The sequence below is a fragment of the Girardinichthys multiradiatus genome, chromosome 14 (assembly GCF_021462225.1).
Source record: "Girardinichthys multiradiatus isolate DD_20200921_A chromosome 14, DD_fGirMul_XY1, whole genome shotgun sequence".
Classification (NCBI taxonomy): domain Eukaryota; kingdom Metazoa; phylum Chordata; class Actinopteri; order Cyprinodontiformes; family Goodeidae; genus Girardinichthys; species Girardinichthys multiradiatus.
Window position 1 is genome coordinate 36,525,226 of NC_061807.1, and position 54,360 is coordinate 36,579,585.

The following is a 54,360-nucleotide window of genomic DNA, read 5'->3' on the forward strand; positions in this document are numbered from 1 at the left end:
AGTATGAGCGCGCATGTGTATACAAGGTTTCTCCATAAAAATATGCACTACTGAGTGTGAGGAGTCACAGACTTGCCCCACTGGACCTGGGACAGATACGGAGGAGATCCGAGCCACAGACATTTAAAGGCCCCCCAGAGCACAGGAACCCCATGAGAACCATCGCCGGGACTACTTCAACCCCTCCAGAGAAGAGCAGGGGAGAGTCCCAGGGGAACCACCCAGCAGCCACTGTGCAGAAGCCCCAGGGAGCTATAGCGACTAGCCCAGAGGCCCTGCCGGCAGCCATCTACGCCCGAGCAGATCCAGCCATGGACCCAGAAACCCGCGACCCCGGGACATATCACTCCCCAAGCAGAGGCCCGAGAGAGCCCAGGGGTCCTGGCCCTGGCAAGCAGCCAACGGGAGTGAGCCAGCACACACCCAGCCCTGGATACCGAGAACCACAAGTACACCGGCGTGCAGAGACGCCGACCACCAGCAAGTAGTGTGGCGGGGAGGGAATAGGCCCCACATTTGACTGATCCAGGAGAGGGAGCAGCCCAATAACCAACATGACACAAAAAACAAGCACACACAGTCACAATCACACATTCCAACCCTCATGCGTACACATAAAAACACTCACACCCACGCACCCAACATAAAGGCAAACAACAATGGACGTCGTACACTCACTCACACTCTCTATACATACTCCATACTCCCATGTCCAGGTGCCAATACCCCATAGGGACAACCAGCCCCCGGACCCAGCAGGTGGTCCCCTTCCCTCCGGGGTTAAAGACAGGCAGACTGCCCCAGCACCTGAACCTGGTCCAGCCAGCCCGGACTCATGTCTGAACCTGAGTGACCCCTGCCCGGACCCTGACTCCCCCGCCCTGACCCCAGTCCCCAACGACCCCCAACCTCGTCTAGAGAGGGAACCATGTACAAAAGAGGGGTCAGAAACAGGGACCATGCCCCGAGAACCCCAAAAAAACACATCCCACAACAACACTGAGGCCACCAACAAAAAAACCCCGACCCAAAATGGCAGGCCCCCCCAAATGCAAGCTCCGGGCCAGCATAGGCACATGCATCCCCCATAGACAAACAAACCGAAACCCCCAAGGCCAGCCAGGCAGTCAAGCACACCCAGCGATGTACCATACCACCCACCACCGTGCCCAAGGAAAAGACGCCAGCCCAGCAAGCAGAAGGGTGACACAGAAAGTCAAGTCTAGTCAAGTTTATTTATATAGCGCTCCTCAGCAGCAAGGTACTCAACGCGCTATACATGAGGAAAGACATTACAACGATACAGAAAATCAAACACAGAAAAACAAATCAAATGTCCTTAATAATCCTTGGGAGTGTACTGGTAAGAGCTGGTTCTAATCCAATTTTTCTAACAGAGCTAATAAGATCATTAAGTCTTCTGTGGTAAGGAATTCATCCTGTGCTAGAAGAAAGGTCCAAACTTTCAAATACTACTAATGATTGGCTTTCACTGGTATGTAATAGTTGTAACACAATCCTTCTAAGAAATCAAAAAATCTATGGTTATTGGTGTAAAAACAGCTTTAGTCCGAATTTTGAAACACTAATAATATTTGGCTTTTGCTGGTTCCTTCTGAGAAATCTGAAAATCTATGAAAAGTAATGAAATCACACATTTAGGTAAAGTAAGATAGGAAGGAAAATAAAATCATATTTCAGACTATTGTGAGAACAATACAGTCTGAAGTAGCAAAAAAAAACCTCAGCAGGGGTAAGCAACACACACATAAGTAAAGCTTTAGCAAGTGTACGGTGGAATCTTGAGGGTGCGAATATATAAGTCTGAGTGTGTTTGCAAGAATTAGACTGTCAATGCTGATAGAAGCGCCATTGTCCTTGAGAAGAGAAATGGAAGTTTTATCAATCGGCCGCATAGTCCTATCAGTACATAGCTGGTAGGGGGGTGCTGGGGAAGAGCATAATGTTTGTATAACATCCAGGAGATATTTTGTCATTGGCCAGTTAGCAGAAGTTGCCAAGGCCACATTGGGGCGCCAAATTTAGAAAAACAATAAATGTTGTGGATCAGACAGTTGTGAATTTCCAGCTACCTTAAGAGTTTCACTGGTATGTCTCAATTGCGAATCCAAATAGCCAAATTTCTGGTACTTTCCACAGATCTCGAGTATACAACTTCTCCAAGATTATATCCTTTTGTCAGGATGTGTGCTTTGTGTGTCTGTTGTTGCTTTTATTGTGCTCAGTCCCTAGATGGCGTGGAATCTGGAGGAGAGGTGACAGGTGTTCGCTATTCCCCTGATTATTCTGCAGAGGACTATTTAAGGAGGAGGCTGCCAGCAACTCACTGCCAGAGTGTTGCCCTTAGTGGTACTACTCAGCCACGTTACCTTTGCATTTGACCTTGCCTTGTACACCAAGTAACTTTGTCTTTGTATCCTGCAGGTTTCCTGAACCTGATTTTGCCTTGCATTGAATCCTGCCTGGATAAACTGTCTTCTGGAAGGAAGCAATCCAGTTCCATGAACAAAGACTCAAGTCTCTCATGACTTTGTTGGATTACGCCGGCTGGCAGCCTCCTGATTCCTGCGTACCTTGGACCTACATCTGTGAACCCTGTCCACCCTCCTCCTTCCATCGCACCTCGTGGATTACAAACTCTCCTGGCTTACCATATCCACCAACTTCAGTCTCACCGGCAAACAACCACTTGGTTTCTCCACTCAACTTCTGGCGGATCCTCTACCATTCTTTGTAAGATAGATTTATTATTTTCATGAGTTCAGCCCCAGAGTTATCCCTGCTTACCTTCTAGTTTATTTCTACAGTTTGCATCCTGGTTCCAGTTTCCTGCATTATTCACCCAGCTGTAAATAAACACTTTCCCGAATAATACCATCTCCTGAATTGCTTTCTGCATGTGGGTCAACACCTTTAACCTCTTAGTCCAACCACTGCCAAGCTACGATTGTGTTCAAGAATCGTGTCCAGCTTGCGATTCTGTTCTTTTAACATTTCAGTCTAATTGTTGATCGCTCTACAGTCTCCATCCAACATCGCAGGCAGCTTTGGAATGCTGTGAACAGCCACCCACATTTTGTGAATCACTCGATAAGCCAGGTAACCACCAACTCCAAAAAGCAGAAATCCTGTTATCAAAAGTCCAAATATGTACATATCTTCCACGTCCTCGACATTGTAGTCAGGCACACAATCTTCCGCTGCTGCCAATAATCCATTGTGTTTCCAGAGAAGAACAACCGGTCTGGACAGGAGGTTTCTCCTTCACCCTGTCTTCCTGTTGAAAAAATTTTATCAATTAGGATGAGAGACCAGCTGACCAAATCCATAATTTACAAGTTTGGAGGATATGCAAAACACAGACAAAAAGCAGATCAGAGATCAGCAGGGAGGGAGGGAGAGAAAACGCGTGTGTCTTCCACCGAGAGCAAGAGAAAGGCCACAGCACGCACAGCAAAGAGGGTGCACTCCCCACTGAGACACAGAATCACCAACATCCATGCCAGCCAAGCAAAAAACGACAGAGCCGAGCCAAGCCAAGCCGTGGTTCCCCCCATGCCAATGCCACAGCAACACCACACATCCTTCCATACATTGGTAGGGGCACAGTGAAGACCACCAACCCAAAGCACACAACACCCGCCAGTAACCACCCAGCAGACAAGCAAACCCCATCTCAATATAAGGCCGAGAAACCCGATGCAACTGCCGAGCCCAGCTACGCCCGCCCTGCAGCACCCACACATGGAGGCCAGAGCCACCAGAGCACGCTATACAGCGGAGGACAGAATGCAACAATGAGTACCCAAAGCAAGAGCCGTGCACAAAGCCCACACCGTGCAAATACACCCCCACCAGCCCTCCAAAACCAAAGCCTGCGAAAGTGCCCCCTCTGTGAGAAGAAGACCCACAGCATCCAGGTCCAAGAATATTTTATTTATGTTATACACAACCTTCCAACTTTATTACAATTGGGGTTGTATTAACAGTGTGTCATTACACAAAAGACCGTTGTTATGCCAAACACTATCCATGTTCCAAAGTCAAGAATGGAGTAAACGTTTGGACTCAGTTGTGTAACAGCTTAGAAGATTGTATGTTCCTGGAATTTCCAGGTCTTGTGCTTGCTTGAGAATCATTATGGTGGACTCACAGTCAGCTGATTTGCTGAATCAGCCAATTAGATGGATTTATACAGCATATGTCTGCTTAACTTTTTTGCTTCTACCATTCCGAGTATAATAATGTATATTACTTTCACCACAGCAGTGGTTTATAAACTCTCTACAGAGTAAAAAAGAAGAAGGAAACCATGTTGTATCCATGTTGTCCCTGAGAGGTAAATTATCAACACTGCTGAAACAGAACATCTGTTTGTTTTTCTTTTCCCTCTCATGATCTGACTGTTGTGTTTTTTATGTTCTGTTTGGCACCACCCCCTGACTGATGTTATTATTCGTCCTGCCAGCTGTCACAGGCAAGGCAGACCTCTCCAAAAATCTGGGCTGCACAGCAATATCTGCAGAGATCCTTAGCAGACCCTATTGCACAGTTGAATGATTTCACACAGCCATTGCAGTCTAGCAAACACTAGAGCAGAATAGAATGTATGAAAAAACTTAACAAATCTGTGCAGAAACAAATGTCTGCAAAACTTAAATGAGGCAAAGAGGTAAAGCAGAGTGGGCCTCAATTCATTAACAAAGATGTAAGAGACTAATGAAGTCTAACAGAAAATTACATTCTCAAGATGATTCTATTGACATTTATGGAAACGTTCTTTTCCCAATGAAAGTATTCACATTTTTACAGCAGAACTTCACCTTTTAAAATACATGACAACAACATATTTTCTTTGGAATATAAAGGGTTTATATTTCATTTTGGATCAGCAAAGACGTACCTGATTTTATTCTTCCAGCAGCGTGGGTGCAATGAATGGCTTCAGCTAGAGCACAAACTCTTTGTGTAAGTAAGTTATTCGAGGCTTTAGAGCAGTTTTAATTATAGCAGGGCTATGGAGAACACACTGCAAAAAATCTCAGTGTTGAGTTATTGTATTGTTTTTATTTGTTTTAGCTAATTTGGCATTTTTAACAAAACTTCTTTGGTAGAGGACTTCTGCTGTGCCACAAATTTGAACATTGGCTGTAATATAAAGCTTAGCAACTGTAGCAGTATGATTTAGCTTCATTGTGTTTCCTGTAGCACCTGTTTGTGCAAATTGTTTAAATGTTAACAAACATTAGCTACTTTTGAATAGATGTCAATCAGTGCTGCTTGTCATCTTTGGAAAGGCACTTGAGTGAAGATTCTGAAGTAAATTCTTACTTGGACTACAATGGAATAGCTAAGAGTAGGGGCTATTTTTACTATGGTCAGTGACAAAGCAGAGGAGGATCTTCCTGTTTCTTATTGTTGTAGAAAACACTAGAATCCCATGTATTGTCAACATTTCTAAAACAAAGTTGAGTTACAGTTTCACTCTTTACATGTACTCCTTTATATGTTAGTTTCATAAAATCTGAATTTTCAAAAATAAAAGAAAAAAACAATATCTATTGGTGAAATAGGAAACAAAATCTAATTTCACTGTATAACTCTGTCCTTGCAGCATTTATAAGCTGTAATGCAGCTCACATTAATTAAAAATTTTAGATCACAACAAATTTGTGGAAAAACTATTAAGCATTCTATTGATTTCACAGTTCATATTAATATGAGCAAATCATATTAATCTTCCAAAACTGCCACGGCTACTCAATACCCGCGTATTGTTTTGTTTACTCCAGCAACTTTGCTGTTACCAAACCAGTGGCACATGCTTCCATTGTTGTGTGTCTAAGACTCACATTTCCAGACACCATCTTCCAGAAAATTAGAAAGCATTTGTATATATAGGCGTTATAGATTTGTGTCTGTGTGTCTGCGCACTTGTGTGCATGTGTGTGTGTGTTTTGGGGGGTTATAGAGATAGAATGTTAGTGTTTGCGTGTGTGTGTGTGTGTGTGTGCGTGTGTGCATGCATGCATGCATGCGTGTGTGTGTGTGTCTCTGAGGGCGAGGAAAGTACATGAAGTAAATGGGAGGGGATGTAACCTGCCTCACAGAAGGTATAAATTACAAGGGTTGTGCGTTGCATTAATAAAAGGCACATATTTCATCTCTGGACAGCACCACCTTCATCAGTTAAGAAAGCACTTGTGAGTATATTATTTATTTTTTCTTCCAACTTTATATTTTTTCTTAGACTGACTAAATGTTTTCCAAAGTCAACAGTGGGAACATAGATTCACACAATCTTTACTGCTCATTTGGGAGATATTTTAACTCACCGGTTACATATTATCTTTAACTCGTAGAAATGTGTCATGGACAATTGTATTTGCATGTAAGAATATATTATATTATGATTACCAGTTATAATGCAATACTGTTCAATAACGTCATGTTGTTAGACGGGTTCACATCAATAAAATATTTCATTAAGCACATAAAACCGGAATTTATTGTTTGCTGTTTATTTTGTTGGATTATAAAATGTTCATGGTTCAACATAATGAACAAAATTTACACTGTTCCTTTAAGGATAGTGTTAACAGTAGTACTAAATGATTGTGTCAACAGTAAATTGAGACTTTCACATTCATAAGATTTAATGTTTTTTCACTCTTATGTCATTCATCAATTATGGTTTTGGCCCTAAAGCATAACATGCAGGAAAAAAGTGCCTATATTAATTTAGTATATACTAGTGAAATAATTATTATTGTCTCTCTGTGTAACTCCACAGGACCCAAAGGGCGTCCTGATGGGACAGTTTGCATCTAAAAGTAATGCCCGAGGTGTGCACTTTTCCACCAATGAGGAGGGACCTCCCAGGTACTCTTCACATCATTTTCAAGGCAACACTGTACATCGAAGTAATGGCCTTCAAATTCCTCCAACCATCGTCGTCTCCGATGAGGAATCCAGGTTGGTACTTTCATTTAGATAAATGTTTCACCTTTCAAATAGACAATTTTTGGTGAAGTCACAGCAGCTATTGACAAGAAGTGCATGGAAAGGATGTTTAGTCAGCTTTCTCTCCGTGTTGTTGTGTTTGACTAAACATCTTTTCCTAATCCAATCCTAAACCAAAAGATCTTTTCCTAATCCAATCTTAAAGCAAAAGTACACCATGCACTTTTGCTTTAAGATTGGATTAGGAAAAAAGTTTAGTCAGCTTTCTCTCCGTGTTGTTGTGTTTGACTTCCAACAAACCTTTCAGGAATGAATAAACAATAAAACTCATTTTCACAGGTGCTTGTAGGCATATAAATCATGCCTCTGTCATTACGTTTAAATTAAGAAGGTCTACATCTAAATCTAACATGAGGCCAAAAACCTTTATTCTAACTTTAATACAACTTATTGCAGCTGCAAAGAAATATTGGGACACACTGTATAAAAATAAGTTATAATTTCAGATTGGACTTTTCCTGTTAAGGTCAGGTAGGATTACCAAAATTATTTGTTTTGGCTAAATGCCGTAGTAATGTGTGAGAGATTTTTTAGAGAGTGTTTTCATTACTTTGCTCAAAGTCAGAGGTTTATATTGCCTACCAATCCCACAGCAAAAACAAAAAGTCGTGAGAAAATGCTAGCAGAGGCTGGTAAGACATGAGTAACATGGGATGAAAGGCCACTAGAGAAACAATCCAGACTAGCCTGTTTGCAAATCCAATAAAGAATGGAGACAAATCTTATATTTAACTAAAACTGAAATGGCCAAAATTACCAGGTACATTTATATGACAGAGGAAGAAGCTTGCAAGTCTGAGATCACTACCCAAGCTGTGAAGTACTAGGGAGTCACCATTATGTGTGCGGGTGTTCTGGTACAGGAGGGACTTGTGCACTTCACAAAATAGAGAACATCATAAGGAAAATATATGAAATTAACAAGGAAGTTAAAACTTTGGCTCAAATGGGCCTTCCAAATGGACAGTGACTCATCCTGGCAAGTAAGTTACAGTGTGGTTTGGTGACAAAAAAGTCAGTGTTTTGGAATGCCTATCACAATGCCCCGATCTCAATCCAATAGAAAATTTGTGGGCAGAGCTTTGAAAGTGGTTTTAAGTAAGGTACCCTACAAAGCTGACCCAGTTATACCTGCTGTGTCAGGAGGAATGGACGAAAAGTCAATCAGAAGCCCTGGAAGGATACCCAAAATTTTTGACCAAATTATAGAGTTTAAAAGGCAAGCCTTTAAGGAAAAGCCATTTGAACTTTTACATTCTAAAGTCAAAGAAATGTAAATTTTTTTCTCATTATTTTGGCATTTAGCAAATAGAAAAGAAATGTTAACCCTAACTGATCCTTAACAGGAATTTAGTATGTAAAACTCAGGTTTCAAATGTACACTACAGGCAGGATGTTTCCTGTTGGAGACATCCTTTATTGAGTCTTATCTAAATCAAGATCCCATGCTTTCAGTGACAAAACACTAACCAGAAAACCAAGTACTCAGATAATCATTAATACTTATTGGCAATTTACATTTTCTAATTCACCTAGGTTGTTAAAGTGACAAAGTTGTGCAGTCTGTGCTATTTATAGTTCTTTACTTTTCCATCCAGTTTATTTTTTGATATGACATTGTTACATCATACTAATATTTTACAGTACATCAGAGCATCGTGGTTCGAGGGCAGAGCTGCGCCGGTCCTCCGTCTATAGCACCATGGACCAGATACCCCACCTGGAGCATTATGCCAATTCTTTGCCACGTCAGATAATGAAGACCAGGCCTTCTTTTGAAACCCTCCGCAAGACATTTGAGGCAAGTTTCTGTTCTTTTTTTATTTAATGTATTTTTCCACTAAACTGATTTAAATAAAAATGTGTTTATAAAATGAATGATTTTTTTCATAAAAATCAGATATGACTACAAACACTGTAGAAGCATGTTGTGGTCAACCGTATGTATGCTGATAGATGTTTGATAACTGATCATTTATTTTTCAGAATCAGGGTATAGTTTGAAAAAAAAAAAAAAGCTTTTCTAGGCACACTTTGCCACTATCTAGATTAGATTTATTAGATTATGGGTTGATGGTGGCTCAGGTGGTAGGGGTTCGTCTTGTAACGAGTGGCTTGCCGGTTCTGCCTGCTGATGGTGGTCAGAAGGCCCCGAGGCACAGATGTATGGCAGCCCCTCTACCCTCAGTCTGACCCAGAGCAGCCGTAGCTACAATGTAGCCTACCACTGTCACAGTGTGTGAATGTATGTATGAAATAAATGGTAATGGCCTGTAGTTGTATAGCACTGGATCAAGTCCCCAGAGACCCCAAAGCACTTCACACTACATTCAGTCATTCATCCATTCATACACATTTTCACACACTGACAGTGGTGAGCTACATTGTAGCCACAGCTGCCCTAGATGAATTAGATGACTGAATGCAGTGTAAAGTCGTCCTCAGGATTTATACTTATAAGCTATACAAGTGCAGGCCATTTTAACATTTACCAGATGTATTATTATTGTTACACTATCACTGTTCATCTGATACTGTATCATACACAATCAGGTCATTAGGTCAGGCAGGTTGGCACATATTTTTTGTCATGTCGAAGAAGTTCCGTTGTATTAGCATTCCAATGTAAAGATGCCGTGTCTCTATGAAACATGTACACCACTGCTGACATTAAGCTACCCACACATCACACCAAAAATCCACTCATTACGTTATCTCAATCTACACCATGCCTACACTCAGAGAGACATATTTTTAGCTAATAAACTTTAATTCAACTAAAAAACAATTTGATCACTTGGGACACTCTTAGCCTGTGAATAAATAGTAACATTTTCAGCCCAAATGATCGGTGAACATCGAGTATGGAAAACAGAGAAAAACAAGACAATAATATCACATCAAAAGTAGCTCCATCTCTCATGCTGCAATATCGGTGCTACTATGCTTTGTCCCAATACACACACACACTACATGTATGGAGTTGTGGGTGGGCTAGTAGGTGACATCATAAATGAGACATATTTCATATATGTGACAAACTTGATATTTCACCAAATGCACTTCATTCCCTTATGTGCAAAAGTTTTAGGCAGGTGTGAAAAAATGCTGTAAACAAAGAATGCTTTCAGAAATACAAATGATTGTTTATTTTTATCAGTTTACAAAATGCTAAGTGAGCGAACCCAAACATACAGCCAAAGTCATTAAGAACTACTGTATGTTTAGCATAAAGAAACACAAGACTTACTGGAAGTGATGGTATGGGCCCCACAGAGCCCTGATCTCAACATCATGGAGTGTGTCTGGGGTTACATGAAGAGACAGAAGGATGTGACAAAGCCTACATCCACAGAAGATCTGTGGTTAGTTCTCCAAGATGTTTGAAAAAACCTACCAGCCGAGTTCTTTCAAAAACTGTGTGCAAGTGTACCTAGAAGAATTGATGTTGTTTTGAAGGCAAAGGGTGGTCACCCAAATATTGATTTGATTTTGATTTATTTTTTGTTCATTCACTGCATTTTGTTGACTGATGAAAATAAATGATTAACCCTTCCATTCTTTGTTTACAGCAATTTATTTACACCTTCCAGAACTTAGTACTGTATGTGAAAAGATAAGAAACGGCGTGACATTTGTATTAGAACTCACATGAATATTATCTTTTTTCTTTGCCTCTTCTTAATGGTAAAATGCATCCATTGTGCTCAGTGATTGAAGAGGGCTACTGATGAAATCTAGCCTTTATAGATATGTTTATAATTATTAAATGTTTAGCAATCCACACTGTCCTATTTAAACAAATACATGGCATTTAAACATACTGTTCATTAAACAATATTTTGTTTCATCACTGAATTTCAACACTCTGAAGCTATCAAATGTTTTAATTTCACCGGTACCAACTGTTGCATTCAAGGTTGAGAAGAATGAAATGGATAGTGCATCCACCTCTGACTCAGGGAGCCTGCCAGCACCAGAAATGGGAAATGAAGAGTCTCAAGGTCTTCCGGAGAAACCTCCAGTTAGATTTGGCTGGATAATCGGGGTCATGGTAAGATTTTGTATCTTTACTGTATGTGGGTAAAAAATCAAACATCATGCAACAGTCATACAGATATAATTTAGTTGGTAACCAAATTAGAAGCACTCTCACCTTGTCAGTATCAAACATCACACAGCTGCTTCCATTGATCTTTGGTTTCAGGTTCGTTGCATGCTGAATATTTGGGGGGTCATCTTGTTCCTCCGTCTGTCATGGATCACCTCTCAGGCAGGCATTGGTGAGTCTGCCCTTTCTGCATTTTTTTAATACAGTCCGGTCCCTGGAGCTCAGTTTTCTTGACATTCTAGCACGTCCTGCACTGCATATCTTCCCTCTTATCTCAGGAATATGTTGATCTTAAATCTGGAAATCTTTATAAAATCATTAATTTTTCCATTTTAAAAGGGTGAGAACAAAATCCAGGACAGAAAGTCCCCTATACACCTTGATAAAATGGTAATGTGCACAAACGCATCTTTCAATTAAACAATTGTTAAATTTAACAAAATAAAAAAATGTTGAGTCAGGGCATTTTTGAAAACTGTGAAACAGTCCTTTATGGAATATTTTGGATAGCCGATTTGAAACTTGGAATGGAAAGGAAAACAAAGGATAAAAAAATAACAACAAAGCAATTATTGATTTGCTAAGCTAATATATTTTTTGACTTGTTCATGACTAATATCTTTATTTCTCTCATGAAAGTGTTGACTTGTATAATAATCATCATGTCTGTGTCGGTGACCACGGTGACTGCGCTGTCAATCTCTGCTATTGCCACCAATGGGAGGGTGGTCTCAGGTGAGTACATGTGTAAAGTCAGAAATGTAAATCTTAATTTGTACTATTGCAAATTAAACATGATGCCTGCTATGATAATTATGTAGCTCAGAGGGACATCAGTAAAAATGGGTACATCACCAGGGCATTAGAACATTTTAACAATTTTAACAATTTAAACATTGTCCTTACTTTAAGGGTGTCATGATGGCAGACAAAAAAGCTTGGGGATTGTCTTGGAATTATCCTTATTCAGGATTGGTATTTATTGTTAATTAGCCTGTTGGTGTTAAATCATGCAAAGTCATGACCTGCAATAAGTTGTTGAGATGTGATGAACTTGATATATAAAACCCTACAACACACATTTATTTCATCTCATAATTGTTTACCTTTTTGAAGATGACATGATAAATGGATAGGCATTCATGCTAAGAAGTGTTTGTGACAGGAAAGTATAGTTTGGGACTAAGAAATCAATTCTGCAAGAGTAGTTCCAGTCATCAAATCATAGGATGTATTGTCTCTATGGATTTCTGTGACTAAATATTTAACACCACACTAAACCCAGTCACAACTCCATCCACCTCGAAGTCACCACTTCGGTGGCATTTCTTAGGGTGCAATTGTTAGTGAAAGGAGTTAAAACATCTTCCCTTGCTTATTTCTTATTTGTAATAAATTTTCCATTGATGCACATAGTTCTTTTAACCTTTCCTACTCAGTCAAGTCCATTATTGTCTGTTGTTCACCTAAAACAAGTCAAGAAGAGGACTGTTTTCCACATTAGCATCAGTTAATCTGTGATCAACCTAATTGATTTATAATGAGAGCTATGGGCATGTTGTTAGCAGGATTACTTAAACTTGAGTTTACTTAGCTGCTCCTCTCTAACCTGATTTGACCTTCATGAAACCAGTTAAGCCCAGCTCTACTTTCGAGGCCTGGCCATGATCAGTGATAGGTATTATTTAATCAACTCAGAGGTAAGGAAAGACACAGAGTCGGTTTTACTTGCAAGGGTAGCTGTGCACTACAGACTACGAAGTATTAGCCCCCTCTCTCTTTATTTATACATGCTTGGTCACACACAGTTCAAACATCATTCAGAGTGGGGGTGTGTGTGTGTGTGGGGTCAGAAAGGTTAGGGTTCATGTGTCTTGATTTTAGAGAAAGGAGTGAGGATTGGTGCCAGTCCCTAGATGTTGCTGGTAATAGCATAACTCACCCTTCTCTCTTATCTCTTTGTCTATGACATGTGGGGGAAGAAAGCACTTAGAGCAGACACAAGTGATAAACAATATAAAAAGTCGTAAAACCCTAACAATCAGCCATCTGCATTTTATTCTGGATTGATCTGTTTTGCCTTAGTAAAATGATTCCTATGTAAATGTTTAAACCATATATTGTAAAACAGGTAAATATAAAGATCTTGGGATCCAGACAACAGCATTACAGAAAAGCAGAAATAGAGAGAGGATTAGAGCATCTCAGGTCTGTTTGTAATTCTCATTTGGATAAACTTGTGGACTGCTGGGTTTCAGCTCTGACACTAACCATCCTAGGATCACCTACCACCCTCCTTGAAAATAAAGTCCGCTTTTGGTCCAGACTAAAGGACTTTCCTGTTGTGAATACACGCTTAGAGGACACAGCAAACATCTGGAAGATTGAACTTTTTGGCTGTAAAAGGCTATGTCTGCAGACAAACACTGACTATCACCTTAAACACATCATCTCTACAGTGAAACCATGAGAATCCATGATGCTGTGGGGATTATTTTCTTTTGAAGAGACAGGGAAGCTGGTCAGAGTTAATGGGGAGATGGATAGAACTAATTACAGTCAATGCTGGAAAAGAGTCCTTGTTATGTTTAAAGAACCAAAGAATCAAACAAGCTGACTGAAAAACAGGTTAATTTGAGGGATTTTTGTTAATAAAATAACAGATGATTAGAAGAGGATGTTGGAGCGTGGATATACAGGGATGAAGATGGATGGATGACATGTGGAGATATCTAGCTGGTGTACCTTGTTCAGCTGAAAGTCAGTGAGTCTTTAAGCCAAAGAGGTATCTTCAGTCCCCTTTTCACAAGGGGCTTTTGCCTGTCAGAGTAACTGATCTGAACGAACCCCAGAATGCAGACTGACAGGCTGATTTACCATCAGTAAAATGGCTTTATTTTAAGTAAAACAAATATCCCTCACAGGGGAGGATGGAATTAACAAAAAGCAGGCGTAACTGGCACAGACAACAAAGAGAAGTGATATTTCTGCAATGTGTAAACAGAATTATGGTGTATATATGGAGCATGGAACAGGTGAAACAAAATAGACTGATTGCATAATGCAGGTGGACCGAATGAAGTTGATCGCTAAGTTGACAGATGCAGGGAGAACAAAACGTGACCAGGGAAAAACAGAAATCCAATGATACAAACTAATCGGGAGAAACATAACGTACAGAACATAAACTACAAAACAATAATAAGAAACTAAAGCACAACCAGGAAAATAATAAACAAAACCAGGATCCAAAACACAAACTGGAAATAAGAATAAAATGAAACCCAAACAAAAACCCCAAACATCCTCAAATCATGACATTTGCCATGGAAATACGAGTCCTTCTCAAAATATTAGCATATTGTGACAAAGTTAATTATAACATTTTCATAGTTTTGATCTAAATCTAAATTAGAATCTGTGGTGAGACTTGAAAAATACTGCCCATGGACCCTGGCCATTAGACTACTTATTTTACATTTCTCTGAAACACCTGCAGCTGTTATTGCAGCAAAACATTATTCTCAAGAGCTGCTAAATACAAATGCACACAAGACTTTTTAGATTTTATCATTAGAAAAAAAAATAATTTTCTATCCACTTCACAGTTTTGCACAACTGTGTTTTTCAATCACAGAAAATCCAAATGAAACACATTGAAGATTGTTGTAACTTGAAAAAATGGGAAAAAAGGGTTCACAGGGTATGAAGGATTTTATAAAGAACCACTTATCTTATATTCTAATCTGCACTTTATTATTTTGGTATTATTGTTTGCTATTCATGAAAAACAGCTTTGTTTCTGTGGAAAACCTTTTGCAGGAGGCGTATATTTCATGATCTCCCGTTCCTTGGGTCCTGAAATTGGAGGACCAATTGGGATGGTTTTCTCCTTTGCAAATGCTCTGGCCTGTGCACTCAACACTGTCGGTTTCGCAGAGGTGGTCCGTGATATGATGCATGTATGTACATCTATTTTAACTTGTCTCAGTTTTTGAATTTTATGGAAAAAAAAAAACATATTTATAAGATTAGCAACTGGTGGGTATGTTTTAAGTTCAAGCAAATGAAGCAATTAATATAAATAACTCTTATTTAGATTATTTAGAGACCTTACTCATAGAGCCTCAAGCAATTTGTTATATTTCAATAAAGATTTCTAGGCATACATATTACACATCTTTAGACTGTCTTACTAAGTGGGAAACTGACATAAAAGATAAAAAAAAACTGCACACATAAACCCGTAAATACCATAAAAGTTTACATACTGGCATTTGGGAAGATGAATTGAACACATATACAGGTTAAATCTTTGAATAGGCCAGGTATTTTAGGTATTTCTATAAATGTTTCTATCTTATTACCCACCTTAAATAAAAACACGAGTCGCATGTATTTTGAGAATTGTGTCACCTTATTCAGGAACTGGGTACCGTTATAGTGGATAAAGTCAATGATGTTCGTATTGTGGGTGCGGTCACAGTCACAATTCTTCTCTTTATTACACTGGCTGGAATGGCGTGGGAGTCCAAGGTGAGAATATCCACTGGAAATTTTGTGCCATATTACAAGAACAGAAAATAGCAGTATAATGTTTAATTCATATAATGTTTAATTATTTAATCCTTTTTCTTACCTATTGATTTGTGTTGGTTTCAGGCTCAGATTTTGTTCTTCGTGGTTCTTATGATAGCCTTTGCAAACTACTTTGTGGGCACAGTAATCCCTCCAGGCATTGATAAACAGGCTATTGGCTTCTTTGGATACCGAGGTAAAGTAGGTCTTTTCCATGAAACGTTGCAATTGAATTATTTACAAATTGAATAGAAAATCTGAATGCTCTACAGTGTACACTTCATTTCAAATGAGACAATGTGCAAATAATCTTTATACACTTTAAGAAAATGATATAATAAATCTCTAATATGCTACCATATGCAGAAGAGTTGGAGATATACAGGTCCTTCTCAAAATATTAGCATATTGTGATAAAGTTCATTATTTTCCATAATGTCATGATGAAAATTTAACATTCATATATTTTAGATTCATTGCACACTAACTGAAATATTTCAGGTCTTTTATTGTCTTAATACGGATGATTTTGGCATACAGCTCATGAAAACCCCAAATTCCTATCTCACAAAATTAGCATATTTCATCCGACCAATAAAAGAAAAGTGTTTTTAATACAAACAACGTCAACCTTCAAATAATCATGTACAGTTATGCACTCAATACTTGGTCGGGAATCCTTTTGCAGAAATGACTGCTTCAATGCGGCGTGGCATGGAGGCAATCAGCCTGTGGCACTGCTGAGGTCTTATGGAGGCCCAGGATGCTTCGATAGCGGCCTTTAGCTCATCCAGAGTGTTGGGTCTTGAGTCTCTCAACGTTCTCTTCACAATATCCCACAGATTCTCTATGGGGTTCAGGTCAGGAGAGTTGGCAGGCCAATTGAGCACAGTGATACCATGGTCAGTAAACCATTTACCAGTGGTTTTGGCACTGTGAGCAGGTGCCAGGTGGTGCTGAAAAATGAAATCTTCATCTCCATAAAGCTTTTTAGCAGATGGAAGCATGAAGTGCTCCAAAATCTCCTGATAGCTAGCTGCATTGACCCTGCCCTTGATAAAACACAGTGGACCAACACCAGCAGCTGACACGGCACCCCAGACCATCACTGACTGTGGGTACTTGACACTGGACTTCTGGCATTTTGGCATTTCCTTCTCCCCAGTCTTCCTCCAGACTCTGGCACCTTGATTTCCGAATGACATGCAGATTTTGCTTTCATCCGAAAAACGTACTTTGGACCACTGAGCAACAGTCCAGTGCTGCTTCTCTGTAGCCCAGGTCAGGCGCTTCTGCCGCTGTTTCTGGTTCAAAAGTGGCTTGACCTGGGGAATGCGGCACCTGTAGCCCATTTCCTGCACACGCCTGTGCACGGTGGCTCTGGATGTTTCTACTCCAGACTCAGTCCACTGCTTCCGCAGGTCCACCAAGGTCTGGAATCGGCCCTTCTCCACAATCTTCCTCAGGGTCCGGTCACCTCTTCTCGTTGTGCAGCGTTTTCTGCCACACTTTTTCCTTCCCACAGACTTCCCACTGAGGTGCCTTGATACAGCACTCTGGGAACAGCCTATTTGTTCAGAAATGTCTTTCTGTGTCTTACCCTCTTGCTTGAGGGTGTCAATAGTGGCCTGCTGGACAGCAGTCAGGTCGGCAGTCTTACCCATGATTGGGGTTTTGAGTGATGAACCAGGCTGGGAGTTTTAAAGGCCTCAGGAATCTTTTGCAGGTGTTTAGAGTTAACTCGTTGATTCAGATGATTAGGTTCATAGCTCATTTAGAGACCCTTTTAATGATATGCTAATTTTGTGAGATATGAATTTTGGGTTTTCATGAGCTGTATGCCAAAATCATCCGTATTAAGACAATAAAAGACCTGAAATATTTCAGTTAGTGTGCAATGAATCTAAAATATATGAATGTTAAATTTTCATCATGACATTATGGAAAATAATTAACTTTATCACAATATGCTAATATTTTGAGAAGGACCTGTATTCTCAGTAAGATATTCTCACCAGTGTGAGAGCAGCTTTTAAATTAGGAAAACTTTGGTGGATGATTAAACATGATTTATAACAATTCCGCTTTGAAATGAGGACACAAAATCTCTTGAAATTGAGAGACGGATTTGATGCATTTTCCAGTGTACTTCAGATTTAGAACAATATACACAACTGAGTGCTTAACAAACCCATTGCATCAGTCCTTCATGATACATGATCTCCATTTTAACCCTCCCAGGCGATATTTTTGTTGAAAACCTCACACCAAGCTTCCGAGGTCCTCAAGGCAGTTTTTTCCAGATATTTGCCATTTTCTTTCCTGCTGCCACTGGAATTATGTCTGGAGCCAACATCTCTGGAGATCTAAAGGTGTGGTACTTAACGAGAAAGACAGAAAGAAAAACCAAAGTGAATAGGGGCAAGGTGAGAACTGAGTTTTCTTTTTACAGGACCCTGCAACAGCTATCCCAAAGGGTACCCTGTTGGCAATTTTCTGGACAACACTCAGTTACCTGGCGATAGCAGTAACTATTGGTAGGTTACTTTTATTACATATCTACCTTTGTCTTATCTAAGCATTAATTTGGCGTGTTAAATATTTGAGCTAATCAGCATTAATAGTTGCCAGTGGTAGCTGTCAGTCATGAATAAAGTGAGATAAATTATTTAAGAAGATAAATATGCAACACATAATATGGGATTTACTTGCCATTGATGGTATGTAGTAGGTAAGCTGTAAATATCAATCTTTAGAAAATTGCAAGAAGAAATAAAAGAAGGCCAAACCTAGAAATTTAAATTTTCTCCAGGTGGATGTGCAGTGAGGGATGCCTCTGGGAATCAAAGTCACCTCATGACCGGAAACAGCACGGATGGCTGTGTGGGACTGGCGTGTAATATGGGTTGGAACTTCACAGACTGTATCCAGTCCCAGTCCTGTCAATTTGGGATCGCCAACAGTGTAAAGGTATTGGTCAAACTTCTATTATCTATTATCTGTGTAGGATAATATGGACAGTTTGACTTAAATGTAATTGAAAGTCTTTAATCATAACTGCTCAAATTTATCACCTGTTTATTTGTCTCGAATGTTACAAACATTCCAACCAGATACTTGGGCAAGTCTCCGGTTTCTACTACTTCATGATTGCTGGTGTTTTCGCAGCCACTTTGTCTTCTGCCCTGGGTTTTCTTGTCTCTGCACCAAAAATCTTTCAGGTGAGACAACATCATACTAAAGATATTCAGTTTTTTAACACTATTTTGCCAAAAGAAATATTTTCGATGCAAAACTTTATCAAAACAGTTGCAATTTCTTAGTTATACATGGGTAATTATCTGAAAAAAGTTTTCTTTCTTGTTTCAGCGTCTGTGCAAGGACAAAATATACCCGTACATCGAATTCTTTGAGAAAGGTTATGGGAAAAACAATGAGCCACTTCGGGCTTATTTACTCTGCTACATTATTGCAATGGCCTTCATTCTTATTGGTGTGTGTGTGACACTGTATCTTTGCAAATTATTATTCATATTGCTGTTAGTTTACTGCACTTTCATACAGGTTAACAATACAAGTTGACTCTTACTTTCTGTCTTTTCATCTCCTATGTACCACTACAGCTGAGCTGAATACCATTGCAGGTCTCATCTCCAATTTCTTCCTATGTTCCTATTGCCTTATAAACCTCAGTTGTTTTCATGCAACCATCACCAATTCCCCTGGTGAGTTATTTACCATTGTTATCTTTCTTACAATGGGTATAGTTTTTTACTTTTAATTAATCTGTTGACATATAAAAATATAAACTCATATTTGTTTATTAAATAATTGTAATCATTATTGCTGTTAACAGTATTTGAAATTAGCCCTACCATGTCATAATTTGAACAATGAATACCCCAAATTATATTTAAGGAGCTTTTTTAGGGAAAATAAATTGCTACAGTGATATTAAGAAAATGTTTTCAGTTGTCATTTTGAAGCTAATGAAAAATGACTCATATCAACAAGACTGTACAGGTACATTAAAAAAAATTGTATATTGCGTAAACGTTCAATATGCTTTGCCAGTCATTTCAGAAAGTGATACTCATATTATATAGAATCATTACACCTAGAGTAAAATATTTCAAGCTTTTATTCCTTGTTATAATGATGATTATGGCTTACAGGTAATGAAACACAAGACAAAGACAAATTGCTTTACAAAAAACAGAAAGTAAATTGTCGTGCCATGATAAAGGAAAGTAAAAAAAAGGAAAGAACAGGAAAGTTGGACTACAGACAAAAGTTAATGAATGCACTCGAAGCTTTTAGGCCCATATTTTCTTAAAAGATTCTAACGTTTCTCCCTGGGGAGGAGGAAACTCCTTCAAAAGCTTATTTAAACAAATGGGTTTTTAACCTTGATTTAAAAGAACCAAGGGTTTCAGAATTATTGCACTTTTCTGGAAGTTTGTTTCAGGTCAGAGGAACATAATAACTGTATGCTGCTTCTCTATGTTTGGTTCTGGTTCTGGGTATGCAGAGTAGACTTGAACCCGAAGACCTGAGTGGTCTGGTAGGTTGATACAATGACAACAAATCTTTTATATATTTTGGTGCTAAGCCATTCAGTGACTTATAAACAGCAGAAGTATTATACAATTTATTCTCGGAGACACGGGGAGCCAGTGTAAGGACTGGGGTGATGTGCTCTACTTTCTTTGTTTTAGTGAGATCACTAAAACGAAGGCGTTCTGGATCAACTGCAGCTGTCTGATTGACTTTGTAGGCAGACCTGTGAAGACACTGTTGCAGTAATTAATTCGAATAAAGATACACACATGGATCAGTTTTTCGAGATTCTTCTGGGACATTATTCCTTTAATCCTGGAAATGTTCTTCAGGTAATAGAAGGCCGACTTATTGGTTGTCTTTATGTACCTCTGGAGATTCAGGTCTCAGTCCATCACTACACCCAGATTTCGGGCCTGATCGGTGGTTTCTTGCTGTAGTAACTGAAACTGTGTGCTGACTCTTGATCAGAATCAGAATCAGAATCAGAATCAGAATCAGAATCAGAAAAGCTTTATTGCCAAGTACGTTTTTGGACATACAAGGAATTTGTTTTGGCGTAGTCAGTGCAATACAATACAAATTAAACAGTATAAACATATCTACAATATCTACAATCTACAAATCTACAATCACTCCTCCTTTGTTCCAAAAATAATTAATTTAACTTTGGTTTTATTCAACTGAAGAAGATTATGGCACTTTCACACAATAATCTGTTCTATGCATTTAACTAATGCTTGGGCAGGTTAATAGTTTCCTGGTGACATTGTAATGTAGAGCTGTGTATCATCTGCCTAGTATCTCAGCAGACTGCAGTTGTCCTTCTATCAGTTGTTTCGTACTCTCTTGTCTCCAGTTTGTGGCCGAGGCAGCTGGTGTCTGATTCACAGATTAGTAAATGTTGGAAGTGAAGAGTTGTACTCCAGATTTATTAAAACAAAATCTTTCTTGAAAAGATGCCTTCTTTCTGTGACAATATTGACATTGTCGATAAAGTTCACAGATTTTGCAGCACATGCTTTCTTGAGCCATTTGTTGAGTATCAGCATTCTACTGAATTCCTCATCTTCACCTAAAACTGTCGAGGTCCACTGAAACACCTTGATATTGAGGACATGAACTTTGTTCAGCAACTGAATAAAATCCTCTTTTAAGATTTTTGCACCACAACATCAAGTTCTCCTGTAGGTATGCTGACATTTTTCACTGTTGGATGGGTTTCACGGGGGCCTATGGATTTGTTCTACTACAGCTAACTGAAGTGAGCGCATTATATTTATAGACAGTAAATTACAATGCCCAAGAGTTGGAAACCAACAACACAAAATCTGAAACACCTTTACAAACCTTGAGACATTTCAGAAAAAAGATTAACAACATGCAAAACACTTTTACAAATTACAAAATCAACGGGAACGTACCAACTCTGAGGCTGACAGGTAAGTGATAACAGGAGAGTTAATGGTGACCCAAGATGGATGAATTTCATAATTAAAGCCTGTCAATGTTAGATTCGAGGTGGTTGATGTCAATATCTCATGAACTACTTGGCAGACATTTGTGGAACTCTCTTAAAGTAACCACTAGTCGTATATAAACATGTCACAAACTTCTGTATTCACCACAATTAGGATGGGCATCAGAGTTAACTGACCATAAAATCGAAACTACCCCTTCAGAATTTCAGATACTGGACTGCAATAGGTATGGCAGTTGCAGATAGTCATGCTTAAAACATATTTAAAGTGCTAAGAGATCACAAATGATCACACATGATATAAGCAAATTCGTAAAAGATATATGGAAAATATATAGCTCTGGCAGGCATCCTCATGTCACCCTCATGGCACCGTCATGTCACCCTCTGGTACCCTGTGGCATCCTCTGTAATTCATTAAAAGTTATTCATTTTTTATTTTCTGGGAGTAACAATTAACCATTCATGAGCTATACTAAACCGACTGTGGCATGGTTCCTCATCATCCTTCTAGCACGTTATACATACACATAATGCTATTTAGGACAGTTTCCACCTCAGGTAAACAGTCACCATATATTATGGGTCTAACAGTGATTTTTTTTTTTTTTTCAGCACTAGTAGCCTTTGTTTTTATTTTTTTCTACAGTAGGCAGACAGGACAGAGGGGTAGAGAGAGGGGGAGACATTTGGCAAATGTTGCTGGGTCCAGGATTCGAACCCGGGATGGCTGCTTTGAGGACTGTAACCTTTGTACATGGTTGCACGCTTAACCCCTACACCATCAGCGCCACGCACCTAACAGTGTTTTTTATTAATAACCAATAATGACATCATCATTTGAAAGTAATTATTGAAAGTAATTATTAACCGCATTAATCTACTAATATGTGTGCCACAAAACAGGCAAAAAGTCACTCGACTGCTGTGTATCTTGGGTCACAATGAGCACTGCCGTTATCACCAGTGTTGCCAGATCTTTCAACAGAAACAAGTAACCAGCTCTATGAAAACAAGCCCAAAAAAAAGTGCAATGGGCAACACACCAAACTGTGTAAAACAGAGGTCACTTGTAAACAGTATAAATGTATATATTTATTATGGCATCATACATAAGCATCAACAAAATTATCTAAACACTTTTACCATAGAAATGTGGAATTACTTTGAATAACTTACTTTACATATAAAATCTGATCAAAAGATAAGGGCATTCTGCATACGTAATTGCAAAATGACAAAAAACTTTCTTTAAACTCTGTTTAAAAGAAAAGGCATGGTGAGCATGTCTCTCATGCTTGCAAATTTGGAAGGGAGATGTCTCCTATCTGAAGTCGGATCCAGTCTTTCAGTGTACTCGCTTTCTCCCACTCTTTATCATACTTTTTCCTATATTTTCCCCACTTACTATATCTCATTCTCACGCTGTCTCGTCACTAGTTTCCATGTCACTCTGGGCTCTGGTGCGAGTGTGTTTGGGGTGTGCCGAGTCAACTTGGGCGGGCGTGATAACCAGGATATGGGGGCGTGGAAAGGACAAACAGTCTACCACTCGTGTTTTGCTTTATTGTGGGGAGGTGGGAGATAATCAAGAGGAAAGAAAGTCAAGCCCAAATAAGCAACTTCAGGTTCCATAACAAGCCCAAAAAACCACAAACCGTGACTCACGAGATATGCAAGCGACTTAAAGAAAAACAAGCCCAGAGTCCCTTATGGCACTTTGGCAACACTGGTTATCTTAACTTTCGATTCAGCCTTGGAGTTGGTAAATTCCGTTTCTGGTTGATTTCGTCATTTGTAAATGTGTTTTCTCAAATGTAAATTTGTCTCAAGTTTTGTAAAAGTGCAAAAACAAAAACAAAAATCACACATTTAAGACATGTTTAGGCATACAAAATATAAATATAAACCAAGCTGTGAGTTTATTAGCTATTTAATGTGACTCTTGGTACCTAGGGATTTGCCTACCTTTGCCTAATCATACAATTTGCTTCTTGTCATGGTTTTTGTCTAACAACAAAATGTAAGTTTGGGTTTTAATTTGGGACTTTTGGGACATAAAATTCTGACACATTATGATCTCTGTGATTTATGCTCTGTCAGCTGGTTTAATGTAGATACAGTATCTCAGTCCACTTAAGCAAGAGGCCTCTTGTGGGAGAGATTTGAGAGAGCCCCTCCGGTAATTTTAGACAGGCCTTAAGCACATAAGGATTGATAATATCTGAAAATAAACATACCTTTAATTTGTTGATTCTTTTAGGCTGGAGGCCATCATTTAAGTACTACAACAAATGGACCGCTCTGTTTGGAACTGTAATGTCAATAGCTCTGATGTTTCTAATGACCTGGTGGGCTGCACTTGTGACCTTCTGCATCATCATCTTCCTTTTTGGATATGTCAGCTACAAGAAACCGAGTGAGTGTATAAACTCAGTCCAATTCAATTGAATGAAGTTGCTTCAAATCGTGACAAATGAAACAGGTAAGAAATATTTGTTGCATTTGTTCCTTCTAAACAATGCTTCCCTTCCACAGAGATAAACTGGGGTTCATCAGTCCAGGCAAGCACGTACAACATGGCCTTGTCATACTCTGTCTCTCTGACTGGTGTGGAGGATCATGTGAAGAATTTCAGGTGAGTCATCCTAAAGAATCTTAAATGGCTGCAGGGAAAGAATATACAGGTCCTTCTCAAAATATTAGCATATTGTGATAAAGTTCATTATTTTCCATAATATCATGATGAAAATTTAACATTCATATATTTTAGATTCATTGCACACTAACTGAAATATTTCAGGTATTTTATTGTCTTAATACGGATGATTTTGGCAAACAGCTCATGAAAACCCAAAATTCCTATCTCACAAAATTAGCATATCATTAAAAGGGTCTCTAAACGAGCTATGAACCTAATCATCTGAATCAACGAGTTAACTCTAAACACCTGCAAAAGATTCCTGAGGCCTTTAAAACTCCCAGCCTGGTTCATCACTCAAAACCCCAATCATGGGTAAGACTGCCGACCTGACTGCTGTCCAGAAGGCCACTATTGACACCCTCAAGCAAGAGGGTAAGACACAGAAAGAAATTTCTGAACGAATAGGTTGTTCCCAGAGTGCTGTATCAAGGCACCTCAGTGGGAAGTCTGTGGGAAGAAAAAAGTGTGGCAGAAAACGCTGCACAACGAGAAGAGGTGACCGGACCATGAGGAAGATTGTGGAGAAGGGCCGATTCCAGACCTTGGGGGACCTGCGGAAGCAGTGGACTGAGTCTGGAGTAGAAACATCCAGAGCCACCGTGCACAGGCGTGTGCAGGAAATGGGCTACAGGTGCCGCATTCCCCAGGTCAAGTCACTTTTGAACCAGAAACAGCGGCAGAAGCGCCTGACCTGGGCTGTTGCTCAGTGGTCCAAAGTACTTTTTTCGGATGAAAGCAAATTCTGCATGTCATTCGGAAATCAAGGTGTCAGAGTCTGGAGGAAGACTGGGGAGAAGGAAATGCCAAAATGCCAGAAGTCCAGTGTCAAGTACCCACAGTCAGTGATGGTCTCGGGTGCCGTGTCAGCTGCTGGTGTTGGTCCACTGTGTTTTATCAAGGGCAGGGTCAATGCAGCTAGCTATCAGGAGATTTTGGAGCACTTCATGCTTCCATCTGCTGAAAAGCTTTATGGAGATGAAGATTTCATTTTTCAGCACGACCTGGCACCTGCTCACAGTGCCAAAACCACTGGTAAATGGTTTACTGACCATGGTATCACTGTGCTCAATTGGCCTGCCAGCTCTCCTGACCTGAACCCCATAGAGAATCTGTGGGATATTGTGAAGAGAACGTTGAGAGACTCAAGACCCAACACTCTGGATGAGCTAAAGGCCGCTATCGAAGCATCCTGGGCCTCCATAAGACCTCAGCAGTGCCACAGGCTGATTGCCTCAATGCCACGCCGCATTGAAGCAGTCATTTCTGCAAAAGGATTCCCGACCAAGTATTGAGTGCGTAACTGTACATGATTATTTGAAGGTTGACGATTTTTGTATTAAAAACACTTTTCTTTTATTTGTCGGATGAAATATGCTAATTTTGTGAGATAGGAATTTTGGGTTTTCATGAGCTGTATGCTAAAATCATCCGTATTAAGACAATAAAAGACCTGAAATATTTCAGTTAGTGTGCAATGAATCTAAAATATATGAATGTTAAATTTTCATCATGACATTATGGAAAATAATGAACTTTATCACAATATGCTAATATTTTGAGAAGGACCTGTATATTTTCATTAATCAATGATAGTGATGTTACTGTGACTCTGCAATCCTTTGTTTGTTTATACATTAATTTTAACTAATATTTTTTGAAGGTTTTATAAGGCATTTTATAGTTTCTAATTTTCATATTTATCCAGTACCTGGTTTATTAGCACTGAACCAATTTTAAAAATGGATCTGTTTTACATTACGTGGCAATTTCTTCTTAAAAGTTATCATAAGGTCAAATGCTCTAAAGGGTGGAGCATTTTATTTTCTGAACACACATTGCAAAACATACTGTCCAGGTAAGATGGCAAAATTGGGCTCACAATAAGTCAAAAAGCTGGCTCCAGAAACCCTGGAGATCAATAAATCAAGACCCCTTTATAACAATCAGATTTTCTAGCTCTGTGGTGTTCTAACTTTTCTCACAATGGCCCAGGTGGTCAAGTTATCAGTACTTGTTGGCCACAATGCCATTTATATATACAATTTGAAATAAAGGATAAAAAATGCAAAACAAATTTTATTGGCATTTTGTCATGTCTAAATACTAGCTAAACACGCATTGTGTTAATGAAGCAAAGTATTCTGATTTTTACAGAAAAGGGTTTCAAACATTTGTCCATTAAAAGGAATTCATACATTTAATATTTCAGGTTGTGTTGTATTTTTTTGATGCAAAAAAAAAAAGTGTTTTATCCTATTGTCAGTGACAAGACTGAGATATGGGTCATTTTTTTCTTGGGAAAATCTCGATGTTTAGAGTTTGAGGAATGGGTGCAACACGTTTGCTTTTCAATTGAAGCACCTGAATGTTTCTGGTCCAATGTTTCTATTTAATATGATATTAAAATGAAAACTAAAAGTGTACTTATAAAAAATACAAAATGATCTGCTTCAATCACGTGCTGGCAGTATAAATTTGTATCCTTCTTGATCTGTGGATGGGAACTCTGAAACTAAAACTTTCACACTCCTTAGATTTATAATGTAAAGAAACTGGGTTGATTTAAAATGTTTGCTCAGTATTCTGTACAGAGCAATTACTGATTCCAATTTTTTGCTTTCCCCCTTCTCCTTCTAGACCACAGTGCCTAGTGCTGACAGGGCCCCCGAACCAACGACCTGCACTGGTGGACTTTGTTGGCTCCTTCACTAAGCGAATAAGCCTTATGATCTGTGGAGATATTATACTGGTAGGAGGAGCTTTGGTCATAAGTTATATACAAAGAATAGCAAAACCTATATAAAATATTTATCAACACTGTGGCACATTTACTTTGCTTGTGGTTAGTGTTCAATTTCATTGTCCGTCACTGAATCTTCCTATCTCTGATAAATGTTGAGTTTCTGTCTTTTCTGGGAGCAGGACGGGAAGGCACAGCCTCAGGAGACTACAGACAGTTTGGATGAATGGCTGAACAAGAGGAAGGTGCGGTCATTCTACGCTGCTCTCTCTGCTGACAACTTCAGGACTGGAGCTAAACAGCTGCTACAGGTACGAAACTGCTTTATTTCATTAATTTCCAAAGATGTTTGCTGTTGTTTTCCTATTGCTTCCCAGTCTTTGGATTGAGCAAAGCAGTGTTCTAGAAATAGGTTCTTTGCATAGGCCAAATAAAATACTGTAAGAAAGGTTCCTGCAACAGAACCTCCATGACAAAGTCCTTTAACGCTACCTAATTACAATTTTGTCAAATAACTTGTTTTGAAAATTGCAATACTGTATATCCATCCATCCATTGTCTTCGGGGGCAGCAGCCTAAGCAGAGAGACCCAAACTTCCCTCTCCCCAACCACTTGGGCCAGCTCGTCCGGGGGAATCCCAAGGCGTTCCCAGGCCAGGCAAGAAACATAGTCCCCCCAGCATGTCCTGGGTTTTCCTCTGGGCCTCCTCCCGGTGGGACGTGCCCGGAACACCTCACCAGGGTGACGTCCAGGAGGCATCCTAACCAGATGCCTGAGCCACCCCAACTGGCTCCTCTCGACAAGGAGAAGCAGCAGCCTACTCTGAGTCCCTCCCGGATGACTGAGCTTCTCACCCTATCTCTAAGGGAGAGCCCAGACACCCTGCGGAGGAAACTAATTTCAGCCGCTTGTATCCTTGATCTCATTCTTTCGCTCATGACCCAAAGCTCATGACCATGGATGAGGGTAGGAACATAGATCGACCGGTAAATCGAGAGCTCCGCTTTTTGACTCAGCTCTCTTTTTACCACGACAGACCAGTACAGCGCCTGCATCACTGCTGACGCAGCACCAATCCATCTATCGATCTCCTGCTCCATTTTTCCCTCATTCGTGAACAAGACCTCAAGATACTTGAACTCCTCCACTTGAGGCAGGACCTCCCCCCTGACGTGGAGAAGGCACTCTACCCTTTTCCGGCTCAAGACCATGGCCTCGGACTTGGAGGCATGCTTCACACTCGGCTACAAACTGCTCCAGTGAGAGCTGTAGATCATGAGGTGATGAAGCCAATAGGACCACATCATCCGCAAAAAGCAGAGACGCAATCCTACGGCCACCAAAACGGATCCCCTCAACACCTTGGCTGTGCCTAGAAATCCATAAAACCTATGAATAGAATCGCTGACAAAGGGGAACCTTGGCGGAGTTCAATCCGCACGGAAAACAAGTCCGGCTTGGTGCCGACAATGCGGACCAAGCTCTGACACCGGTCATACAAGGACTCCCGGAGTACCCCACACAGGATTCCCAGAGGGACACAGTCGAAGACCTTTTCCAAGTACACAAAGCACATGTAGACTAGTTGGGCAAACTCCCATGCACCCTCCAGGACCCTGCTGAGGGTGTAGAGCTGGTCCAGTGTTTTTCGGCCAGGACGAAAACCACACTGCTTTTCCTGAATCTTACCTTACCAGGGAGGCTTAAGAGTGTGACTCCCCTATAGTTGGAACACACTTTCCGGTCCCCCTTTTTGAATAGGGGGACCACCACCCCTGTCTGCCAATCCAGTGGAACTGGAATTTTTGAAGCCATTAATTAGTTTGATTTTTGCTCTTCTAATTTCCCCTCATCATTTACAGGCATCTGGTCTCGGTAAACTGAAACCCAATACTCTGGTCCTGGGCTTCAAGACAAAGTGGAGGGACAGTGCTCCTGAAAGCATTGAAGACTATATCAGCACCATTTAGTAAGCTTTGCTTAATTTGTCATTTTTCACTGGTTTAAAAACTTATATAATGCAATAGCAGCTGTTATAGGACAGGAAAAGTATGTTGCAGGACTTGATTTAAAAGGGAATTTATGTCTCGAAAATTATTATCACTTTTATATCCCTTCTGAACTGCTGTCCCTTTCTTCTTTGTTTTTGTTGTTTCAGTGACACATTTGACTATAACTACTGTTTGTGCATCTTGAGGATGATGGATGGACTGGATATCTCTGATGATTTAGAATTTGAAGGTTTTTACTCAATAATGTTTTCTCTATTAGACTTTGCATCTACATAATTACAATGCAGTATTACTATAAAACAGACCTGAATCAGACAATGTAATTTTAACCCCACAGTCAACCAGGGCTTTGAGCCAGATGAAGACGTGGAAAATCAGGACCACCAAACCAATGAGGAGGATACAGGTGATGTGATACATTATCAAGATATAAAATTCTGCTAACTTTCATGGTGAAATTAATGTGGGAAAAAATGAAGTGAATTCTAAATAAAGCAGACATAACTGCTGATATCCTGAGATCTAGACAGCATGCCATATGATTACAGTCATCCAGTAGATTGTTTTAGTGGAACGTTTTCTACCTGGGATGTGTTTACTGTAAAGTTATCATGGCTGTTGCTCCTAGATCCATGGCATGTTTCCATATTGTGGGTGCATTTAAACTTATATTTACTCTACTTGTAAATTACTGGCCGATGCAGCAACAAAAACTATTTAGGCATCCTTTGTAAAATCACATACTAAAGCTGAGCACCATAAATGTTGACCGTTGAGTGCCATACACTGTGTCCATTTAAATGTTTCTTTTGTGTTTTCATGTAAACAGTTTGAACTCATCTCTTCATGATCCTTAACTTCTCAACACAAAGTTGCAACTCACACTAAAAATTAGGTTCATTGGCAAAATTCAAGTGTTTCAAGTTTTTCAGGTGTTTGCAATAAACAAATTACACAAGAACTGATTATTCAGTTAAATTCTCCTAGTTTATAAATAAATGTTAACCAGTGGGTATTCCATCGAACAGCAAAACCAGGCCATCCCACCCATGAGTATAAATCACTATGATATGTTGACATTTTGCAGTTTTTAATGAACCTCAGAGAAGAGTGATAAACAGAGTCAAGCATTTTAAGACATTGTGAAGAAGCAAGCATATATAAAAGATCTCCATAGTCCAACACAGGCATATGGTTGTACCGACAAGCCACATTCTAGCAGTATATGAAAAAAAACCTTGTTTCGAAAATAAAAACCCAGCTTTAATTTGAACCTTTTTACAAGATTTTCCACATGGGGTCTAAATGTGAAGGAGTTATCAATACAAATGCCCAGGTATTTATATGCATGAACCAGCCCTATTTAATTTCCTTCTGAAGAGAACACAGAGGGGATCTTAAGAGGTGCCCTGGGTCTGGAAAAATACAGGTCCTTCTCAAAAAATTAGCATATTGTGATAAAGTTCATTATTTTCCATAATGTAATGATGAAAATTTAACATTCATATATTTTAGATTCATTGCACACTAACTGAAATATTTCAGGTCTTTTATTGTCTTATAACCGATGATTTTGGCATACAGCTCATGAAAACCCAAAATTCCTATCTCACAAAATTAGCATATTGCATCCGACCAATAAAAGAAAAGTGTTTTTAATACAAAAAACGTCAACCTTCAAATAATCATGTACAGTTATGCACTCAATACTTGGTCGGAAATCCTTTTGCAGAAATGACTGCTTCAATGTGGCGTGGCATGGAGGCAATCAGCCTGTGGCACTGCTGAGGTCTTATGGAGGCCCAGGATGCTTCGATAGTGGCCTTTAGCTCATCCAGAGTGTTGGGTCTTGAGTCTCTCAATGTTCTGTTCACAATATCCCGCAGATTCTCAATGGGGTTCAGGTCAGGAGAGTTGGCAGGCCAATTGAGCACAGTGATACCATGGTCAGTAAACCATTTACCAGTGGTTTTGGCACTGTGAGCAGGTGCCAGGTCGTGCTGAAAAATGAAATCTTCATCTCCATAAAGCTTTTCAGCAGATGGAAGCATGAAGTGCTCCAAAATCTCCTGATAGCTAGCTGCATTGACCCTGCCCTTGATAAAACACAGTGGACCAACACCAGTAGCTGACACGGCACCCCAGACCATCACTGACTGTGGGTACTTGACACTGGACTTCTGGCATTTTGGCATTTCCTTCTCCCCTGTCTTCCTCCAGACTCTGGCACCTTGATTTCTGAATGACATGCAGAATTTGCTTTCATCCGAAAAAAGTACTTTGGACCACTGAGCAACAGTCCAGTGCTGCTTCTCTGTAGCCCAGGTCTGGGGAATGCGGCACCTGTAGCCCATTTCCTGAACACGCCTGTGCACGGTGGCTCTGGATGTTTCTACTCCAGACTCAGTCCACTGCTTCCGCAGGTCCCCCAAGGTCTGGAATCGGCCCTTCTCCACAATCTTCCTCAGGGTCCTGTCACCTCTTCTCGTTGTGCAGCGTTTTCTGCCACACTTTTTCCTTCCCACAGACTTCCCACTGAGGTGCCTTGATACAGCACTCTAGGAACAGCCTATTCGTTCAGAAATTTATTTCTGTGTCTTACCCTCTTGCTTGAGGGTGTCAATAGTGGCCTTCTGGACAGCAGTCAGGTCGGCAGTCTTACCCATGATTGGGGTTTTGAGTGATGAACCAGGCTGGGAGTTTTAAAGGCCTCAGGAATCTTTTGCAGGTGTTTAGAGTTAACTCGTTGATTCAGATGATTAGGTTCATAGCTCGTTTAGAGACCCTTTTAATGATATGCTAATTTTGTGAGATAGGAATTTTGGGTTTTCATGAGCTGTATGCCAAAATCATCCATATTAAGACAATAAAAGACCTGAAATATTTCAGTTAGTGTGCAATGAATCTAAAATATATGAATGTTAAATTTTCATCATGACATTATGGAAAATAATGAACTTTATCACAATATGCTAATTTTTTGAGAAGGACCTGTACATCAAATTGGTTTTATCAGTATTAAGAACAAGTTTCAAATTTAATAAAGAACACTAGATTGCAACAAAGGCTTTTTGCAACAGTCCAATCGCCTCAGTAGAAGTTACTCCTGTGCAATAAATAACTGTGTCATCTGCATAAAAATGCAAGTTTGCAGACATCAGACATGTTCTTTCCCAATTCATTTATATAAATTATGAATAGATAAGGACCTAATATTGATCCCTGTGGCCCTCCCCTCTGGACAGCTACAGCTTCAGAACAAATACAAAATATTTAATACATTTGTCCAATTTTTGATATAACTTTTAAACCAACCAACAGCTTGCTCCGAAAAACCGGAGTCTCAAAGTCTGACAATCAATGTTTCATGATCCACAGTGTCAAATGCTTTTAACAAATCTATGAAAAGAGCCGTTAACCACCTTAATTGCAGCTGTTATGGTACTATGCCTCTTTCTTCAACCTGATTTGAAAGATGAGATGATATACTCGCAAAATATAAATGGCTTTACTTGATCACTCACAAGAGATTCTAACATTTGTCAGCACCGATAGATTGGATATTGGCTACAAATTCAGCAGCCGTCTTTATAAATAAAGGTCTATTAGATCAGGCCCCTGAGATTCTCTATGGTCTAAAGCTTTGTGAGCTTTATATACATCTGCGACTGAGAAAGGCACAAAACTAAACTGTTCACCAGAGAACACAGGCTGATTTACACAAGGTGCATCAGAATCAGTTTCCTTGGATTCAAATAAAAAAGCCATATGATATAAAATGCTTATTAACGCAACTTAAAACCTTCATTCTGTCATAAACAAGAACAAAGTCTTTTAAAACATAGGTTGGTAGAGCCTCAGAGCTTTTATTGATGGTCAGGCTTTTAATTGTTTTCTAGAATTTCTGAGGGTTATTAAGATTCTTTGTTATCACAGACAAATAGTAATCAGATTTAGCTTTCTTAATAGCAGAGGAGAATGTATTTCTTAATTGTCTAAATATAGCCCATTCAATTGTAATGCTTGATTTCCTTGCCTTGGCCCAAGCCAGAATTCACTCACAAATTAGATCTGCTAACTCTGGGGAGAATAAGGGATTGTCTCTCCATTTCACTTGTATTTTTTAAGGGGGCATGTTTATTCAGAACTTCTATAAAACAATCTCTGAAAAAAGACCAAGCTATCTTTATATCAAGGATCAATCCAATTTTCTTCCAAACAATAGCTGACAAGTCATGACAAAAGGCTTGTTCACCAAAGTGTTTAAGATTTCTCTTTATTACAATGCGAGGTTTACATTTCGGTATCTTTTTGGTATGTTTCTAATGGCAGCAACAACACAATGATCACTTACATCATTACCAAAGACTTCCAAAGCAGACACCATCTGAGGAGCATTTGTCAGTATCCAATCAATCAAAGTGGACTTCTCAGGACTTTTAAGATTTTTTTTGGTTGGTGAGTGGTGAGTGGACCACCTGGGTTGGATTGACTGAATCACAATAGGTTTTATATCCTTCATAAACTCCATTGAGCTAATTCCCAATTCTAATCCCCAACTAGAACTAATCCAGTGAAATTAATTCTGGACATAAGTTGTTTTAACAAAGGTAATGTCTCTTTAGAAGCAGAAGGGGGCCTGTAGCACCCAACAACAGTTTTGCGAAAAACTTTGGAAGTTTCACATTTAATGCTAAGAATTCTAGTTGTTTGGAGATGGAAATTGTAGATTTTCCTGCCTTGGTTTTGCAGCTGATGATATGTCTGATGAAGGCAGCAGTGATCAGATCAACACCGTGTTTCAAAATAACCAAGGAAAGAAGACCATTGATGTCTACTGGATAGCAGATGATGGAGGTGAGTAATATGGGTTAACAAGGTAAAGGGGGTTATTTAAAACTAATTATTTATAAGAGTGCACAATGTCACAAATAGAGGACACATGAAACAGTTGTAAACATTTTCAGGCTAATAAAAATGCCGTTAATAGGAGAGTTCCGAAACAGCGCCTTACAATAAAATAACAGGAAGGTCCATCTCAAATTTTATCAAAGAAACATCTTGAAGGTCTATGAGACTTTTAGAAAAATAATCTGTGCACTGACAATGAACAAAACCACAATATTTAAATAAAACAAACAAATTACTATGATTTTTGCTGAAAATTATTATGTAAATCATTGTAGATGTAGATTTTTACATGTTTGCCCTATTAAAAGAAATTTAACTCCTTACCTTTTGACAGTTTATTGCTTTGTATTTTCCTGGCTTAGAAATAAAAGTAAAAACAAAAAAAAGAAATCAAAAAGATTTGTGTGTTGTAAACATTTTACTTTTCATGAAGATTTTAGTTTGTTCTGGCAACATCTTGCCTTAAAAAAGTTTAAAAAGTGTCCATTCTCATCAACTGCCTGTGTTGCCGGGCCAAATCTATACCATTCTTACACTGTTGTGGCCACAAAAAATCATTCCAAGGGCCGCATTTGGACCAAGCAGCACAACAGTGTTCTGAAGTACTCCGGCTTGTTAACCTCTGAAAGGATTAAAAAAACAAAAGAAGGTTCTGGAGGGGCCCAGTCTGTTCAGACATAAATATGATTGAGATCCTGTAGCACGACCTTAAACTCATTTGCTAGTCAACTAATTATTGACAACCAAATTTAGCTGAATCAAGGCAATTCTTCCAAAATAGAGTGTGGCAAATGGAGGTTTGATGAAAATTCGAAAATCTGGAAGACATCTCTAATCCTAATCCTAAATCATTCATTCAAGCTCATGTCATTCATAGCATTCATTTCTTCCTCCGGGGTCCGAGAGCCAAATAAATAAACATCTGCTATTTAACTTCTCTAATCGGCATCTTTGTGTTCTTATTGTGAGTCTTTACAGGATTTAAATTCCTCCACAGATATTGGTAATGCCTGATGGCAGTAGTTGTTGTGAACGGTGACACATATTCGGTTTAGGAAGCCATAGATTTTTTCACAGAGGACCCGGTTGGTTTGGAAAGGTATTTTCCCCTCATAAAATAAATCATTTTGTATTTACTTAGGTTATTTTTGTTTGGTATTAAAATGTGTTTAAAGATCAGAGGTGACCACAGAACATTTGGAAAGAAAAATGGTGTGTATGAACTTCTCTGTTTACAACAAATGCATGTAGCTTCTGACAAGTCTTAAGATAGGGCTTAAAAAACATTAGGCTTTTCTTGTAGAGGCCCGTTAGCCTCTATTTTATGAATCTATTTATTTGTTACTCTGCCAATCTCATGACTATAAGTTAAAACCATGTTTACTGTGTTTGTCTGTGTTCCCATTACTGCTACTTAGTGGCAAAAACTAGCAGCATTTGTAACCACCTGTTCCCTTTTAAGGTCTGACTTTACTGGTGCCCTACCTGATAACCAGGAGGAGACGCTGGCGCAGATGCAAGGTCAGGGTTTTCATCGTGGGAGATGAACAAAGCATGGAGGAGAGTCGCAATGAGTAGGTTTTTCTTTTAGAGCCTAAAAAATGTAACAAATTATGCAAGATTGATTTTGACTCAGAAGATAATTTTTTTCCGCTATTTAGATTTTTGTTCAAATCAAGTTATTGACAAATTCATTTAAGCATTTCTTTATGCAGTTTATTTGGATTATTGTTGAGCCCCTGTGGTTTATGTTTAAATGCACGTATAATACATCATATTTTATATATTTTAGGATGTTGTTTCTGCTGAGGAGGTTTCGTTTGCATGTTAGTGACGTCATAGTCATGACAGACATTGAGAAACACCCTCATCCAAAGAGGTATGTGAAGAAAAGTTGAATAATGCACATCTAGCACAAAGGAAATCCCCCAAAAACATCAAATTAAAGGTTTGGCTTTAGCCTTTCAAGAAATCACAAATTTACATTCACCACATGGTCTTCTTTGCAGCGCTGTAAAGGTTCAGTGTGTAAGACATCTAGTGGTCAAGATGATTGTAGTAACCACTTAAAGGTTTTACACACATTTTTTACATATCTATCACATATATACATTTCACCTAATGAACCACAAAAATGAATTTAAAATATGAGAACTTCCAGCTGCCACGAGATTCCCAGGAAAACTGTGCTGGAGTCACAGTAAATTACCTTACTACAAATGTTTCTGTCCTTCTTTCATTCATTCATCAATAAAATACCTGCTCCTGTTGACCTGAAGGTTCTGGAAGCTTCAAACTTTGAAGGCAAATCTGATAAATGATGAGATGATTTACATTATATCTCTAAAACATTATTTGAACCAAGGTCTCCGTCTTGGTTAGGGAGAGTAACTTTCACAGTCTGGCAACGCTAAGAAAGCAAATTAAGTATTTGTTACATTTCTAATGTGTGATCAAAAATGTGAATCTGAGTCTAAAATAACACAGAGCTTCTTTATGTCGTTAAATTAGAGTAGTGCCAAGGGGTTTGATTTTTTTTATAATGTTAACCATTTTATGTCTTAGGACCAATACCTCTGCACTGCTGTTGTTTAAGTTTATAAATGGTTTCATATTAAAACAGTTAGAGGGGACATCTAGTCACACTTTTTCATCAGGGGACATAGTCATATGAAGCTCTGTGTCTTCTGCATTGCTATAAATTCCTGCGATGTCTCCAGATAGTATCCAAACAAATTTACCCCAGTTGTGAATTTGCTGCTAACTACCACACAGCCAAGATGGCGTATTCAATGATCATATTAGAAGCAATTCTCTACCATCTAGTGGTCTAATTATGCCTAATTTAGCTAATGTGAAATATTCATATTGATAATCTCTACTCAATTTAGGGTATCTTTTACAGCATAACCAAAAATATTTAATTTGTTTTCTTCTATAATTGCAAAATAATTAAGGCAGTTCTTTAAATGACTAGAACCTTTTTGAATATTACAAAACATTTATTCATAGCCAATAGATTTAAATAAAGGGTCTCTATCAGCAATATAACATCTGGACCAATTAAAAATGCCACCACAGAGTCAAGTCAAGTCAAGTCAACTTTATTTATATAGCGCTTTCAGCAACAAGACACTCAAAGCGCAGAGGTCATTTTATGGTAACAAAGGCAGCACACAGGTTGAGAAGCGCATGTTTTTTGTTTTTTTTCTCCAGGTTATTCAAAGTAATATACAACTAATTAGTGGGATTCCCGTACTGAACACAGGGCAATGTACAGAAAAAGTATTCAATGAAAAATTTAGGTGATTAAAATAAAACGTTCCTAAAATCTTGCTAATAATGGTAGGTTGGACAAAGGTCTGTAACTTTTTTAAATTTAAAGATTAATTAAAAGCATGAAAAACACAACTCACAAAAATTTTAGATAGCAAGTAAAACAGTTTTTGATGAACCACAAAAAATGTGAAATGTACTTTTGAATGAACTTTAGCATTGCTACTTTAACTGTTGGCTTTAAATGCTCAGAAAAAAATCTGTCTCAAATACCAACATAACCACATAAATGTCAAGGTAAGAATTACATAACGGTATTCAGAAAAAACCCTTTAGCTGTCAGATACCTTTTTAGGAGCAGCATTTGGTTTTCACAGGAAAATTGACCTTTGTCTCCTTGTTTCAGCCTGAGCCGGTTTGTGGACAGTGTCGCCCCCTTCAGGCTGCACGATGAGCAGCAGGAAGGCGTCTCAGTGCAAGAATTGAGACAAAGTGCTCCATGGAAGATATCTGACAAAGAATTTGAGGCCTTCAAACTGAAGGTGTGTGTTTGCCAAATATTTGACAGAAAAATATCCTTTGATAAAGCAGTCCTTTAATATGTTGTCTAATACGCATATGGTCTACATGTCTCCTTGAAGTAACTTTAAGAGCTCTCCATTTCTTTTGTCCTTTTCCAGTCTGAGACAAAAGTGAGGCTGAACGAAATAATTCGGAAGAATTCACAACAGACTGCTCTTGTTCTAGTGTGAGTACAGAATTTACATAGCTTAAAAGTATTCAGTATGTCAAAGGCTGAAGAAAGCATTTATAGCTATCAAAACCAATCTGCTGACAAAATACTATATTTGTACCATGGATTTGGTATTTATTTATTTCCATAATACATATATTTAATTCCTTTCCAGGAGCCTTCCAGTTCCTCAAAGTGACTGCCCCAGTGCTCTGTATATGGCCTGGCTGGATACACTGACAAGTGGCCTTCACTGCCCTGCTGTGCTAATACGAGGAAACCAAGAGAACGTCCTGACGATATACTGCCAGTAAAACTTCATGTTTCGAGAGGGAAATCCAACAGCTCTTTCTGATGGCTGTATGTGGAGCTCTCCAGGATGAACAGAGCAATTTCTGTGTAATGTACCTTATCCATTATAGTGTTTTGAAGTGATCTTAATTGCTAAAGTATTCATACTCATTTATCAAAACAATCACCACTTATAAATGCTATAACTAGAAGATATCTGTTCTACATAAAGCAATCATTCTGTAAAAGTGAACTCTGAGGACAATATTGTGCTGCTGTCTCCTTTTCTGCTAAGACTCCCAGATCATTGCAAATGTCACTTTAATTGTTGCTATTATGAAAACTAGTTGAACATTCTATGACTTGCTAAATTAAAAACTACTTATACCTGCTGACTGGCTATTTGCATGTTTCTGCTAATGTTTTCATGATTTATATTTGGTGATTAGTCTGTGAAATTGGAAGGCCATCTTGTCATCACCCTAATCTTTAGATCCACACAGATTCTCTTTCAGATTCAATTCAGGACTCTGACTGGGCCACTCAAAACATTAATATTACTTCCAGTCAAAAAGAACATGTTGGTAAAACGAAAGCATACTAAATTCGCTGGGAGTTGTGTATAACATCCTGTTGTACAGTAGCTGAAAACAGTTGTTCCCTGGTATGATTATTTGCTCCCCACTATAAATATTTTCCAGTCATTATGTCGTTATCTCGGAAAAATGTCCTTCTTATTTTGTCATAACAAAAGTTTTTTTTTTTTTATGATAATAAGATACTTGCCTTGGGGAATATGTTTTGTTTTTGTGCTTTCAAAGTAACAATGGATTATAAATCAATGGGTTTGTATTCTGTTCAGCTGAATCCTTCATTGTCTCAATGGTTTATGCTAGTTGATCATTGTGCTCATAAAGAGCTGTCTCTGGGTGTACAGGTGGATGACAATAAATATAATATATATTATATATAATCTGTGCAAGAATGGCTATAATGACTCATCTCACATTCTTACCTCAGAATAGAATAGAATAGAATAGAATAGAATAGAATAGAATTAGCGCTGTATTATCCCAAATGGTTGCATTGTGCATGACTGCATGACAGTTTATTGACAAAACAGAATCTCCATCTAAATATGTTGGAAGCACAAGCATTTCTCTTTTTTGACAGATGAAATAGCATAATTAATATCAACAATATCCGCTGCTGTTTGTGGTTCCTCAAGATAACAAGATACTGTAGCTATTGTCTTATTTTGAGATAACTAAAAATATTAAAAGTAGGAATGTTCTCTGTTGGCTTTCATACTGTGCATATTGACTTATGGATTCAGTCTTTTTTGCAGCATCACTATTTATTTTATTTTCAATTACTCGTCAAGATTTTCTCTTCTAATTGTCACTGATTGAACAAATAATTTATGTTGCTGTAAAAATATATAAATGTTCACATTTTAAATATGGCCAGGTGCTGTGGTCTTGGCCTCACATTTGATTCAGTGTTTATTGAAATAAATAAACATAATGATTCTTTAACCAAAAAAATAATAATAATGTGATACAGTAAATTCAACTGTTAATGGTTTTATGTGTTTTTCTGTTCCCTTCTAACTTTATAATAATGCACCAATACTATTACTTTTTTACGGAAGCACACTGCTGTCACGGAAGAAAATAAATTTTCGAACACTATCACGTTATAACGTGATACTTATATTGTACAAACGTGATACTTATATTGTACAAACGTGATATGTATATTGTACAAACGTGATAATTTCATCCAGAAGGTGGCGGTAGTTTGCGTTTAGTACATGCAATGAAGGATAGCACAATGGCTGATTTACAGGAGTTGGTCAAGCAGGTGGTGAAACTTACATCCATGAAGCCTCCCATAACTCTCCAGCTGGTCAATGAGGAAGGCCGTGACATCTAAAGGATCAGACTGATGTTTCCTTCTGTGCAGTCCCATTCTGTCTAGGATCCTTCTCAGAGTGCGCATACTGATTATAAAATCATCCACAGTGTGCAGCAGCATCAATATTTCTCCATATCTTACACCGAGCATGAAGTAAAATGTGACCAACTCCTGTAAATTAGCCCTTATGCTATCCTTCATTGCACGATATAATTATCACATTTGTACAATATAAGTATCACATTTGTACAATATACTTATGTTTGTACAATCTGTTACACGTTTGTACAATATAGGTATCACGATATAATGTGATAGTGTTCGAAAATTTATTTTCCTCCGTGACAGCAATATGCTTCTGTACATTTTGGTTTTGTCTGTGGACAATATGCTCAAATATCAAATAATACAGAGAGTTTTTGTTCTGTACACTTTTTAATACGGATCAGTGAATAACTACACAAATATTGGTGTATGTGTTCTCTGTAAAAATATATATAATATACTTTTACTCTGTAAAAGTATATTATATATACTTTTATATATAATAAATACTTTATATAGAATAAATACTCAATTGTGAAAGTCCAATCAGCAGAAAAGAGTAAGGCCTCTGATGACACAGAGAAAAACTGTGGCTGTTTATGGTGGTTTTATGGCAGAAAGAGGCTGTGGCAAACTCTGATATGGAAGCCAAACTAACTGCTCTAGTGATGAGTTAGGTTTGTAGAGTGAGAAAGAAAAAAGTACAAACATGTTTCAATCAAGGCAAATTATAAATTTTCAGTAGTGGACCCCATGATCAAATAAACTCTATGATCCTAATGTTGGGCTAGTGTTAGTTACACTTCAAACCAAGCTATTTTCACATTGCTATATTACAAAAGAGCTTTCCTCTGGTCATTTAAGGTTAATAGTTTCAGTGATTCAAGTCAAAAAGTCCGAATCATACACAGTGATATATTTCAGGCATTTGTGTCAGTCACTGTGATCATTATTGCTTACAGTCAAAGAGAACACAAAATTAGTTTTTTTTTTCAGAAAATTAGAATGTTACATAAGACCAATAGAAAAGATTTGTAACTCAGGAGTATTTAGTTATGGGCTACACAATCATGTGGAAGACTGCGAACCTGACAGTGGTCCATCAGACACTCAATGACAACCTCCACAAGTTGGTGGCTGTTTCCAGAGTGCTGTATCCAAGCAGGTTGTTGAAAGGTTCAGTGGACAGAAAAAGAGTGGTAAAAAAGTTCACAAGCAAAAAGGAAACGCACACATAAATACTAAAAATTAAACATATTGATGGGTGCTGGTCATTTTGCCCCTTCAAGATTTAGCACCTTTGCAGTTTTGGTCATTTTATAGCTACTTTTTTTGGATCCAATGTGGGGACCGTCTACTGTGGAAACTTTGCACATGCAGCCCACTATTTACAATTAAAAAGTTTAATGTTCAGTTATGCTTCTAGTATCACCTAGAGTTTAAAGTCTTATCTTTCTTTTTCATTTATCTATAAGATTTATACTGTACCATTGACTGGATTCTCAGGACTTCTGATTGACTCATAGATGGCAGGATCACCTGCAGAAGGAACTACATCCTGAGGCACCTCCAGGTTTTAGGTGTGGGGTTGGCGGGGTGCCCGGTCCTTGGCATGCTGTGGTGGCCTTCCTCCAATGCTTCCTTCTGTGGCTCTTGCCCCGGTCGGGCGCAGGGCTACGGTTGGCGGTTGGAGCGTGTCTTGTGCCTGCACTGCGGCGGCTGGTGGGATGTGCTTGGCCTGGAGCGGTTGGCCTGCTCGGCCCGGTTTCCCGGCTGGTGCGTGTTTTCCTCTCACAGACTGATAGGTTGGGGCTGCTGGCGCTGGCCGAAAGGTTGGGCGGGCTTGTCAGTGTGCTGCTCTACTGGCTGTTGTGCCTGGGGGGGGATCAAGGCTGCGGGCTAGAAGGTGGCGTGGGGGGCTGCAGCGTGTGGGGTGGGGTGGTTGTGTCCCCTTCTTGGACATGAGGTTACCGGCATCTGGATCGACTGAGTGGCGATGGTATAGCTGAGCTGGGTAATGTTTGTACCTGGGCTATCGTTGCATGGGCAGTGATGTGGTGTCTGTGTGGTTGCTCGGGCATGGTGGGGAATGGCAGGCCCGAGTGCTTGCTGCTGGCCGGGGACCTCTCGCGCTGTGCGGTGGGGGCGGGTCGCCGCGGGGTGATCGGAGCGGGGCAGTGTGTGGAGCTTGCGCTGTGTGGGTGTTGCTTCGTCAGGTTTTTGAGGATGAGGCTCACCTGTGCGGGTGTGCCCATGTGCTGTGGGAAGATTTATGTCAGGGTTCATTGGGGGGGGGGGATCATGGGGTTGGGATTGAAATTCATTGGGGGGTTGGGACTATTTTATTCAGTGGCGGCTCTGGTTGGCGGGCTGGTTTGGACCATGTAGACCCCTCTTTAGTACATGGCCCCCTCTCCGGATGAGGGGTCACTCAGGTTAAGGCACGAGCCCGGACCAGGTTCAGGTGCTTGGGCGGTCTACTTGTCTCCACCCCCGGAGGGAATGGCAACACCTCCTGGGTCTGGGGGCTGGTTGCCCCTGTGGGGTATCGGCACCTGGACTCGGGAGTATAGAGTATGTATAGGGTATGTATATATCTGTTGTGGAGAGTGTGATCTCTTCCGCCATCATCTGCTAGGGTAGCAGCATCAGAGCCAGGGACTTAAAAAACTGATAAAGAAAGCTGGCTCTGTTCTAGGGACTCCTCTGGAACCTCTGGAGATCATTGTGCAAAGAAGGATTTTTCATAAAATAAGGAACATTATGGAGAACCCTGAGCATCCTCTTCATGAGACTGTCCTACAACAACAGAGTGTCTTCAGTCAGAGGCTTCTTCAGATCTGCTGTAAGACAGAGCGCTACAGGAGATCCTTCCTGCCCACAGCCATCAGCATCTACAACGGCTCTTTGAAGAAACCTTCATAATGAGCTGTAACAACATTTAATTTCCCTTTGGGATTAATAAAGTATTTTTGAATTTTAAATTTTTTGAATTGAATTGAATTTACGTGTTTTTATGTGTACGCATGAGGCTGGGAATGTTTAGGCCGCCCATCAAATGTGGGGCCCATTCCCTCCCCGCCACACTACCTGCCGGTGGTTGGTGTCTCTGCCCGCCAGTGTACTTGTAGTTCTTGGTATCTGGGGCTGTGTGCTTTGTGGGTGCTGGCTCACTCCCGGTGGCTGCTTGCCAGGGCCTGGACCCCTGGGCTCTGTCGGGCCTCTGCTTGGGGAGTGATATGTCCCAGGGTCGCGGGTCTCCGGGTCCATGATGGATCTGCTCGGGTGTAGACGGCTGCCGGCGGGGCCTCTGGGCTCATCGCTGCAGCTCCCTGGGGCTTCTACATTGTTATATACAATGTGTATGCAAGGTTTCTCCATTGCATTTTATGGAGAAACCTTGTACACATGGGGCTGCATGGTGGCGCAGTTGGTAGCACTGTTGCCTTGCAGCAAGAAGGTCCTGGGTTCAACTCCTGGCCTGGGGTCTTTCTGCATGGAGTTTGCATGTTCTCCCAGTGCATGCGTGGGTTAACTGGGTACTCCAGCTTCCTCCCACAGTCCAAAAAGATGTCTATTAGGTTAATTGGTCTCTCTATATTGCCCTTAGGTGTGTGAATGAGTGTGTGCATGGTTGTTTGTCCTGTATGTGTCAGTGTTGCCCTGCAATAAACTGGTGACCTGTCTGGGGTGTACCCCACTTCCTGCCCATAGACTGCTGCACATAGGCACCAGCTTCCCTGCGACCCACTATGGAAGAAGCAGGATAGAAAATGACTGACTGACAAATAGCTGTGCATGCACATACTGTATTTTATTTTCTAAGTTTATATACAGGTCCTTCTCAAAATATTAGCATATTATGATAAAGTTCATTATTTTCCATAATGTCATGATGAAAATTTAACATTCATATATTTTAGATTCATTGCACACTAACTGAAATATTTCAGGTCTTTTATTGTCTTAATACGGATGATTTTGGCATACAGCTCATGAAAACCCAAAATTCCTATCTCACAAAATTAGCATATCATTAAAAGGGTCTCTAAACGAGCTATGAACCTAATCATCTGAATCAACGAGTTAACTCTAAACACCTGCAAAAGATTCCTGAGGCCTTTAAAACTCCCAGCCTGGTTCATCACTCAAAACCCCAATCATGGGTAAGACTGCCGACCTGACTGCTGTCCAGAAGGCCACTATTGACACCCTCAAGCAAGAGGGTAAGACACAGAAAAAAATTTCTGAACGAATAGGCTGTTCCCAGAGTGCAGTATCAAGGCACCTCAGTGGGAAGTCTGTGGGAAGGAAAAAGTGTGGCAGAAAATGCTGCACAATGAGAAGAGGTGACCGGACCCTGAGGAAGATTGTGGAGAAGGGCCGATTCCAGACCTTGGGGGACCTGCGGAAGCAGTGGACTGAGTCTGGAGTAGAAACATCCAGAGCCACCGTGCACAGGCGTGTGCAGGAAATGGGCTACAGGTGCCGCATTCCCCAGGTCAAGCCACTTTTGAACCAGAACCAGCGGCAGAAGCGCCTGACCTGGGCTACAGAGAAGCAATACTGGACTGTTGCTCAGTGGTCCAAAGTACTTTTTTCGGATGAAAGCAAATTCTGCATGTCATTCGGAAATCAAGGTGCCAGAGTCTGGAGGAAGACTGGGGAGAAGGAAATGCCAAAATGCCAGAAGTCCAGTGTCAAGTACCCACAGTCAGTGATGGTCTGGGGTGCCGTGTCAGCTGCTGGTGTTGGTCCACTGTGTTTTATCAAGGGCAGGGTCAATGCAGCTAGCTATCAGGAGATTTTGGAGCACTTCATGCTTCCATCTGCTGAAAAGCTTTATGGAGATGAAGATTTCATTTTTCAGCACGACCTGGCACCTGCTCACAGTGCCAAAACCACTGGTAAATGGTTTACTGACCATGGTATCACTGTGCTCAATTGGCCTGCCAACTCTCCTGACCTGAACCCCATAGAGAATCTGTGGGATATTGTGAAGAGAACGTTGAGACACTCAAGACCCAACACTCTGGATGAGCTAAAGGCCGCTATCGAAGCATCCTGGGCCTCCATAAGACCTCAGCAGTGCCACAGGCTGATTGCCTCCATGCCACGCCGCATTGAAGCAGTAATTTCTGCCAAAGGATTTCCGACCAAGTATTGAGTGCATAACTGTACATGATTATTTGAAGGTTGACGTTTTTTGTATTAAAAACACTTTTCTTTTATTGGTCGGATGAAATATGCAAATTTTGTGAGATAGGAATTTTGGGTTTTCATGAGCCACAATCATCCGTATTAAGACAATAAAAGATCTGAAATATTTCAGTTAGTGTGCAATGAATCTAAAATATATGAATGTTAAATTTTCATCATGACATTATGGAAAATAATTAACGTTATCACAATATGCTAATATTTTGAGAAGGACCTGTATATAAGCCTGAAACCAAATTCAAATTTCTTGCTGTGCACAGCACAATAAAACAAATTCTGATTGTGAAACATTTGACTGAGACCAAAAAGTAAAAATAAAATCTGTAAAAACACTTTATCGCAGCATAATTGTATATGTTTTGGCATACACACCTGCAAATGTTGCTGTCCTCTAGAGCTCTGTGGAAACAGAAGTGAATGCAAATGGAAAAGAAATGGCAGTGAAATGGCAGATCTTAAAAAAAAAAACACTTTTAGAGAAAAACAAAGGTTTACCGAGGGAGGACAGGTTTTCCAGATGACCCTGGATCTCTTTCATCCTGGTAGATGTTGTAATTCTCAGGCTGCCAAATGAAAAGGAGGTGTCATATGTAGATTGTTCATCCCTTTAGAGTCATCCAGGCCTGAAGGTGGAGAGGCCTGTGTGTTTCAGAGGGAGGTGTACATTGGACGATATCAAGATTAAAACCAGTAGGGAAAAATGCAAAAAAGATAAGAATTTAAAACTAAAAAAAACAGCTGTTTTTGTATGCTGTGATAAACAGGACCTAAAGGTGGAGGAACTCCCCACCTGCAAGTCTGGGTTTCTTTCCAGTTCATCAATGGAGTTTCTGAGTCTATCAATTTCTCCTTGCAGCGTTTGCAGGAGATTTTGTGCTTCTCTTTTTACTTTTTGTCTCCTAAGAACAAAAAACATACGATGGTTAGTTTGAGTGAAACATAGTGTGCTCCATTAACTTTATAATATGGGTCTGTTGTCAACTCATGTATGCAAAGTGTTTCATCAAATCCCCATCACATTATTGTGTATCTGCCATGCGATTCAGTGGCGTAGGATGATGCGATGCCTTCAGGAAATAATGCTCCAGCATGGTGTTGTTAGACACGCCCACTTACATGTCATTATGGGAAACAGTGTAAAGCAGCTCTAACAATATTTTCAAACAGGGCTGACCTCTTCTCCAGAGGCTCGAGGCCTTTCAGCCGAGCGTCCTCCACTGATCTGATCACCTCTGAGAACACACTGTTGATCTGCAGCCACTCAGCATCCAAACTGCCCTAAAAACAGGATGGAAACACAGGGTCTCTGTGTAACAGATAAATCCAAACTGAAATCCAACACTGCTGGGTGGTTCCCCTGGGACTCTCCCCTGCTCTTCTCTGGGGGGCTTACGGTAGTCCCAATGTCGCAGCAGAAATCGAGACTCATCAGACCAGGCAACGTTTTTCAATTATCTATTGTCCAATTTTAGTGAGCCTGTGCGAATTGTAGCCTCAGTTTCCTGTTCTTAGCTGACAGGAGTGGCACCCGGTGTGGTCTTCTGCTGCTGTAGCCCATCCGTCTCAAGGTTCGACGTGTTGTGCGTTCAGAGATGCTCTTTTGCATGCCTTGGTTGTAACGAGTGGTTATTTGAGTTACTGTTGCCTTTCTATCTGCTTAAACCAGTCTGGCCATTCTCCTCTGATCTCTGGCATCAACAAGGCATTTGCGCCCACAGAACTGCCGCTCACTGGTTATTTTTCTCTTTTTTAGACCATACTCTGTAAACCCGGATGGTAGTGTGTGAAAATCCAGTAGATCAGCAGTTTCCGAAATACTCAGACCAGCCCGTCTGGTACCAACAACCATGCCACGTTCAAAGTCACTTAAATCACCTTTCTTCCCCATTCTGATGCTCGGTTTGAACTGCAGCAAGTAATATTACTAAAAGATAATATGATGATGACCATGGAGGAGAGATGAGTATATTTGTTTTTGGGTTCCTTCCTGGTTATGAGTAAAAGCTGCAGCTGAGTTCTGATTGGTTCTGTGACACTGAGTAAGCCTAATGAAGCAAATAATTTAGAAATTAGCATTATTTTTTTATGCATTTAATTTAAAAACACATTCATTTGCTCATACATCTTCACACAAAAATAAAAATCTTTTCAGTATTATCCTGCTCCGAAAATACAAAAAGTGTTGCACTGACCTGTTCGGCGAAGTTGCTGTGGAAAAGACAAAAATGTATATACTTGGGGTTTAAACTAGTCAGCAGCTGTTATGTTGTCCATGAGCCAGAGCTTCCCCATAAGAAAAAAATTATTTTTCCCATCTACACAACAAGGGAGACTGGTACCTTTTTTAAACCATTATACTTTTGAACCTGTTCTTAAATTGTGCCTTTTTTAGAGAAAACGTGTGCTGTTGTTGTGTACAGCAGAAATGCAACTAAAGGTTTTAATTTTCTTAAGAAGACGTCTTGATCCCAACCCATTTAAGTAAGCACTATTAACAATTAGCGTACTATTTAAAAGTAATTTTAAATCAAACCAAGAAATAAAGAAAACATACTGTATATTGTGATGTTAATTGCATTGCTGAAATCCTCTGATTCATACTCACACCAGTACACTCACTAGAGGTCCAATGAACTCTTATTCTTTTTGTTGATGCATTTATTTCATCCCATATTTGTCAGTAAGGTAAAGTGAAGTAACTGTTGTCCAGGTAGGAAAACTTTACTGGCCGTCCGTTAACTCTTACATGACTCCTCACCTCTCATCGACTCTTTTTATTTGGCACCCCAAAGGACAATCCTCAGTCAGAGATCAGTTGTACGTTTCCACAAGTTTATTAAAACCAATCTGAATTCAGAGAGGGAGGCATCACATTTACACTGCTACCTGGAAACGTCTGTGCGTTGTCTCACTGGGGGCTGCGTTACATTACATTTTATACCCCACGCTGCTATGCAGTACACATACACAATCATTCTGTCTGTGGATGTCTCCCCAGCAACAGTATCAAAAAACAGAGATACATTTCATCATTTAATTAAGAATTGTTTCCCACACGTCTTCAGGAATCTTCAGTGAGAGGAGTACCATGCCTCCCTACTACACTGCCGGCTTCTCATGATACAGACAGAAAACACCTGCCAGCTTTAACCTTGAATAATAAACACTCATTGTGTTATAATACTAGAAGCTACTGTTAAGGTTTTTTCTATCAAAAACATAACTGAAAACTCCTAATAAAAATCAATCTATAAGCAGCAAAGTCACAAATATATCTTAGTTTTAGCTACTAATAATAAGGAATTTATATTTCCACACTATCTCAGCTGAAGGTCCTCACTCTCCACTGAGTAGAGTTTCCTCCACAGCTCAGTGTTACAAACTCAGAGGTGAAGTGTTGCCCTCTATCAGGTGACAGATGCTGCTGGATGAGAATTTAAAAAAAACTAAATAAATACAAAACATAATAATTGTACTATATAAGACTAACTTTGCATGTTTTATCATGCTTAAAACATAATTGTTTAAAAAATGTTGTCAGAAAGATTTGCCCATTTTAAACCAAAATATGTCTGCTACATTTTGAAATCGTACTCGTACTTGTCGTCTTCCGCTTTATCCGGGACCGGGTCGCGGGGGCAGCAGCCTAAGCAGAGAGACCCAAACTTCCCTCTCCCCAGCCACTTGGGCCAGCTCGTCCGGGGGAATCCCAAGGCGTTCCCAGGCCAGGCAAGAAACATAGTCCCTCCAGCGTGTCCTGGGCCATCCCCTGGGCCTCCTCCCGGTGGGACGTGCCTGGAACACTCCCGAGGAAGGCGTCCAGGAGGCATCCGGTATAGATGCCCGAGCCACCTCAACTGGTTCCTCTCGATGTGGAGGAGTAGCGGCTCTACTCCGAGCCCCTCCCGGATGGCCGAGCTCCTCACCCTATCTCTAAGGGAGTGCCCGGCCACCCTACGGAGGAAGCTCATTTTCGCCGCTTGTATCCGGGATCTCGTTCTTTCGGTCATGACCCAAAGTTCATGACCATAGGTGAGGGTAGGAACGTAGACTGACCGGTAAATCGAGAGCTTCGCTTTTCAGCTCAGCTCTCTCTTCACCACAACGGACCGGCACAGCGCCCCCATTACTGTGGCAGCCGCACCGATCCGTCTGTTGATCTCCCGCTCCATTCTTCCCTCACTCGTGAACAAGACCCCGAGATACTTAAACTCCTCCACTTGAGGCAGGAACTCCCCTCCAACCTGAAGAGGACAAGCCACCCTTTTCCATTTTGAAATTGTGTTTTCTAAACTCTGAGCGATTGTATAGTTACAAAATGTGGTTGGAAAGAAATAAGACTGACCTGTAGACCAAACAAAATTTGGTTTACTGTAATCCATGGAATACTCTGGGTTGCCTCTTCCAGCTCTGCATGCATATCCTACTGTGTGTTTCTGCCCTTGAATGATGTAGAAGTCCTGAACAGTCCCATTGATGCTATCAGGCAGTAGCTCAAAGTGGTAGGCTTCAGAGGGGTAAAAACCTCTGTGTAGATGTCCAGCAAAACCATATTTGTGTGATAAATCAGGAACAGCTTTATACCAGTAGAACCTCCAACCTGTAGATGGAGGTTGAACCACACACTTCAGAGTTACTGAGGCTCCAGGACTCAGCCATGATGGAGATACACTCAGGACAGGAACAGGCTGCCCTGTTGAAGAGAGTTTCTCAGTATAGTAGGACTTTAAATGAGCAACCTATTTTAATATAAAAATAACTTTAGTTTACTTACAGTTAACACGTTTGCTTTTAAAGGGGGCACTCCATGAAGTGACAATATGTGGAACACTCTTCCTCCTGCCTTTACACCAGAAGTACTCCTCTTGAAATGAAAAGAAGTAAAGTAATGTTCATTTCATTTTGGATCCATGGTTCATCCCTGCTTGTTCTCATCCATTCAAAAACCCAATCTGTCTGGTGTCCCTGGATCTCACATATCAGAGTGATCTTCTCCCCATAGTATATCTCTGGCCAGATGGGTTGCTGAGTCACAGCAGACATGTTTGTGTCTGTGAGTATTTGAAATTAAAGAAAAAAACATGAAAATTATTCTCGGCATATGAACCTGAAAATCAAAGTGGTAATTCTTTGAAAGACTTACCAGTTATATCAATAGTAACAGAATGACTGTACTCTGTGTAGTAAACGGGATGTCCTCTTCCTCCTCTGCAGAAATATATCCCATTCTCTGATATAATGATTTCTCCGTTTGAAGGGGAATTTAGTCCAGGGGTTTGGAGGTGTTTTCATCTCTGTACCAGTAGTAATTCCAACAATGTGATGGTTTAACAGAGCAGGTGAGGGTCACACTGCTCCCTGGTGAAAAGTCTCTATCAGCAATAATTTGAGCCTTCGGTCTCTGTTCTATTCAGTTCAGAAGAAATGATATAAAACCATAGTTATTGGGCAAAAGTATTAGATCAAATAAACCACTAAACAAACTCTCCATCTCAGCAGCACCATGAAGATAAAAGCAACTGCACAAAAACATTTATTCAATATCAATGAGAACATATTAACAATACGTCAATAGTTTTATAATATAATTTTATAATTCAGCCATGTCAGTTCATCAGTCCATTAGATGTTGTGGTAACAAAACAGGCATTCACTTTATGTATTAAAGGAGATAATTTGAGGCCCTTGCTACACAACTCTACATTTGCAAAATTTTTTTTTAATACCATTTTTCTTCCTCAATTAAAACAAAAATCTACTTATAAGGTATAAATGCTGTTAAATGCCGCTGTTTATAGCTCCCCCATGTCATTGTTTCTAGAATTCTTTAGATATCGACTCCATTCACACTCATCAGTTTTTAAAAAATTCTAAAAATTTCTAAAAATTAATTAGCGGCTTTTCTTCAGGAAATTTTCTATATTTGGCTACTGTCATCTTACCCTTTATGCAGAGTAGTTGTCCAATTCCTGCTATATTAAAACATCTTCAAAGCATGGCGCTGCCACCACCATCCTTGACAGTAGGGTGGGTGTTAGTAAGGTGATGAGCTGTCCCTGTTTTCTCCAGACTAATGTTTCTCATGCTCAGAAGACAATCTCTAAGGTGCCTTTTCCATCTGGCTACTCTACTACAGGCATAACTGGTGGGGTGTTTTAGAAATGGTTCATGTTCTGGATGGTTCTACTATCTCTACATGGGATGTGTTATGATTTGGGGTTGTTTGGTTTTTGGTTTCGGGTTTTTCCTTTATATGTTTTTCACAGTTAAGGTTTTGAATCATTCTTCTGTTTATTATTTTCCTAATCATGCTTTAGTTTTTGTTTTGTTCATGTCTTATCAAGTTATGTTTTTTGTATCTGGTTATGCTTTAATTGTGTGAGAGCTGCAATTACAGCTCTCACACAATATGGTTGCGCACACGCAACACTATCTAGTTTTGAAGAGAAATAGGCTATTGGTTTCATTTTATCTCCATGTTGTTGAACCAGAACTGAAGTCATAAAATGTCCCTTGCAATCTACCATCTGAACAAACAATTTACTATAATCTGGTAATGCTAAAGCAGTACTGGAAACTAGAACTTGCTTTATGTTGGTAAATGCTTCTTCAGCTTCTACTCTCCATTTCAGTTCAGATGTTATTTTCAGCTCTTCCTCATACATTAATTTGTTTAATGGAGCTACTATTTCTGCATAATTTTGCACCCAGTTTCTACAATAATTAGTTAGTCCAGGGAAGGACATTATTTGCTTTTTTGTTACTGGTTTTGGAAGTTGTAATATTGCAGTTTTTCTTTCTTCTACAATTGTGCGTCCCCCTGCGCTAAGATTGTGGCCTAGGTATTTAACCTCATTTTTACACAACTGAAGTTTCTTTTTACTGACTTTCTGTCCCTCTTCTGCTAAATGTTTTAATAATGCTATTGTGTCATTTTTACAGGTCTCCTCATCAGGAGAGGCTAATAGCATATCATCAACATATAGTAAAACCTGACTACCTCCTGGAGGGTCAAACTTGGCCATGCTTGCACTCATTACCTGAGAGTATATAGTTGGACTTTCACAGAAGGCTTGAGGTAGTCTGGTATAAGTATATCTTTGTCCCTCAAAGGTGAATGCAAACCAGAACTGACTATCTTTATCTATAGGTACAGAGAAAAATGCATTGTTTATATCAACTACAGTAAATATTCTAGCATCCGGTCTTAGGGAATTTAATAATGTATAAGGATCAGGAACACACGGTGCTCTCTGAACAACAGCATTATTAACTGCCTGTAAGTCTTGTACCATGCGCCATCCTGTTGATGGAGCTTGTTTTTTAACTGGAAAAATGGGGGTGTTACCTGGTGAATCTTCACATTTTATTATCACCCCTGCAGTTATTAAATCCTTTATTACTTGTTTTATTTCTTCACGTGCATCATGTTTCAAAGGGTATTTTTTTACACTGGGCCTGTATTCTGTTTTTGCTCTAATTTGAACAGGTAATGCTCCTTTTACTAAGCCTACGTCAGTAGGATCTGTTGACCATAATTTATCAGGGACTTAACTCAAGAATTGTTCCTCCTGTTCAGTAAGGAATATTTCTCATTGTTGTTTTGTATGCAAATGTATCCCTTCCTGCACCGTCACTGTCCAGAATAATGGCTTCCTAGTTAATCCTGTGGATGCACTAGTCTCTGTATTCATTGATGTTGCAAACCAGTCTGTGACATCTTTTCCCCTCTGCACTATTCTTCTCATGTCCTGCCACTTGAGTTCTTTATCCTTGAATAAAGATATGTGTGGAGGTGTCCACATTTTGCAGAGCTTCTTAGTGTCTTCCGCTAACACTACTTCAGCAACTGACGTACTGTTCCCATCTGCATAACTTTTGTAGGAGTTACTTTAGTTAATTCTTCTTCATAAGTTTTATCTGGTCCAGGAGTATTTTTATGCCACATGGTAATATGTAGATCATCTGGTGTCATCTGATCTTGTAGTCAAATTATGACATTTCTTCCTTCTGTTAATAAAGCTGTCCCTATGTCTAGGGGTGGCTTGTTCGGAACATTAGAATAGATAGCTGACATGACTGTCCATTGGGATCTCTTATCCAAACTGGTTCAGACTCACAGACTTGTGTCAATTTCCCACTAGCTGACATTACTGTTATTTGCTGATCACCAAGTCTGGAATTTGGGATTGTTTCTCTACAGGTGGTCCTGCATGCTCCGGTATCACAAAGGAAAGTAATTGATTTTCCATTCAACAGTAAGGTAACTTCAGGTTTAATGCTATCTAGGGAGAGAAGGTCCTGGAAATTTAGGAGGACATCCTGCCCCTGTGTTTTTTGTTTTAATCATTGTCTGAGGTACTAGGAACAATTTCACTTGTTTTCTGTCCTAGTCATGCTGAATCATTATTTCTCCATTCAGGACAATCTCTGATCAGATGTCCTTCTTTTCCAGATAACCAACACCCTGAGGTGTATTGTCTGTAGTTTCCTCTCCCTACTAAATCCTCCTCTTCCTCTGTTGTTCTGATAATAAATCTGTTCTTCTTGCTGAAAAAAGGTGCTGGCTATCTTTTTCTGTTTTTTTTGTTTTTTATCCTTCATTACTCTTTCTGCATGGAGGGCATGATTTACATAGTCTTCTAGATTTGCTGTGGGGAATCCTATAAAATGTCTCCTTACCCAGGTATTAATTGCATCCCTGGAACCAGCATGTAGTAAATTTTTTAACTGC

The 54,360-nt window shown here is 39.7% G+C and overlaps 1 protein-coding gene and 2 long non-coding RNA genes across 3 annotated transcripts in view; 1 reads left to right on the top strand and 2 right to left on the bottom strand.

The window, feature by feature from the left end:
- Positions 1–6,164: 6,164 nt before the first annotated feature.
- On the top strand, positions 6,165–38,833 carry LOC124880110 (solute carrier family 12 member 3-like). Its single transcript, XM_047385040.1, has 28 exons — positions 6,165–6,224; positions 6,815–6,996; positions 8,689–8,845; positions 10,964–11,098; positions 11,252–11,327; positions 11,795–11,890; positions 14,978–15,117; positions 15,581–15,691; positions 15,818–15,929; positions 17,975–18,105; positions 18,186–18,270; positions 18,546–18,703; positions 18,847–18,954; positions 19,103–19,226; positions 19,357–19,458; positions 24,037–24,192; positions 24,312–24,411; positions 27,115–27,226; positions 27,400–27,528; positions 29,081–29,187; positions 29,377–29,459; positions 29,568–29,636; positions 33,983–34,087; positions 35,604–35,715; positions 35,934–36,020; positions 37,824–37,959; positions 38,098–38,165; positions 38,326–38,833. The coding sequence occupies exons 2-28, from the start codon at positions 6,833–6,835 to the stop codon at positions 38,462–38,464; spliced, it is 3,102 nt and encodes a 1,033-aa protein (XP_047240996.1). The 5' UTR covers positions 6,165–6,224; positions 6,815–6,832; the 3' UTR covers positions 38,465–38,833.
- Positions 38,834–46,212: 7,379 nt separating this feature from the next.
- On the bottom strand, positions 46,213–46,906 carry LOC124880111. Its single transcript, XR_007041235.1, has 3 exons — positions 46,801–46,906; positions 46,417–46,525; positions 46,213–46,265 (listed from the first exon to the last, which is right to left on the bottom strand). It is a non-coding gene; the product is annotated as an uncharacterized LOC124880111 (long non-coding RNA).
- A 3,287-nt stretch (positions 46,907–50,193) lies between these two features.
- Positions 50,194–54,360, bottom strand: part of LOC124880112 — a 5,708-nt gene continuing 1,541 nt past the window's right edge. The window contains exons 2-4 of the long non-coding RNA XR_007041236.1: positions 50,770–51,032; positions 50,401–50,677; positions 50,194–50,319 (exon numbers count right to left, since the gene is read on the bottom strand). This is a non-coding gene — a long non-coding RNA (uncharacterized LOC124880112). The remainder of the gene's footprint in view (positions 50,320–50,400; positions 50,678–50,769; positions 51,033–54,360) is intronic.

Excerpts from the sequence above, each read along its gene's own strand:
- LOC124880110 (XM_047385040.1), top strand. The coding sequence starts at position 6,833 with ATGGGACAGTTTGCATCTAAAAGTAATGCCCGAGGTGTGCACTTTTCC. Across the intron at positions 15,118-15,580 it reads TGGTCCGTGATATGATGCAT|GAACTGGGTACCGTTATAGT; the intron begins GTATGTACATCT and ends CACCTTATTCAG. Across the intron at positions 27,529-29,080 it reads GAGCTAAACAGCTGCTACAG|GCATCTGGTCTCGGTAAACT; the intron begins GTACGAAACTGC and ends CATCATTTACAG.